Source organism: Diadema antillarum, unplaced genomic scaffold (assembly GCF_040938485.1).
Source record: "Diadema antillarum isolate AM-2024a unplaced genomic scaffold, OU_Dant_1.0 seq00001906_RagTag, whole genome shotgun sequence".
Taxonomy (NCBI): domain Eukaryota; kingdom Metazoa; phylum Echinodermata; class Echinoidea; order Diadematoida; family Diadematidae; genus Diadema; species Diadema antillarum.
The window spans coordinates 2361-74449 of NW_027272572.1; the positions used below are offsets into that span (position 1 = coordinate 2361).

Below are 72089 nucleotides of genomic sequence, written 5' to 3' on the forward strand. Positions count from 1 at the left end.
TAGGTTCTAACTACTTCCAACTCAATGTTTTGTAGCTAAGGTTAACCTGACAATACAATAACTGCTGTGCATTAGGGTGTCCAGTTTCACAACTAATCTGTCCAAAACAAAAGAAGATAAAGAAGAAATTAACTGCTCCTCATTCATAGTACTTCAAAAGAAAGTGGTTGCTGTATCTGCCAAGTGCATTAAAAATCTTCTATAAAATGTGAAAATGGAAGGTTGCAAAGACCTGATAGGAGATGTCTTTGTCTTCAAATGCAGAAGAACGTGTGTCAAGTGATGAACGGGCAGACACGCATAGGGCTTGCCACGCTTCCCAACCACTCACCACAAGACACGTAGCCCGTCAACATCGTGTGGTCTACAACCAGAGTCAGCCGAGATGCGGCAGGGTGACACCAGCCTAGCACACGTGCGACTTTCAAACATGTGATGACTTTTTCATTGCTGCAATGACATTCTTTTGTCTCTCCTTCTTTGTTGTTGTTTTTTTGTTGTGGTGTGCTTTGTTTCTCCTGAGCGACACACAAATAGCATACCCTGTAGCTGTTGGAAACATCAATTAATTTCTCTTTCAAATGTTAAGGCAATCTTGTCACCAGTTTATTGAGCATTAGGGGAGATCCTATGAGAACCCTATCAGTGTCACATGTACCGTTTCCATCTTAAAACCCAACTAAAATCACACATACTGACTTCCAAGTAGACCTGCATATATGTGTTTTGGGTCAATGACATTTATCCCCCATTTTCTTTGGTACATTTATGAAGAAACAATCCTCCCTGCTCTCAAATAGTAAGTTTTGAGAATTACAGTGTCTAGAGTGAGTCAGTACTCTTTCCTCCTTGTTTTTTTTCTTTTCTCCTTGTTTTTACTTAAAACTTCTCCTAATACTGACCACATTTTCCAGTAAAATCTCTTTAATGCATTTGATAAGCTGAACAGTTTCTCTCGTGCTTCCATTGTACCTCATGTTGAAAGATACCTGATTTTCACAAGTAACTTTCATACGAACCTGCTGAGCAAGGAGACTTGTGATTTGTATAATGCAAGGTGACAAACCTTGTGACAAATTGGCACTGAGTCTTGTGCTTATTCAGCAGAGGGAAACAAAGTAAAGCCTGTAACCCCAGAACAAAGACAGAATAACACCCATCCAAAGCCAGAGAGGGCTATTCTGGAAAAAAATGGGTGTGGTGTGAACGTCACCTTCAGCCAGTTTACCTTGTTGTGGTCGAGCAGTGCCCAGGCAAACTGCCAAGCTTGGGGGGATCGCTGAGCCATGAGGAGCCAACGCTGTGCGGAGTCTTTCACATCGGCTGAAGGATCATAGTATAACTCATGGATAGCCTGTTGGCAATACAACAAGATAATATAAACATACACATTATGTCATACTTTACTCTCTGAAAACAAGACTTGTTTGGTTTCTAACTATATTAATACACAATAGGCAAAATTATGACCCCTTATCCTGTCTACTACAGCTAATTCACCACTTCCAGTCTATACATTAAAGCACAGTGCATCCATATGTTCAGGATGATTTCAAATGAAGAGAGAAAAATCGAAGAGAACACTTCAAGTTTCATCAATGCTGGATGTAAAGAATGAAAGATAGATATTTGAGTTTCATGTTATGAAATATTAATGCTAGTTCACATCACATTATACTCGATATATACCGTAAATACTCGATATTCAAGGGTTTAGCAGGTCCAGCTTCTGGTAGTGCTGCTTACTTCTGGTGTTCTACACCACCTGCAGTAACATCATATACCGACATATCATCATGAATCCATGGATACTTTGTTGGATTTGGATTATTTTCCTCTAACCAACATATCACTGCTTTGCAATGGAACCCCATACTCATATACATCACTTTTGTCTTACCTGTGATTTAAATCAGTGTTTGAAGCACTTTTGATACCATTTTAGATGCATTCTTGAATAAGATCACTGTTACACATACAAAAGAAATGATGCGAGGCTAGCCTCGGCCCGACCTTGCGTCAGCTTTTGTAAACTTATGGGCCGCCTCCACTTCAGGCCACCTCTTGAGGTGGTCTGAGGCCGGCCTGAGGCCGGCCCCAGCTATGTGTAAACGGTACCTGGCCCGAGGCCGGCCTCAGCTGACTTTCGGGGCTGCGGGATTGACTGGTCACATGACCTCTGCAGGGATTATGCACATGGTAATATTATGACGAAACCAAATACGTTTGAAGTGTTGTCTGCTGAAAGGGTGCTCCTATGGCAGAGTACGAAAAGGCGACACAAGGCCAGTCTATGAGGAACGCTGTTGCTCTAGCATGTGTAAAAAGTTTGCAAAGCAGCCCCAAGTGGCCTTTCATGTGTAACAGAGGTCTAAGACGTATCACAATATCAATATTTAGGAAAACTATTAAAATCATCTCACAAGTCCCAATTTGCCTAATACTAGTATTATACTCACAAAATACATGGTGTATGGCAGTATATTCCAGGACAATCATTGAAAGTTAGTATTGGCAGGCATATAATTGTATAGGTGCTCTTTAAAAGTTGAGTTAGATTTGAAGCAGTCGACACAAATGAAACAAATGCATGGGAACGAATGAAGGCAATTTTGATATTTTCCTAAGGTAATGCATATAAGGTCAAAATTTGGATCACAATTACATCATCTTATTTAACAAAAGACAAAATTTACAATGATCACCCCTCCCCTTCAAACTGACAAATTTGAAGTCAGCTTTAGTGCACTGTACAATTAATTACTCTGACATACTTTGCAGAATAGAGGATTGCTAAGCTGCAATTCTCATACGTCCCCTATGTTATATAATGTAAGCACATAATTTTTAATTTCATTTCTGTTATCTTTGCTAATGCCAGAAAATTGGAATAATATTCACTTCTTGATGCCAGAACACCCAATTTCTGGCACACTTTGAGCAAACATTTTTACTGACAACTTTCATCAACGTAACGGGAATTCTACACGAACTGCTCTCTCAGATAAGCATGCTTTCTTTGCAAATCCAAATCCATTATCTAAAGGCAGTATTAGGACATTGAATTACCCACGTACTGCTTACACGATGACTTCATGTGTGTCAAACATTTAGACATGCAGTTCCTGTAGATAAAAATGCAATTTTGCTTCTCTGCAAGTATCAGGCACAACATCTCCAGCTGGATAACATTTATGTGTACGTAAAATGGATATGTTTCTGTTAAAGACAACAAACACACTTGTCAGAATTCCTAAATCACTACAGTGCTGTATAAAAAAAAAAATAATAATAATAAGTGGACATGAATAGAGGTAACCATCATATGGCTAATTACTTTTTCCCCCCATTTTTTCAAAGATTTGCAAATAGATAGATATACCGTCTGTTAAAATGTAACATTTCATTTAGAGCCATATTCATATCAACGAATTCAGGTCTTTATTAACCCGTTGAAGACTAGTCCCGAGAATACTCGGGTAGGTGTCTATGGGAAATGCATGCTATAGCAAATCCAGTCCGTCCTCAATGGGTTAAATCATTTAAAAGTAAAATGTCAATAACAAAATGTAATATGAAACTTATAAAATATAAACAGTGAATTATGATAAGACTACGAGGGGCATTTCCAATAAATTAATTTTTTGATGGTTTTGGGGTTTGATTTGTTGTTTTGTTGTTTTGTTGGTGTTTTGTTTTCTGTTGGTGTTGTTGTTGTTGTTTACAGAACAGGCCACTTTCTGCAGATTTTCCTCTCAAACTCTCCAGAATGTAAGTATAACAAATGAATTCAATTTGGGGAAAAAATAGAAATTAATCACAATCAATTAGATTTTGATCATTAAACACTTCATCTAAGCTGAGCAGTTGATACACTGACCTACATACATTTCATGCCTCTCCATAGAAAGGATCACACGTACACTATCTTGCCACTTTACTTTCAAAACGGTGCTGATAAAATCCTTAAAATGGAAAAAATCAACACAACTGCGAAAAGTACAGCACAGCATCTTTCCTTTCTTCTGTCTTTTAAAGCAATTTCCCTTCATTCAATCAGACTGAAAGACAAAGAATTTCCCCCATAACTTTGTATCAACATGCATAGGGACTTATACTTACAAATTGCATATGTGTAACACACAAATGTGAATGTACCAGGGCAGGCTACAAAATACACAACTGGAGGCATTTCAAATATATTTCTCATTTTCCAAAACATGCAGCCTGCTTTGCGAGATAGATAACCTAACTTTGGAGCTTACCGGAAGCCGAGCGTCTCCCTTCACACACGTGCAGTAAACACCTCCTTACCTTCTCAATGTTATCCAGAGTAACTTCTGGCGAGCCGTCGGCAGATGCTCGCAGCGAGGAGGCCATTCTGAAGTCAGCTGCCGAAGACACAGAGCTCAGCGAAAACTCACCGCCTCACGCCAGCCAATCAGGCTACCTGAAGGCACACACTTCCTGCTTAGTAAGAGGGAGACAGAGGCGGGGGGGGGGGGGGGGGGGGGGGGGAGGACGAGGAGGAGAGGGAGGGACAGAAAGACACGAGACAAAGGCAGAACATGAGATAGAGAAGGTGAGGGAGAAAGAGAACGAGTTTCAAAACGTGAGAAAGATAAAAAAAAGACAGAATGTGACACAGAGGGATTAGGAGACAAAGAGCAAGAGAGGGACAATGTTGTTGTTTTTTTAAGGAAAGATGATGACAAAACATAAAAGAACAGAAAGAAATCAAGTGAGAGAGAAAGAGAGGGAGAGAGAGTGTGAAAGAGTGAGGAGGGGCAAGAGGGGTGAAAAAAAGATTTAATGTTACCATAATGGGTCGATGAACAATTAACATGGCTTGCTTGGTTAATTGGCTGTACTTGGGGCGGGGTTTAACTAGAAGAGGAAGCAAACTTTTTCTTTTTTTGAGTGGAGTTCGCCCATTGTGTGAGAATGTGTTGCACAACTTGCGCAGGTTGTCTCACGAAATCGTTAACAGCTACGTGGCCTATTGTCAGATGCTGAGTGATGAGCAGTCGGCATGGCGACCACAGTGCTTGATGTAAACATCTGTTACTGCTGAATGATGTGACAGCGATTGACTTTTAAAAAGAGGAATTTCCTCCCTATGAACAAGGACACTCTGTGCATATAGCACTGAAATGAACCCATCAAATTTTGATGGACATGAAATCACACTATCTTCGAGACTAAAGACTATTAAAAGACATGTGACCATCTTCCCACTACCGCTTGAAATGGGATGCTTCCTATGGAATATCACTTAAAGGCATAATTTACCATTTGTACTTAAAAATAGTTCTAAAATGTGAGTTAGGGATAGAAACAACCAACGTAAAAAAAGTTGAATTAGTATTTTTATAATCAATGTTAAGTAAATATTGTTGAATAAACAAAATGTGAACAATGGTTATAATAAAAATGTTTCCAGACTAAACCATCTACAGTTACGGGTTATTGAGAAAAATAGTGATATCCCTTATATTTTAGGTTTTATTGTAAAATTCTAATGGTAGGATGTTTTGTGATGCAGCTGACCTACATGTACAACTGTATCCTTTAAATGTGATATCTTGAACATTTTTTCAAATCACTGCTACCAATGGTAAACAGGACCTTTAAAATCTTTCATCTGTGGCTGCACAGAAAAATAAGGGTTGCTAACATACAGTTAAGAACATTCTGCACCTAACATGAATGCTGTAATCTTGGCAACAAAAAAAATACTAGTACATATATTTGGCTCTTTGAAAAAAAAAGAGCCAGCAAACAGTTATAGGGCATTCATCCATACCCGCCCCCCCCCCCCAAAAAAAAAAGGGGGGGAGGGGGAAACAACCTATAACATTACACAATTTTAGTATTCCAGAACAATAAATTGATTATACAAGCCTTCTTAAACTACTTAAAGGTAAAAAAAAAAGAAAAAAATCTTCCAAAACACACACACATGCACAAAATGCAAATACCTTAAATTTAATAGTCAACATTTGTTGAAGATGAGGATTGACCGCATTGACAGAAAATGTGCCAGGAAATGATTCCTCTGCAATTAAATAAGTTGCAAAATATTTCTCCTTCACCACTTTAGTCTTCTTTTCTTCCTGAGCAAGAATTACTCAATAATGGCGTGTCTTGTACAGTCATATTGCTACAGTTACATTGTAACTGGTAGTAGGGACAAATTATCCAAGAGATTCTCATCAAAATTCACATCCCCCTTAAAAAAAAAAATGAAAAAGAAAATACTTCAACCAACTGTCTCACAGATACCACTTCTTTCCATACATTTGGTAGATGGCATACTCGTGTTATAGATGCATATAACATCCCTGAGGTAACAAAAATATGAAAAAAAAACCCTCTTCAACTCAATTTGAAATTTAAAAATACTGATTTGAGGTTTAACACGATACAATTATTAATGTAACTATAACAATATTTCTACATTTTTTTTTGACATCAGCAGTGATTTCACTTTGCAAAAATGTTGCAAAAATGAAGATAAATCTGTGCTTTGTAAATTCATGATACATTGCTTATACAGGATGTAAATACAGGGTCTGGTCACCCGAGGGACACTGAGATATTAATCAGCACAGGAAATTCAAATAAAACTAGTATTTTCAAGCTGGCAGGGTTACATATTTCATATGTGAACATATTTCAATATCACACAAAGATGCTGTACAGACACCTTGACTGCATCTTACTTCATCATAAAATGTGATCTTATAGATATGAGCAAAACGAGATTCACAATGAACTAAGTGCTTGACTATGAAAAGATCCTCTAAAAAAGCAAAATCAAAGCAGATCTCAAGTGACAATACCTAAATATAATTATATTGGATTGATCGCTCACTTCTTGCACTGCGTGGGACAAAATCATCACAGAGTTTGCAGCATCTATTTGGAGAAGCGTAAAAATATGTGAGCGCTCAATTTTTCCTAGAATCTGCAGATTGCGCACGGAATTACAGCAATTTTTCCAACTACTGGCAGATTGGAGATGGAATTATGACTTGAGCCCTCTTGGAGTGCTACTGGAAATGTCTAATTCTAAATGGCACCTTCCGACAACAGTCCTACTTGTAGACTTGGGAACAGACGAGGGCGCTGGAAAGGGGGATGGGATTCCACTATTTATCCTCGGCATGGATCAGGGAAGGCACGGATCTGTTTCGTGAACATTCGTGAATCATTTTCCACAGCAAAGAGGAAGGAAGGGATTTGCCAGCCAGACAACTGGCGCTCCCCGCAATCACGGCCCACTAACGCCACCACCCGGCAACGCATGCTTTTGCCTTTTGAAGCGTGTGTGTGAGTACATGTGCATGAGACGGGTGGGACACGGGAGGAGCTGACAACAAGATTCAGTTGTGTTTCATCACCCCTTTTGGCGGCCACAGCGATTGGCAAGGGCTGGCCTACAGGATCAAACCAATCATTAACATTTAGGGTGGCTACTAACACCATCATTATGTAATTGCCTTTGTCATATAATATGCAGTGTCAAAAGAATAACAATCAAAAGGTGTACGATAAAAAAAGAAAAGATGAGTAATACACTCGTATACCTGTACTAATTGTTCCAGGGGGTATACACAGTACCAGAGGTAAATAAATTGTTAAATTATCATCATATATGATACACAATAGAATCATTTAGATATAATCATGGATTTATATACACACAGTAGGAGGTTGTTTGTTTTTTTCAAATCATACCTTTCCTTTCACTGTTTGCAATATGTACACTGTATTAGGTGTAATACAAATTGTATACGCATTTTGTCATTTTGATGACATGTGTTTGTTGCAGATTCCATGCATGATGACTACACAAATCACCATTAAAAATTCCCCCTCATCTCATATGATCTCACAGCGAATACATGTATATTGAATCATATATTCAATACCATATCATAAATTTTCATCAGTCATATCAGAACATATCACATATACAATTACCATGTCATATCATTAAGGGCATTTAACCATTTTTGTTGTTGTTGGCAATCGTTTTGTTGAATAGTTGCCTGAAAACAACAAAACATTGTACACAAGAGTGGGAACAATATAATCTTGGTCCTGAAACTTTAAACTTTTTTAAAACTCTTAATGGATTCCCATATGATAGACCTTGGCTAAAATGTAGTTTTTTTAAGTATATTTGTTTTTCCACTGTCTCTCACTCTCTCACCCACCCCTTCTCTCCTCCCCCCCCCCATTCAATTTAATTTTCAACTCAAATAATTGTATTTCAAATATAATATAGGGTAATATACATAATGCTACATAAACAAAGAAATTCAAATTGCACAAATTTAAATAATATATAATAAATAAATAACAGTATGGTCTTTATATGTTGATAAATGAACAAGTAAGCAAATAAATTACATATTTTTTGACTATATGAATGCAAAAGAGAAATCCACAAGAAAAACATAACATGGAAATTGTGTTAATTACTCTAAAAGATAAAGGACATTTTAGGATCTGTCAAGGACTCCAAATTTGAAAATCTTTACATTGTGACGTCAGACATAACAGACTCTCTCTCCTCCTCCTCCTCTCTCTCTCTCTCTCTCTCTCTCTCTCTATCTTTACACCTGTTGGTCTGTTTCTTCAGCTGTTTCCTACAATTGTACTGCTGTATCGTTTTTCTTTTCTTTTTATATTTTTTTCCCCCATCAGCTCTTTTTTTTATCTCTTGCTGTCACTCCATTTCTCTTACTCTCCTTGTGTGCCTTTTGCTTTCTTTCATTGCTTTTTCTCTCTCCTTCGATTCAAATGTCTCCTACATGTCCTAATGGATTGGACCAACAAATGGGGCTAAATAAGGGTGTGCAGATGACAAACCCTGCCACATCAACCTCTGCTGTAGCGTCTTATCCAGATCTGAAAATCAGCCAAAGTGAAGTTGTGATGATATTTCAGTTGGCCACAAATATTCCGTCTGCAAGAACCAATCGATAGTGTCAAGGGGGTGTGAATCACGGTTAAAGGCATTATTTACCATTTGCAAATCAAACAAAAACCCACAGCATTAGTGTTTTAAAATAGTTCTAAAATGTGAGTTAGGGATAGAAACAACCACTGTAAGAATTTGACTCCACATAATCAATGTTAAATATTGTTAAATACACAAAATGTGAACAATAGTTATAATAAACATGTTTTCAGACTAAACAGTCTATGGTTATGGTTTATTGAGAAAAATACTGATATCTCCTTACATTATATTGCAAAAATTTTATATGGTAGATGTTTTGTGATACAACAGACCTACACATGTGCATCAAATGTGATATCTTGAACATTTTTAAATCACTGCTTCCAAGGGTAAACAGGACCTTTAACTATTGGCACACGATCCTGTTCTAACTATGTTAAAACAAAATCCTTATCACAAGAATTTTTCTTTTTCTTTTTTTTTTCCTTTTTTTAAACTGATCATATTTATCAGTTTATATCTGCCTGTGAAGATTGTGTTGTGCTCTGTTTTCTTAATGAAACACGCACACATACACACACACGTACACACACACACAAAAGAAAACCTAACAACTTTTGGGCGATCACACCACGTAACTATCATAGTGTAGAGATACATGTATTTAGAGGGAGAAGTTGCAGTTTACACCACCTGTAATACTGTGTAACACTGATAAACACAAATAGTCTACAAGTGTTTATTCCCAATGTGTGAAGGAAGAAAGGGAGAGTATGTTCTTTGAACTACATAAGAACAAAGAACTGAAACTTATACGGCTGTTGAAAAGTATGCTACAGGAACCTTCCTCATATTGTAGCAGAGCAGTATACAACTTTGGTAGTCTTTTAGTTTGTAGGGGCATGTGTATCTGTCATCTTCAATCATGACATGATCGGGCAAACACAACATTTTAAAGTGTACACACAGTACATTTCCAAAAATCAAATAGGAACAATTTGGTTCGCAAATAAATTGTATAGTTGGATAAGATATGTTCTGATCCCAGCTTTATCCACAGTCTGAACAGCCTAATTTTGGATTATAGCATATCTTGCTTCAGAGGAACTGATTAACAAGATGTGCCTGAAATGTTTTCCTGTGTAAGGATATGGAAGTCCTAAACAGTGATGGCACAGGAGGAATGGTGGGAAATGTTTGAAATGCCCATGATTCAACTGTTAAATTTTATTCATGAAACTGTCAATCTTCTATGATTTTATGTATTATTTTCTAGTCTAGTCTAATATCTAGGTTACTCTTATTTGCATAAGTTCTATCTATTCTTTGATCTTACATTCAGTTCATTCATTTAAATATGTATTAGTATTCATGCATTCATTGGAATATTCACCTGCTTTAATAGCTTTCCATTTATTTAATAATTCATTCATAAATTCATTGATACATTTGTATACTTATTGATGCATTAATTTAGGTTAATTCATCCATGCATTTGTTTTTTCAGATCCTACATGTATGTATTTCATTACTTCTTCCTGTCTGTCTAATAGTGTATCTGAAAATATGTATGGCTGAATGCCAGGTAAAAGTTCCTGCTTTGATATGGACATATACATCGTACATGGAATATTTATTGTATCATCCAGGACAGACTGACAAACCTGCCTAGTGTGTGTATACAAATTGCAAATGAAAAGTATAGATAATGCAACAGTTTTCTCCACAAATCAACTCTTGTAAAACATATGACAAATGTACAGATATTTACAAGCTGCTTATGAAAAGAATCGCTAGTAGAAGAAAACAAATATTAAAGCTTGATATGATGTTGTAAAATTGAATCATTTATACCTAAAGCATTTTTTTTTTTTCCAGGCAGGACAAATTTAAATGATCTCTATTTTCTCATGATTTTGAAGACTTTTAACAACAGCTTTGAAGAATATAAGATTCATCAAACGAAAACTTTTCCACCTAATATTCAGCTTTTAAGTCTGGAAACTCATGGGAGGGAGACATCAAGTGCAACAGTGGAACAGGTCTTCTGCCCTCTATAGACAGAATCTAGACAATGCCAGTGTGTTGGACGGAGGTGCAATGAATGGGCAACTCCAGACCAAACACAAATTACTGCAACATTTAAGAATCCATGAAAGTACTGTATATGCAGTACATTTCACATTCTTCTTTTTATTTTTGCAAGTTTCATGAGTTTTGATATTCACAAAACCAACAATTCACAAAAGCATCGTCTCACATAATATAAATGCACTAAATATGCGCTTTAATATGTGATCACCCAGCTCAAATCTCACAAAAGGTTGCAGACTACATGTAGGATTCTCTTTAGGCCTAATGGACCAAAATAAGTCATTTGGGGTGACTAACTAAAATCTTTAGAGTTTGTCTTACCTAATGACTTGAAACAAAACTGAAATCAAGATGTTAGCCTTTTTTCTGGATCACTTTTTGTTTGTTTGTTTTTTATTGATACTTCTGCACAGCATGCCTGAGTGACCCTGTACCTCCTAATTCTCCCTTATTTCATTTTGGCCTACTTTTTGTGGATTTCGAGGTGGGCGGTCAAATGTTGTTTCCATGTCTCCTGAAAACGGATAGTATCTACTTGTCAATTCTGTCATTTGGATTCTCAATTGCTATTCATCCACTTGAGAAACTGCCATGTGTCCCAATATGAGTAATATATTGTGTACTCAGTACATAGTGAGTTCTGTGAACACACTGTTAGTCAAACTTATTCAATTGATCAATTTACTAAGGGACATCATAAAGGACTTTGAGTTTCTTTTCTGGAGGAGGAACTTGAAATGTCCACTTTCTCTGCAAACTGAAGAAAGTTGCAAAACATCTTAAACCATTTGAGAAGAAAAGGAAATAGACTTGGAAGCAGAGACAATTTAGTCTTCTTTGACCCATGTAAGCAATGAAAACAAGAAATTAGAGAAGCACTCTGAGAGCGCAGACCTCCGCCAAGCATGCAGCTCATTTCCACCACTGATCTTGTTCTTCCATAGAGATTTCAGTGATTTCTACCCATACGAACTTATAGCATTGTGTGCTGAAAGTCACCCGATTTCCCAATATAGAAGCCATTGTTACATCATAAACCCTCAGCTGCACAGCGCGCCTCGCCCCAGTAGAAACTAGAGCACGCACTTTAGTGCACGCTGCGCATGCAAACCTCAAATATGCGCAGCCTGAACTCCTAAGTTCATTGACCCTACCTGCAAAATATCAAAAATCCTTCATAACTTCCCCCAAAATTCTCGGATCACTACCAAAATTTAATCATCTGTTACTTGTATCATTCTAAACCTTTCCTGCAAGTTTCATCCAAATCCGTTAACTACTTTTTGAGTTATTTTGCACAAGGACAAACAAACACACAAACCAACGATAAAGAAAACATAACCTCCTCCCTTGGCGGAGGTAATTAAAGGGAAATTTGAGGTCATTTAGGAGCTAATCTGAAAAGAAAGAGGAAAAAGTCTATGAGCACAAGAACAAAAATTTGATCACATAATCAATACAAATTAGAGAAATCATGAATTGCGAATTAGTTTTGCTATTTTTGCAAAACAGTTCTTGAACAGTAGACGTGGATGTACTAACGAGTATAAAGCTAATGATGCCACAATTTACAATGTACTGAGATGATCTATCACTAGTGAACCAACTTTAACAGCACAATTGGCATGACTCTCATGAGTGTGATTGATGCCATGGATCATCACAACATATACCTTGTAGGCATACCCTATGTGTAGCACATATTCAGGGGCCGCGGAACGTTTTTCAGTGTGGGGGGGGGGGGCTGATCTTGGGGGCGGTTTCTATGCCAGGGAGCGAAGCGACCAAGCCTGAGCGAGCGGGAGGGGGAGGGTGTGTGAGGGGGGTGTCCCCCCTCCCACGGTGAAAATTTTTTGCATTTTGATGTTGTAAATGGTGCAATTTGATGCATGTTTTTGCGTGTTTCATCGACTTGAAACGGCCCCACTTGTTTAAGGTAGCAGGATATTTTGATGTGGATTAGTATTGAACAATTTGCCTATAAAGTGGTACCATTTGAATAAACTTCTTGTATGAATAATTCTTAAAATTAATTTCATGAACGCTGTCTGTTAAGCAATCAAACAGTACAAGGCATGCACACGAGGGTGTACATAAGGGATATTAGTTCTCCTCCCACTCGAAGGTGATTTTACATTTTTCAGAACTGAAATTCAGCGATCTGGTGCAAACTTTTTTCTAGCCCCCCCCCCCCGAAAAAAAATAATGGAAAATGATTAGTTTTTTTTTTTTTTTTTCACGGAAGTGTTAATAGCAAAATCACGGCATTTAGCTCTTATTCGGCGTGTGCATCATGTGTGTGTATGTACAAAGTCTAATGAGGTAGAGGGGGAGGGTGTGGGGGGTGCCCCCTCCCGCTCAACGGAGCTTTTGCGTTTTTAGAATTGAAATAAAGCGATCTGAAGCACACTTTTTGTGGGAAATTCGGAAATTGTCATTCCCCAAAGTGTACTAAGTCTATAGAGGAGGGGACCAATCAATGGGAGGGTGGCAAGTTACCCCTCCCACATTCGAGGGAGCTTTTTTCATTTTTAGAACTGAAATTCAACAATCTGGCGCACATTTCTGTCGGAATATTTGGAAATTTGTCAATCAGAGAAGTGCAAGTCTGTGGAAGGAGACATAGCATGATGATGTGGGAGGGAATAAGCCCTATTCTCCCTTCTACATGAGGGAGATTCTGTATTTTCCGATTGCAGTTAAACGTTTTGGTGCACACATTTTGTGGCATATATTTGGAAAACTCAAAGTGTGGCCTGAGTAGTCTACTTGTATGCACGGGGGGGGGGGGGGGGGGGGGGGGGGATGCGAGCAGGGAGAAAGCGTTTGAGAGTGCTATCTCCACCCTTCCCGTACGAGGAAGCTTTTGCCGTTTTAAAGTTGAAATTGAGATATCTCGTATAAATATGCATATTTGATGGAATATTTGGGAAATTATCAAAGAAAAAATTGATCGCAGGAACTGAGAGAGGAAAGGGTTGATTAAAAGGGGATATTCCCCTTGTACATGAAGGAACTATTGATTTTTCGGAATGTTTAAAGTGATAAGTCTTGTGCACTAAGAATTATTCAGAATCTTAAGGGGGGTGACCGCCCCCATCACCCCCAACTTTTTTTGCTACGCTGGTGCTTAGACGGGAACTTTATGTAAGGGCGGCATCTTTGGAAATTCCGCGAAATTCATGGGCGTTGTGATTTGCAAAGAACTACATGGTGTATATACATGTAAGTGTAAGAGTGTTACATTGATTTTTTTTAAATATATAAATCCAGTTTCCTTTCCAACTTTAGAGTTTATATTCCATACATGCCCCTTACCATTTCTTCTCACACTTAGCCTCCCAAACATCCCAATTGCTTTCCCCTTCGTATGTCTATAACTTCCAGTACCAGGCCTCGAATTAAACCGACGGCCACCGACGGCCATGGCCGTCGGTGCCCCTCTCGTTGGCCGCAATGCCTTTTGTCTTTTGATCAAAGTTACGGCCAAAAAAAAAATGTGCCCTTTTTCTTGGGGCCGTGGTGCCCTTTTAGAAATGAAAAGTTATTATTTTATGACCTATGATATGCCCTTTCTCAAAGTCTCTTTAATAAGCTTGAAACAACTTTTCCTGATCTCAAATATCATACCTTCAGTTTCACTCGCGTCCCGATATATCTGATTCAAACTCAAAGTATCTTTCCGAGATACGAGACGACGTGTACGTACATGTACGCCCGACCGGCTTTTTTACCGTCCCGACTGCCTCCGCAGCGCAGCGGCCGCGAGTATGTACTAGCTAGGCAGCGCATATTCATAGAGTAGTAAAGAGTGAAAATCCAAGTTCACCAAGAAAAAAAGAAAAAATCCCACGATGTCAAGGTGTGCCAGACTGGGGAATGGGGAGGGGTGGAGAGAGAGAGACCAATCAAACATAAGAAACCGGAGGTCATGAACTGTCTGTCACAGACTAATCATAGCAATCTACACGTGCGCAAATTCCTTTGCCTTGTGGTTTTGCCAGCCAGCTGTCGGAATGTGCTTTGAAGTTTCATGGCAGCCTGGCCTGGCTGGCCTGAAAGGGTGTCGAGTTTCAATCAATACCTACTGTTTTATTCCTGTTTTAAAAAATGTCGTTTCACCTGATAGAAACGCGGAGATCGGGAATGTGTTACAGCTGTAGGGAAGAGGTTTTTGTTGTGTGTTGCACTTTGTGTGTGTGTGTGTGTGTGTGTGTGTTTGTTTGTTTTTCTAGGTTTGTTTTTCTTCTTTCTTTTTTCATAAACACCAAACATGCCCTTTCCAATGTGGCCTTGGTGCCCCTCTGACTGACTTAAGTGCCCTGGCCTCTTGGAAAAAAGTGCCCTTTTCTAAATGGCCTTGCCCCTCCAAAATCCTATTTCGAGGCCTGCAGTACCTTCGCTATTTTCTACTCATCTCCACACTTCATGGTTCTTTTGTTCTGTTTCCATTCGTGTTCAACTTCATCTCATGATCACCTCATCTTTACAGTCCATTGATCTTTCTTTCTTACTTGTAGTACAGTACGTAGGCATTATGTACGTGACTCAATAGTAAGGATCATCTTGGCTGTGTAATCATGACCGCCTAAACAGACTGTACAGAGGTACGAAGCCTGACCCACACCGTGCTAGCCACTGACCATTTTAAACCAAACTCAACAGTCACACACACACCACAGTGCAAAGCTGTGTCAATTAGTACGTACTAGAACACTAATCATGCTATTGATAGTAGGCCACAAATGGAGTTAGATCTAGGTCTAAAACTCTACACACCAAGCGCTGCACTGTCTTGTAAAAACTCTACCGTACCATACAGTATGCAGTGGAAACTCGGTTTAGATCTATACAGTACACCTCAGCTCCAGTTAACTGCAATTAGTCTGAAAAGTGAAAGCAAAGCATTTGGGGCTGCAAAGGTTTGCATGTATACGTAGAATCTCTGAAGTGGTGGCATTTTGGCACACCAACACACCAACACTGTACATTGAAACAGACATTCCTCTTACTGCGTGTGAAAGAAGAAACATACATGCGTGAGACTACATGTATGTGCAGTGTTTCTATTCTTCACTGGGGATTTGAAAATGTTTTAGATATTATTGAAAAACCTGACAATAAACAAGATCAACAGCAAAACAATGATACCGTGCATTATAAATACACGTAGGCCTACACGTCGTAAAAGCATTAGGGTCTGTGTGCACTTCACACATATTGGTAATAGAGGGCAGGGCTGTACGTAGACAGAAAAATCCGTCTGTCCGGAGGAGTCTTTTATTTTTTGCCATTAACGCTGTCCTCCGTAGACAGACGGAAGGTATTACAACGTACATTATAGTACCTATTGCTGTGTGGATGTTCTTAACCACTGTCTCTATGGAAAATTGGGTGAGGTACCTCACCCTTCTCGATTGCGTCTAATTCACGGCCCTAGGTCGGCAAATTTAAGCTTGTATAGTGAAATCAACTTTTCAAGAATACACTACACTCACCAGATTAATGAATAATCCAACATTTTGGTAGAATTTTCAACATAAAACACACATCAACCAGCCCGTTGCGTTGTCACGTTCAAACTGCAGAAACATACAGTATGAATCTATTAGCCAATCACATGCGAGGTAGTTTCTACGTGTTTTTTTAAACTAAAACACATACCTCGCATGTGATTGGCTTACAGATTCAAAATGGCGACTTCGCTCTACAAAAACTGTAGCGAACAGCGATGTTGCGATATGGATAAAATTTCTGCGTTATAACCGAGTTACTGTGAGTATTTCGATTGCACAATGTGAGAAATTTACATGTACCCCAAATATTGCTGCATAATGTGTCATGTCATGTCAAACTTGTTTGAATGCAAAAAAGCTGTCTGAAATTTGGTTTACCGTAACGTTTGATCTGTGCGCGACTGCTCCACACAGGAGCTGGAATCATTGACTTCGGTCTGTATACGGAGGGGATCCGTGAAGCCAGACGCAGTCTCCGTGGAACATTCCCCGACGGACAGATACAGACCGATCTTTCGGTCAAGGCTGTACGGTGTTGGTTTCAAAGTAAAAGTGCAACTGATTGCATAAAAACAACACCCCATACATTCAAAGTGGTTATCTAATAATTGCAAATCACATTTTTAATGAGCGCATGTTAATTCAGAATATTTTCTTTAGGTACTTGAAAATTAAATTTCATGCAAATTGTCAGATAAATTTACTTTTCTATTTTCTATTTTATTGATGGAAAAAATAGTAGGGCATTCAGGCTGTTGACTAGACACCTAACCATACAATCAGAGCTGTGAAAAAGAGGATAAACTTAAACAAAGGAAAACCTCTTTTTAATCACGTTAATGGACGATGGCCATGCCCATGGTCCATCATGGGTAACTGATTATGATGAAAACAATGCAGTCTGGATTTATTAATGTCAATAATGAGCACGTTTACAATTCATAAATGCCATGGGCAAATATATGATCGATGAGGTATAATGCCACATGGCACAATTGACCGAAAGATCGGTCTGTATCTGTCCGTCGGGGAATGTTCCGCGGAGACTGCGTCTGGCTTCACGGATCCCCTCCGTATACATACGGAGGACAGCCGTTAATGGCAAAATATAAAAGAGTCCTCCGGACAGACGGATCTTTCTGTCTAATGGTACAATTAGTGCAAGTGTAGAACTTGTAGTCCTAAGACAAGTTTACTTGTTTATTGTCTAGACCATTTGGTAGACCGCCAGCCTAATTTTGCTGGGCTTTTTTTAGTTTTGGATATGGTGACACTTGACTGGAGACTTATTGTTTAGAGGTGCCTGCTGAAGTGTAATATGCTATTTCTCAACAATGCAAATGAAATAGCCCGCTAGGCGCTATTCATTCACTTCAGACAGTCTTCATTCAGGGCGCTTGCTCTCATCTCACAGCTAGCAGTTAGTACCGGTAAGCTACTACTGCCTACATACAGCAGCAGTACGGTACAGTGTCAGTGAGTGGTGGAGCGCTCCGCGAGCTCCGGGGCCGTAGTGGTGTAGCCGTAGGGTCAACTCCGGTTGGATTTGCATGCATGTTGAAAATCAGACATGAAAGCTAACGTTAGAGCTGGGGAGAGAACAAGAGAAAATACAGATGTAGAGGAACGCTCACATTGAATGTGAGACATTATTTACGAATACAGCATATCGATCATTTGTATACACTACCTTGGCTTGATTCCGAAGGGTCAAAGTCTTCCTGTTCCTGTTCCCTTCTAACAACTTACAAAAGATGTATGGAGGCTGCCATATTTGCTGTCCTGACAACCTCGCGTCCATATTTAACTCTGGCAGCGCAGCTAGGATTACACGCCGATCTACTCTTTTTCCTTCTCTGTTTTGATTAGAATTTGAGAACTAGAATGAAAATACACATGAAACTAGTCGACAAAACAATTCAGTTATCAACTTAATTATATACTGCGGCGCAGACTACCACTTACTAGTACTAATAACTGTCTGCAATCTCTGGGGTTAGTGTTCTAAATTTGGAAACTAGGTTGAATCAATGCTAATAATTATGGTAACCTAAATAAATCGTCTGCTACGGGCGGCAGTGTAGAGCTCTCACCACGGCATCAACTATGCGTAGTTGAGAGACTGAACTGTACAACGTAGGACCTACTAATGAATATAAGTTGATAGAAAAAAAAAACAGCAAGAAACAGGATTAATTATAGATCTTTATTCAGTTTGTATTCGTTGTTAGCGGAGCTATTTCAAAGGAACAGGAACAGATCCACCCACAGAATGCACTTGGGATCCACACAATACTAATAATGAATAAGCAACAACTAAGTCGACATGGATAACAATTGGCGTGGCAACACATTGTGCAAATCGGCTTTTCAGTCACATCAGTTCTATCTCTCTCTTTCTATCCTTATTTTTTGAGTTGGTTCAAATAATATTTATTCACTTCCATTCAAATACTAGCAAAGAAAAAAAAACACCATCAATTCACTTGGTATTACTGTACAACATAACAGAGTAATCCCCGTAACAAACATACCAATTGACGAGATACATCTAATTTCCAATATAACAATACATTGACAATGACAATAGCACAGCAAATTACCGGCAAAAAAGTGGAAGTATATATATCTCAGCCATTTCAAAACCGATTTCACCTAATATTCTTTTAATTCCTTTTAGAATTCGCTATTTAATGCGTCATACAAATGGTTTCTAATCATCTTGCATATTACATCAATGTAAGGCCTACCCTGTTGATCCCCCACCCTTATTTTTGACACAGTGCCATATCTAGAAGAAATCATGAAAAATGTTGTACACAATTATTATGGTATTACAGTATCGCATTGACGTCCTTCGGGGCATACAATCACAAATTATTACATTAATGCCCTTAGTTATCTTTTTTTTTTTTTTTTTGAAGTCCATCGATTGTACACTGTATTGGAGCTTGATAGACAGGCCCATTATTGTTATTACTGAGTATACCAGGCCCGTTCACACATACAACAGCACAAGAAATATTTAATCGCGATTCGGGTTGCATAACGACGTTTGGCTCACGATCAAACTTCACTGACTGACAGGTGTTATGTGCATGTGAAAGGATCGTGGTAGCATAGCACCAAAGAGATTTTCCCCAGTGGTGGGGAGGAGAAAAAATCTCTTTGCATCTAGCGCTATCACAGTTCATGTGACCTACTTTTTGGGTGACCCTGAATTTGCCCTAATTTTAGGACGCGCATAATTATTTCACACGCGCTCTCCAACAGCGCGCTCTTTCTGTGATGTCATAATCGGCATCCAGGGGCAACTCCGACTTTATACCCAGCCGATGTTTATTCTGAATGTTTATTGTCTGGAGCTGGTGGTACGAGGTGCTCAGAATGACATGCGAGGCAAGCACTCTACGAGCACCGTGTCACACGTCTGTACAAAGAAACACAGACGCACTTCCAATACTGATTTCTGAATAAAAGACCAAAGCGAAACACCATCGAACCACCACACTACTTAACGGCTTCATTAACCGAAAAAGGGTGAGACTGATGTTCTCGGCTTTCTTCCATCTCGGATCACAGCACAACATCCAGCGGTGTGAGTATGCATTCATATACATTCTCATTAGCGTATACAACATACTTGGTAATTACGACTATGCAAGTCACTCACCTCGGCACCACGCTGACAAGAAAGCTTTTTTCCTGAGACGTAGACATCGCTTTTGATCGCAATGTGTAACTATAAATGTGACATCGTTAGTGCTCCCATTTAGGTATAATCTTTGTGGTTTGATGTGCCCCACAAGTTCAAAATGGGAGCCTCTTCAAAGCTGGGCTCTTACATCGATCGGTATTGACAATTTATTTTCATGATTTTTTTATTGTTATTTCATTTCCATTCCAAAATTTGTAGTAGGCCTATGGCCTAATATTGTCATCATGATGACAATGATTATCATCGTTGCCTTCATCACCATTCATCGTCATCATCATCATTTTCATCATCCTTTTCATCACCATCATTATCATCATCATTATCTTCATTTACATCACCTGACCATTATCATTATTATAATCACTACAATAATCATAATCATCGATCATTAGCATCATCGTCATCATCATCAGCAGCAAAATTATCGTCATCATTGAGATCATCATCATAGTTCATCATCGTAATCATATCGTCTTCGGTGTCATTATGATCGTCATCGCCACGACCATCAACAAGGCATCATCTCGTTGATGGGAAAATTATGTGAACATCTCATGAAATGCTGCACTACTGTAGGCAAGGACAAAGAATTCTAAATCTGATAAGTGATACATGGTATTGTAATACAGTATTGGGCTTCTATCTCCCTCTTTGCTCACCCGTATACATACCCTACTGCTCTGCTTTATAGATACAGGTCTACGCGATCCCAAAAGGTGGCTACACTTGAAACCAAAGATCCCAACTAGGATCTTTGCTGAAACTTGATGCTCCTTTGCTTATAGCTTTCCTGCTGTCACTGCATACGTCGTCACTTGCATGCGGCATGAGCGTGCTCACGGAATTTTCGCTTGACATTATGATCTTTCAGCCCATTATAAGCATTATTGCTTGTAAATATTGATGGAGTGCACGTCTTCTGCGATAGTGTGTACTAAACACTTTAGGCTTATCATTATCCACCAATCACGCAAGCATGTCTTCAGAGACTCCAACCAAAAGCACCCTCTGATCTGGAGATTCTCCATCCTGAAACCCCTAGCAAACGGGGGACTCCAAGTTGATGTGTGCGAAGCGCGAAATTCCTAGGGTTCTAGATGCTCTCTGGTGCTATCTCAAGGCTTATTTTTTCAACATACAATAGCAATAAGTAGGAAATTCTTTCCAACGGGAGACACAGAGCCAGGGCGGGAGAAATTAAATCTCAAGCGGGAGAACGGGAGATTTTGCAGAAATGGGTTTTCGGTGGGAGATCTCCCGTCGAAAACGGGAGAGTTGGAGTCTCTGTGTCTTTATGATCCAAGTTAAAGGGATGGTACAGTATTGGTGGAGATGAGAACTGGGCTTTTAACTTTTTGCGAGATACCAAGAGAACACTTATGATATAGTACAGAGCATACCATTTTAAGAGGAATCCTAAGTTTATTTGATGAAAATCGGGTTTGGAATGACTGAAACATCCAAAAATAAAGTAAAACAAAGCGATCGTAATAAAGTGTGGGTCCCACACTTTATTAGAATCGCTCTTTTTTGGATATCTCAGCCATTTCAAAACCAATTTTCATCAAATAAACGTTGAATTCCTCACAGAATTACATGCTCTTTCATATTTTATAAGAGGTTTCTCATTATCTCACCAAAAAAATGTTAGAAACCTGAAATAAGGTCTCAACCAAAACTATACGATCTCTTTAAGTGTATTGTAGTGGATATCCCTCATCCTGGCAACGCGCATCACACTGCGTTGCCAGGCAGCGCACAGCGCGTCATCCATGGCCATGGATGTGCGCGGAGAAGATGCACCTTGGGCAGTTGGAGACCTGCAGTGAATAAGCTAACACGTAAGTCAATTCAACCCGCTGTTATTAATTCAGTTATTTATAACCCGTTGTAACATTGGTGTCAGGAGTGGGATGAAACTGAATTATAACCTTAGGTACAAATTGTGAGAGGTGGTTGAATTGATCGAGTGGAGTTATGGGGATAACTTGTTGATGAGATAGGTGTATTTTGCGTAAGTTGCCAGCTGACGGTAAACTGATGTGTTTCATCTATTGTTAATGTGTGTTTATGATTTATGATCAGTGGCTGATGTACCGAGCATGATGCGCCGAACACCGGTAATGACGCGCTCTAAGCGACAAACTAAAACTGCAAAAAGTCGTCAGACATCGAGCGATCAGTCTGCCGTGACTGCCTTACTTACGGCGTTGAATGGGTTGACTGTAAGCTTGCAGCAGACTACATCTACGATTAATGCGAAATTAGACTCGGTTACAGCTAGTCAAAAAGAACTTGAAGGGCGCATGGCAGCTGTTGAAACTAAGCGTGAAGAAATTAAAGTTGATCAAGTCAGGGAACCATCTCCGTCGCAAGTACAAGAACAGTCTAGTTCGAATCAGAAACGCGGCAAAGTGATTCTACCGCCATCGTACAATGGAACAGTGCCGTGGGAAGCTTACTTCTCTCAGTTTTCTTTGTTAGCACGATCAAATGGGTGGGATGAAGATCAGATGGCTGTTTATCTGGCAGCAAGTCTGACAGGTAAGGCGGCTTCGGTTCTAGCTACCATTCCAGCACAGCAGAGAGGTGAATTTCGGGTACTAGTGCAAGCCCTTGGAATGCGATTTGGCTGCGTCCACCAGTCGGAACTGAGTCGCGTACAGTTTAGAAATCGTCGACGCCGCCCTGACGAGAGCTTGCCTGAGTTAGCAGGAGACTTAGAGCGTCTCGTTATGCAGGCATATCCGGACGCAGGCACTGCAATTCACGAGTCGCTAGCTCTCGATCAGTTTATCGACGCCATCAGCGATGAGGATATGCGTTTGCGACTTCGTCAACATCGTTGCGCTACGCTTCACGAGGCTTTGCAGCTCGCTCTCGAACTGGAGTCGTTTTCCCTAGCTAGCAGAGAAAGACAGAGGGATGTCAGGACAAGGGAGGTGAAAGTTGACAATGACATCGGGGGATTGATGGACACGCTGGTTGAGAGACTCGAGAAAGCTATCAGACGTGGAAGTGGTGGTAGAGAGAAGACCACACAAAAGGGAAAAGGGCAATGCTACAACTGCGGCGAAGTGGGACACTTTATCAGGGATTGCCCTGAAATGACGTGTGCCGTCTGCAAACAACGAGGCCATCTAGCAAAGGATTGCACGTTAACTTCTGCTTCCCGGGAGAGGCAGGGAAACGACCAGTAGTCGCCCTCACGGAGCAGAGGACGACTAGGAACTTTGAGAATGCTCCAAATCACGTTATGATCAGGTCACTGGGAGGAGAGCCGGGAGGGCTTGTCGTGAGTGGTGAAGTTGAAGGAGAGGCGTGTAGGTTCCTCGTCGATACTGGGTCAGGGGTGACCCTAATCAGACCGGATGTCTGGGGAAGAGTCGAGAGGAAGACACGAATGCAACTTACTGCAGATGCACGACGAATTGTCACAGTGACTGGTGAGAAGGCGGATGTTAGAGGTACCGCGTGGGTGCGCATGCGCATGGGCCATGACGTGGTGGAGCATCGTGTTATCGTTGCTGATATTGTCGACGAGGGCATCATTGGCATTGACTTTCTTTCTACGCAAGATTGCATGATCGATATGGCATCTCGAACACTCAAGATGGGTATGAACGAAATTCCACTTCTTCGAGAGGCGTCGGGCGCTAGCAGTATGAAATGCTCGAGAATTGTAGCATCTTCGGCTGAGGTACCAGAAAGAAATGAAATAAATAATGTACCAGTTGACGTATCAACGAAGTGTGACATGAGAGTAGATGTCACCGAATCTCACCAAGGGGTAGATTATCAAGTGGGGATAATGTCAGGTGAGACGTTGGGTAATTTGGGGTCGAGATGCGTTGCTGCACCTGTAGAATCAGATGCTTGCACTCTTTCTCGTAGCATGTGTAGTGGAACATGCGAAAGTGTCGAATGTGTTGTCAATCCTTCAAATAGGGAGGGAATGAAGGGAGAGATAGAAGGTGTCGAGGTGAAGCAGATTGAGTTGGAACCGCATTTGAAGCCACCAGCTGGAAGGGGTGGGGCAGACCTTTCTATGGAAGAGAAAGATGAAATGCGGAAGTTTCTGCGTAAACGACAGGATCTATTCTCCATAACTCCCAGTGGTACAGGACCGAAGGACATATTGACGCCGAAAAGGATGTATGATGAAACTTTAGAGAAAGGAGAACAGGTGTGGCTGCACAATCCTCGTAGGCGCAAAGGATTGTCACCTAAACTCAAGTCGGAGTGGGAGGGACCATTCACAGTATTGAAGAGACTGAATGATGTGGTCTACAGAATTCAGATGACTAAACGAAGCAAGCCCAAAGTTGTGCACCGTGATAGGTTGTGGCAGTACAGAGTGCACAAGGAATTCTGGCTGGCTGACGAAGAGACGAAGTTAGCAACAGTGCTTAATAAGTGCACTCAGACAAGTAATGATGGAAATTAAGAGTCTTATAGTTGTTGTTGTTGCTGTTGATGTTGTTGAGTTTCTTTATTCATTTAGTTAGCTTTCAGTTTAGAATGTTTTGGTGTGTGGTGAATTGCGTTTCAGACACCTTCTGACACCATTGTTTTTCATTAGTCTATACGAGTATTTTATTCTTTTGGATAAAAGAATTTAAAAGAGTAATTCGGATCTCTACCGGACGAGATGCGCGGATCTCGTTTGTCACTCTCAGCATTAGAGCGCTTGAAAATTGGTACCTGTTGAGGACAGGGATACAGCGCAATGTTCGAGGCGTAACGAATGAGATCAGTGTAGTTAAAAAAAAAAAAACAAAAACAAAAAAGAGTTGTAGTTCATTATTGGTTGAATTGAAACGTGTTTGTGTCCAGACAAGGTAATATTTATTTGACGGGACGTCAAATTTGTAAGGAGGGGATAATGTAGTGGATATCCCTCATCCTGGCAACGCGCATCACACTGCGTTGCCAGGCAGCGCACAGCGCGTCATCCATGGCCATGGATGTGCGCGGAGAAGATGCACCTTGGGCAGTTGGAGACCTGCAGTGAATAAGCTAACACGTAAGTCAATTCAACCCGCTGTTATTAATTCAGTTATTTATAACCCGTTGTAACAGTATGATAGGGTGTTCTCCTTTCTTGTTCTGTCTGATACCATCCGAAGAAGGTTCCTAACCTTTCCGAGCTACATCCACGTTCATATCACCACACATAATTAAAGGGATGATATAGAATTTGTTGAGGTGAAGATTAAGCATTTAACTTTTTGCGAGGTACTTAAAGGGAACCAAAACCCAAAGAGAAATGTGAATTGAGTGAAAGCAGCAACATTAGTAGAGCACATCATTAACAGTTTGGGGAAAATCGGACAATCGATGCAAAAGTTATGAATTTTTAAAGTTTTGGTGTTGGAACAGCTGGATGAGGAGACTACTAGAGTTCATGACATCATGTTTGGACTACAATATATGAAGGAAATATCAAGAAAATTCCACAAAAATGCACTTTTCTACACTGTAAAAACATCGGTGTTAGATTTAACACCGATCAAACTTCAATAAAGGACCACACCCACAGGTGTTAAAAATGCACTGTGATGGTGTTGAAAAGTGTTAACCTGACACTTCGTGGTGTTAATTTGACACTGTACCTGGTGTTATTTTGACACTGTACTGGTGTTCATTAAAAAATGACACCACATGGTGTTGATTTGATATTTGCTGGTGTTAATATCAATGGTTTAACACCCGTCCAGCTTCAATAAGGGACCACACCAGCTGGTGTTACTTTGGTGTAAATTTATTTTCACATTTTTTCAAAAATCTAGTATTTTAATGTAAAATTCTTGATCGTCTTGTTTAAATTAAAAATCAACAAGAAGTGCAGTTTAATACTAAGAAACTCTTCAAAAAACAGTTTAAAATTTGGAAATGACACCCGTAGGTGTTAATTTAACACCATAAATGAGCACCGAAAATTTAACACCAGCTCGGTGTTCACTATTTAACACCGGACTTTTTGCAGTGTAGCATAATGAAAGAGCACTTGACTAACCGCTTTCAGAAAGCAGGGGGAATAATTGCTACCCTTAACATATGTCAGTATCAAGTTGATGGAATGTGTAATTTTCATGAAAAATGCATTTTTGTGGAATTTCCTTTATATTTTGTTTATATTTTTGACCACACATACTCATAATTTCCAGTAGTCTCCTCATCCAGCGGTTCCAACACCAAAACTTTAAAACTTCTTAACTTTTGCATCGATTGTCCGATTTTCCTAAAACTTTCACTGATGTATTCTACTAATGTTGCTGCTTTCACGCAATCCACATTTCTCTTTGTGTTTTGGTTTCCTTTAAAAAAACACTTAATGAAAATGTTAAAGGACAAGTCCACCTTCATACATATACATTAGGATTGAGAGAATGCAGCAATATTAGTAGAACACATCAGTGAAAGTTTGAGGAAATTCGGACAATCCGTTCAAAAGTTATGAATATTTTAAGCATCCTCGTCATTCTGTGCAGTCACTGCTGGATGAGAAGACTACTACAGTGTATGATGTCACATGCGTACAACTATATAAGGAAAATAAAAAGAGAATTTCACAAAACTTTACATTTTGAATAAAGTGCACATTTCTTCAACTTGCTACTGACGAATGTTAAGGGTAATATCATTCTCCCTGCCTTCTGAAAGAGAGAAGTCGAGTGTTCTTTTGTTATGCGAGAAAAAAGGAAATATGTTGAATTTTCTTTATTCTTTCTTTATATCGTTGTACTCATGTGACATCACAAGCTTACTTAATCTTTTCATCCAGCCGTGACTGAGCAGAAACTTAAAAAAATCACTTTTGAACGGATTGTCCGGTTTTCCTCATACTCTCACTGATATGTTCTACTAATATTGCTGCATTCACTCAACCCACATGTCTATGAAGGTAAACTTATCCTTTAAAGAGCATACAATTCTTAAGAAGAATTCAAGGTTTATTAAATTGATGAAAATCGGTTTTGAAATGGCTGACATATCCAAAAGTAAAGTCTAACAAAGCGATTCTAGAAGTTGGGCCCCATCTTTTATTATGATCATTTGTTTTGGATATCTCGGCCATTTCAAAATCAATAATCTTACATAAAATAAACTTCGAATTCCTCAGAACTACGTGCTCTTTCATGTTTGATAAGATGTTTCTCATTATCTGAACAATAAATATCATCAAAAAAGTTGTGAACCTGAAGCCCCATCTCAACTGAAACTGTACCATACCTTTAAATAGACCTATCACATTCTTTTTCAAGTGTTTCTCTTCTTGCATGTCACATTGTAGTGTGTTTACACAACAGTTACGCTAGACGGGAACTTAATTCCCCGACATTTATTTCACGTCTATAATTGAAACATATCGCTCTGCAGATAAAGATTTAATAATAATAATGAATAAAAGAAAAAGGGACAAAGCACACCTTCATGCATGATACGTCTTGCCAAGGGTACATTATTGAAACAACACTCATCACTTCGTAGCTTGTTGAAAAAGAAAACAGTATGGCTATATATGTTGTGTAAATCCATACAAAGCCTCTTACGGATCCAGAGCTTGAGACTGATACATGATTATGTAATGATCGATGGATAAAATTTGAAGTTACCGGTATAGTTGTCCGTTTGCACCGTACTTGAAAAACGAATTTATTCACAATGAAGTAGATGATAATGACAGTGATGAAAATAATAGTACCAATCATCATTATCATCAAAGTCAGCATTACTTGTATCATAATTATTTATTTTTTTAAAATAGTCTCTTTATCACTATATCATAATTTCGAGACACTGCGAGAAAATATCAACTCGAAGCTCGAAAAACATTCAAAAGGACAGAAGGGGAAAGCATGAATCCACGTAAGAGAAACATCGAATAAAATAGATAAACAGTGTACTTTACAACTGGTTTTGAAATAGTCAATAAAGGATACCAGAAAGCTACTTCAATTCTTTTTTTTCAAAGCAACGGCACGGAAGCTTATATTAGAAGTGCCACCGAGAAGATGAGATAATTCCTCGTCATCTCGACCTCATCTCGAGCGTTATGCAGTATCATAGTAAATAGAAATACTTTGACAGGAACATCAACTTCGACCTTGGGACATGGGACCCAACAAACAAGGGGATTGTCGGGATTATAGAGAATGGAAAATGGATACAAGAAAACGAGAAGGCGAGATGGAGTGTCTCGTCTTCTGGACTTCTCCGGTCTATATGAATGCGCGATATGACTATAGATCAAGTCTCGTCTTTTCGTCTTCCCGAACCCGAGAAGTCGAGAAGACGAGATCTCACAACTCGTTTCTCGTCTTCCCGAACCGAGAAGTCGAAAAGACGAGATATCACAACTCATTTTCTCGCTCCTTTGGACCCGAGAACTCGAGAAGACGAGATCTCATAACTCGTCTACTCGTTCCTTTGGACCCGAGAACTCGAGAAGACGAGATCTCATAACTCGTTTTCTCATCTTCTCGGACCCGAGAACTCAAGAAGACGAGGTGTCACAACTCGTTTTCTCACCTCGGACCCGAGAACTCGAGAAGACGAGATCTCACAACTCGTTTTCTCGTTCCTTTGGACCCGAGAACTCGAGAAGACGAGATCTCATAACTCGTTTTCTCATCTTCCCGGACCCGAGAACTCAAGAAGACGAGGTGTCACAACTCGTTTTTTCGTCTTTTCTGATCCGAGAACTCGACAAGACGAGATTTCACAACTCATTTTCTCATCATCTAGGACCTGAGAACTCGGGAAGACGAGATCTCACAACTCGTTTCTCTCATCATCTCAGACCCGAGAACTCGGGAGGACGAGATCTCACAACTTGTTTTCTCATCTCGGACCCGAGAACTCGTGAAGACGAGATCTCACAACTCGTTTTCTCATCTTTTCGAACCCGAGAACTCAAGAAGACGACACGACGAGGTGTCACAACTCGTTTTCTCGTCTTCTCGGACCCGAGAACTCGAGAAGACGAGCTCCCACAACTCGTTTTCTTGTCTTTTCTGATCCAAAAACTCGACAAGACGAGATCTCACAACTCATTTTCTCATCATCTAGGACCTGAGAACTCGGGAAGACGAGATCTCACAACTCGTTTCTCTCATCTCGGACCCGAGAACTCGTGAAGATGAGATCTCACAACTCGTTTTGTCGTCTTCTCGGACCCGAGAACTCGAGAAGACGAGATCCCACAACTCGTTTTCTCGTCTTTTCTGATTCGAGAACTCACAAGACGAGATCTCACATCTCATTTTCTTGTCTTTTCAGACCCGAAAACTCGACAAGACGAGATCTCTCAACTCGCCTTCTTACTTTCAGGGACGCGAGAAGTCGAGAGTATGAGACCTCCGATTTCGCATTTAGGACCCGTAAAAGTCTAAGAGGAGAGGAATTATCTTGTCTTCTAGATGTTAATTGTAAGCTTGTCGTAAAACGGTCACTGCGTGCGCAAAGACTCTATCCCTTTCCTCTTCATTTCTTCGAGTGAAGGATCAGAAAGAGATTACAGAAACATTTATATTGAAGCATCTACGTCGTGTTCATGTGAGGAAAATTCCCAGATGTTACCTCATGAGTGCGAAGATACACAGTTACAACTATGTCTAACTTTGTTAATCCTGCACAGCGTAGGCCTAGCTAACCTTAACGGGTTTACTGCTTAATATCAAGAGCCTCTTATAATATGAACTTGGAGGTTGAAAGAAACACAAGGATCTCCATTTCAAATGCAAAGTCAGTCATGTTGATTATGGCGACGATGCTAGTAATAATGATAATACCGACTATTACATTGATGATGGCAATGATAACTGAAATGCTAATTTTGGTAATCATCATCATCATCATCATCACCATTATTAATATCACCATTGTAACAATACCATTAATGATAATTAAATATGAAAGGTTGTAATACACTGGTTTTGACATTATTCGTGGTAGACTTTTGTCGGAGATCATAGTGAGGCCACGACCCTGTTGGATACTTAGTTTGTGTCTTTACTGTATTATCTTGTCTTATTTTGTAATACACTATTATGTTGCCATTTAATTGCAGGAAATCAAATGATGCCTACGCGCCGGTCTTCGGTTTATCAGTGTTCATTATGATTACGATGTATAGATTTTGTTACACTCCATCTTTTGGGAATTGTATCTTGTTGCTCACAGACACAGAATTGATACATCCACCAAAGGGTTTGGCACAAGGCCCTTCAGTCGTGTAATCAATGAGAGGAAAGTAACGTTACCAAGGGCCAAACGAATATGGCGTCTGCTCTGAGCGACGTTCTCCTGATGCCACTGGCGATCGAGGAGGACTTTGACTCCACCCACTGGCACACGTGGATGCAGCGAGAGGGGATGATCGTTTACGCCGTGTCCACCATCATCTACCTCATCGTTATCTTTGGCGTACAGAGAGCGATGAAGAACCGACCTCGATTCATACTGCGCATCCCGCTCGCTCTGTGGAACATCGGGCTGTCTATCTTCAGCATTCTGTCGGCATGGAGACTGAATGTTGCCACGCATCAAATTCTCTCCGAGCGCGGCGCCGCTTTCCATGACCTCGTCTGCAGCGCTCGATGCTTCGACGCCGGCAAACCAGCAGCGTTCTGGCTGCTGGCCTTCGCACTTAGCAAGCTTGTGGAGTACGGCGACACCCTGTTCGTCGTCCTACGCAAGGCCAAGCTCATTGTTCTTCACTGGTACCATCACGTCATCACCTACATGATTTCCAGCTATCTATTCGCCTACCGCAACCCAACGGTCTTTGTCATGGCCATGGTCAACACCTACATCCATGCCATCATGTACCCCTACTACGCGCTTCGCATCCTGGGCGTGGCCGTACCCAAGCGCGTCGCCATGACAATTACCAGTATTCAGATCATTCAGCTCCTCACAGGATTTCTAATTAACGTCTATGCGGCCTGGGCTTTATTGAGTGGACAGCCGTGTGAGGTGGACCAGTTGGGTGTTGGACTTGGTCTCTTCGGGTTTGGAACTGTCCTCATACTCTTTATAAATTTCTTCGTTCACGCGTATATCTTAAGATCACCCAAAAAGAAACCAGAGTAAGCATTTGTAGGCCTACAATGTCATTTTGCGAGTAACTAATATATCTTTTTTAAATGAACATTCCTGACTTTCCGCTGTACTAACGCGTATTGCCTTAATCATTGAAGCTCTGAGGTGCTTCGTCTCGTGTCATTACGCACGTAGAATCGATATGCAAAAAGTAAACAAAACAACCCAGCTGCAACCATTGAGAACTAGTTCCAGCCGATGAAGCGAAGACAAATAAAGAACTTTTTTTTTTCACAAAAATAAAGAAACAATCATGTCGGAGCTATTGTTGTATTGTTTTGTCTTTTATATGAAGTGTCATAGTTTCAGGTTTTATTTCACCGAAGCAAGGAACATGAAAACACATGCACACATATGAACATTAGCATTGATTAATAACAGTTATAGGCACCTACATAATTACAAACATGTCAGGTAAACAGTAAAAACTAACAAACAAACAGCAAAAAAGAATGACAAAAATAAGTTTACAGGTATAATGTTATTGTAGGCAGCAACCAGAAAGGAAATGACCCTTATTTATGGCTGACCTTCATACCATGAACAAAAACAACAACAACAACAACAACAACAACAACAACAACAACAACAACATCTAGATATGATTACATTTTATTTTTCTCCAGGAACCATGCAATCTTGTTTTTTTTTGTCAAGAATGAGAATAATTCACCTTTCATGATTAGTGAAAAATTGCATCCACTGTTGGATTTGTGTATTTTGTCACCTTTTGTTTTCCATTTCGTGCACAGAATTTAATGAATTTTAATACTTCCGTCTTGATCTTTTTAAAATACATTATACAAAATTTGCGATTAAATTCAGAGGTGACAGTGTGATTGTCCCCCTCCCATTGATACCCTCTCCTGTCGCCCGTTTCCCTGAATATAGGTTTTCCCATCCATTTTCGCACTTTTGTCATTCAATTTTAAAGATTTATTATTCAATTTCGTCCCGAGGAGCACGTGGAACGTAAATCCTAAATTCAATTTCGTCAATTGTCATTGTAATTCGTTTTTCGTCAAACATTTTCGAAGACATAGCATTCAGAATCGTCAATTTTCATTCAAATTCATCCCTCCCGCTGACGGATCGCAGAATGTGAAGATCAAATTCGTTTTTGTTCACACAATTTCATGAATTTTTCATTCAAATTAGTTAGATGTTGTCGATTCTTTATTTTGATGGTGAACCAACTTTAAGCCGACATATTCTTACTTTCTCTCATAAATATTGTATCGTTACACATTATTCCCTAACCATTTGCTTAGACAATACACACGAAAAACATGGCTGCCAATCAAAATTGAAGGATAAACGACAGACAAAAGTCATAACCCAGGACAGTATGTCAGAGTCACCTTCTGAACTTTAACTCGTAATGTTCAGGTTTTCGCATCATAATGCATGAGCAAACTTTAAATGTTGTACCCTGGAAAGCAGCAAACATAATTATGTTATCCATTCTTGACATTAAACAGGTTACAATTCTACGCTTAAATTTTGTCTTTAATCATGTTTGCCTAGAAATAGTTTTGTCAGTGTTTTCGTTTGCGAGACGGTACGTCTGTTTGTATCAGTGTGTACTCGGATTGCTTGTGTGTGTGTGTGGGGGGGGGGGGGGACACTTGTGTGTGTGTTAACTCCTGAATGTAAAATGTGAACGGTTACAGAAAAAAAGTACATGAATGACTGGAAAATCACACCGGATGAATGAAAATTTAACGAAAACGATTGACAAACGACGAAATCGATCCTGCCGTTTTGAGTGCTGCGAGTGAGACTGACGAATTTGAACTGTAAATGACTAAATTGAATGGACTTTATTTGAAAATGAACGACGAAAGACGAATTTGAAAGCAAGATTGGCCTATTCCCGACATCATGCGATGAAATTGAAGTAAAAAATTGTGAAACTATATTAAAGGTTTTCCCATTCATTTTCAAACTTTTTTCATTCAATTTCACATTTTTTTTCTCGGTCGCGCAGTTCTCGGGATCGCGCCCTCACTCGGATTAACGCGGATAGTCGGCGAAAAAAGAATCGATAAAAAGGGTCCAGAACTAGAATATCGCTTGACCGGAACGGTCCTTCGCACATAGATTTGCCCTCCCCCCTACCCCAACCCCCCCCCCCCTCCTCAGCCCCCTCCCCCTCAGCCCCCTCCCCCTCAGCCCCCTCCCCCATTGCATATTGAAAATTGTTCGCGATGCCCCTGGGAATGATTGCTTCAAATGACTTAATTCAAGAAAATTAATAAATCCCACGGAAATAATAAACTGTCTATAAGTTCCATACAGAAAGATTATCCATATTACCATTTTACTTAATCCACTTAATTTCAGTATTGTACGTACACATCGTGCGCATGTCCGTATCGTGGGCTTGTACTTGTAATATATAGTTGTATACGTGACGACTATCGCCGATCACCCCCCCCCCCCCCCCCCCCCCCCCCAACTCCTCGGTACGGTACGCCGCGGCGCGCCGGTTGTAGGGGCTATGAGCTTGTTAGGAGTGTTTACCAGGTACTTGTAATGCAAGGGAAATGTTAAAGTCGTATAGACCCTATTACCTCCCTTAGTCTGGTATCGGTTTGGGGAAATGTGATTTCACATCTTCCTGGCCATGACTTCAATTTTGATATATTTGAATTGAAAAAAAAAGAAGAAGAAGAAATGATTATACACAAGTGTAAATTGTAATTATCATCGAGTGATATGATTTTATGAATGAATTTTCAGTGTATATTTTACATCAATGCAAATGACACTGAACTGAAGTAATATGCACGTCGAGTGGTAATAATCATAATACACTTTCACTAATAAACATTTTTAGTATGATTGTGATATGTTGGTATATTATATCCACATACGTACATGGGTATCACAACATCGTATAAAAATAAAAGAAAACAACCACCAAACAAACGATGGCTTCAAATGTCCTGAGAATGATCCGATGTTTGTACGATCAGAGCCGAACTTGAATTAAATTTCCTATATCGTGTGTCCATCTTTGCTCAATTTCGGGACAGTGTAACACCTGCGTAAAGGGTGGCATCATTATATACTGTCCCGAAATTGACGCAATATGTATGGCCATACGATATGAAATTTCAATTTGGTGTGAAGTCGACCCCGAAGTTTGTCAATAGCCAATCAACAGCAGAAGAAAGTACCCGGGAGCAAGCACAATCGTCCTGACGGTGTGCGACAGTCGAAAACTACAGTACCGACTTGTTCCGACAAGAGTCTTAAGAAATGAATGCTGAGTGTCTGTGAAAAAGTGGAGTTTTGAAATGTCTCTTGGAATTGTTGACAAGAAATATGTGTGTGTGTATATCTATCTATCTATCTATCTATCTATCTATCTATCTATCTATCTATCTATCTATCTTTCTATCTACCCATATATATAATTATATATAAAAGTGACAGCCAAATGCACGATAAACTTCGACACAACATAACTTTCGTATAGACTTTATACGAGAGTGGCGTATATATAGAGCACTCACCAAAGTATAAGGCATTATTTTTCCGATTTAAAAAAAAAATGTATAGAAAGAAAGTAACCATCAGCCATTCAAATATTATGAACACTTTCTGAAAGTGTTCATATTGGTACAATATTTATTATTCTATTACACTGTATTGTAATGGAAGGCTCTGATCATGCTAGGGGCGGTGCGCCCTCAGTGGCGGGGCACGGCTGCCGATATTGCGCGACATAATAATACACACTGTAGAAACAGGTTAAGATGCACGATTATACAGCTGCACAGTATATTCAATGGTACTCAGTATTGTTACAATGTCAAAATTTCCAAATTTACTGCAAATGTCATAACGCGTCACAGGGGCGGATCCAGGAATTCCGTAAAGGGGATGTGCCTTTTACAAAATCAAAGGCTGGCGCAACCCCCTCTTATTTCAAATTTATTTTATTTCTTTTGTTTTAACAAAAACAGAGACGGGGAAGGGGCGCCGCGCCCCCTTATATAGATCCGCGACTGGATCAACCACAAGATAATGTCAGAAACCCATTGCTTGTATTAAAGGGCGGATCCAGGAATTCCGTAAAAGGGAGGCGCCTTTACAAAATTAAAGGCTACCACACCCCCCGTTTTTTCTTTTTATTTCTTTTGTTTAACAAAAAGAAACAATAGAAAGATGGGGGGGGGGGCACCAGAAAGGGATGCGCCCCCTCTTCTCGATCAATGATTGCGTCAACCACAAATGTAAAATCTCATTGCTTGCATTACAGGGGCGGATCCAGGAATTCCGTAAAGGGGAGGCCCTTTACAAAATTAAAGCTGCGGCAATTTACTTATGTATTTATCTAAATTGAATTTATTTATTTTCAATTTTTTATTATTTATTTAAATTGATTAAGATATTTATTCAAATTAGATTATTTATGTATTTAAATCAACTCTTTATGTGCCACGTTCGCACGCCCGACTCAGTCGACGGAGTGCCAACTTCGCATATTCCGCTCAAACGCACAAACCCGCCCAAACCGATCGATAAATCGCCAAATACCACAGTACAACGAAAGCTTTTCTTGTGATTTCGTTCCTCTCACATAATAGCTTCCATTTTATTGTATGTGGAGATTGACTAGCAAGCGGTGATCCTTACTGAATTTGTGTGTAAATTCTAAGTTTCTGTCACTATTTTCTCTGCAAAAGTCATGCCTTTTAACATTAATGTAGTACGTGGTCATTTGAAAGAAAAACAATAACAGATTTGTCATACAATCTACATCAAAACAAAGCTTGGCATTTCCTCTAGAATTTTGCTCACTACGTGTCCAGCTAAACAGATATCTATAAAAGTTACATGGATTTGAAAAACAAAATGTTTTCCCAAAGCATGACAATGTTGGTGTCTCAGTAGATGTTGTGGCACACAGGGGGTTTCCACCATGGCACTAAAGAGTTAAAGCTGCCGCAATTTATTTATTTATTCATTCTTTGAAAGTTTCACTAAAACGGTATTTGATACAATCATATTCTCCCCACTCATTAAGATAACAAATATTTTTGGTGAATGATTGTTTTGTTTTTGTTTTTCAATCTCTATTTCCTTCCTTCAACTGCATCTTGCACTCACACCTGCAACGGCATTGCACCCATGCACCTGATCACTTTCCTCCAAGAGAGTTGTGTCGTTGGATAGTCCTTTTATGAGGCCCCCATCCATTTCAAGCTTAATCGCTTACGATAGTGGTATCCTGCATTCAATTATCTCTGTTATTTACTGAAAAATGCTGTATATCTTATTTCGTATTTTGTGAATGCATAATGCTCAATATTTGTGTACTGTTATCGATTTATTTCACTGCACTTGCTATTCTTTGTCTTTGTGCTTTTGAAATTTGTATTCAAATTGTATCTGATTGAATGCGGAAATAAAACAAATCAAATAAAATCAAATAAAATCAAACCCTACCCCATTTTTTTCTTTTTATTTCTGGTGTTTGAACAAAAAAAAAAAATAGAGAGGGGGGGGGGGGGCACAAGAGGGGGCGGGGTGCGCCCCCCCCCCCCCCCCCCCCCCTCGATACGCGATTGTGTCAACCACGAGTGTCAAAACTCTTTGCTTGCATTACAGAGGGGATCCAGGAATTCCGTATAGGGGAGGCGCTAGTTTTACAAAATTAAAGCTACCTCACCCCCATTTTTTTCATTTTATTTCTGCTGTAAAGAGAGAGAGAGAGAGAGAGGGGGGGGGGGGCACCAGAGGGGGATGCGTCCCTCTCGATCAGCGATTACGTCAACCACTAATGTAAAAAACTCATTGCTTGCCTTACAGGGGCGGATCCAGGAATTCCGTAAAGGGGAGGCCCTTTACAAAATTAAATCTACCGCATCCACCCCCATTTTTTTTTTCATTTGATTTCTGTTGTTTTAAAAAAAAAAGGGGGGGGGGGCTGCGCCCCCCTCTCGATCCACGATTGCGTCAACCACAAATGTCAAAATCGGATTAACCACAAATGTCATAACATGTCGACCACAATGTTTACATTTTCCAAATTTGCTGCAAATGTCACAAAAATAATGTCCAAAAAAAAGCTGGGAAAATATCACAACACCCATGAATTTCGAGATTTCCAATGTTCCGTCCTTAGATTCTTCCATTCTAAGAAGGGAAGGGGTACCATGATCTTGACCCTCACCCTGGAAAAAAAAGAAAGTTCCGGGACCCCTGCCCTCCAAAGAAAAAGTGTAATACAGTTTCAGTTCAGTTTCAGTTTAGTTTATTTCCACAAGTTCAGTTAAAAAAACATATAAATATTAATATACAAACAATCAATACATATACAAACCAAAAATTATTTCGGGTATAGTACATAATCACAGTTAAACGTTAAAAAGTGTGTGTTCAAGATTGACATAACAATCAAAATAAATGGTGGCGGAAATCAGCAGAAGGCCATTGGCCTTTCGAGGCTGATCCCATGAGCAAATATACAATATTACAACTGTATGTCGTTATACACTATAAATCACGAGTCACATAAAAAAGAACCGGATTTGCAATAAATAAGGACTAGAAAAGAACATCCAAAAGGAAGGAAGCAAGACATACCAAAAACAACCATAATGGGGTGGGACAAAGGGATGGGCAAGAATTATGATTAAATGCAATTTAAAAAAAACACAATTTGTACATACAATATTCTATAAAAATTTGCATTAGGGCAAACAAAATTACATGTTGTTTTTGTGGTCGACGTGTTATGACATTTGTGGTTAATCCGATTTTGACATTTTTTTTTTCGTCGACGTGTTATGACATTTGCAGTAAAAATGGAAATTTGGCATTTGTCGTCGACGTGTTATGACATTAGTGGTCATTATGACATTAATTTTGTCGTCGATATGTTATGACATTATGTCATAACACGTCGACGACAAAATATCATAATGACCACTGAATTGACATTAGTGGTCATTATGACAATTGTCGTTGACGTGTTATGACATTAGTGGTTGTTATGACATTTGTCGTCGACGTGTTATGACATTAGTGGTTGTTATGACATCAAGTTAGTGGTCGATTTTGACATTAGTGGGCTCTTAGTCTACAGGGGCACTCCGCTGCTTCCGCCATGAACCAATTTGAAACAGTCATCAATGTACTAACTCTTCTAGCTGGTATATCACTTCTGGTTCTATAGAGAGAAGATGATTTTTAAATATTCTTGGGGGGGGGGGGGGTGGTGTCCCCCGGGCGCCCCCCCCCCCCCCGGAGGAGCACAGTGCCCATATGAACAAATTGATAGGCCTATCCTATCCCCCTAGCCATGCTATATCATACCTGCCAAATTAAGAAGAAGATGAAAATGTAAAGTTTATGCACAATCGACGTACGACGCCGACGACGCACGACGGACGACGCACGACGCACGACGCACGACGGCCGCCGCACGAAGAATGATTGCAATACTTATAGCTCATCATTGAGCCTTTGGCTCAGGTGAACTAAAAAGACAAACATTTGTTTACAAAGCTCTGGTTGGCTGATGCTGACAGGGGTGCAGCACCGAGGCTAATTAAGCGAGATATCCTCATGAGATAGGGCCTATCCTGACTGGGTGCCCTATAACCCTAAACCATGTCCTTGCCATCCATACCACGATGAATGATCAAACAATTATTATGTTATATCATAAATATCAATTTCTTTTATTGGCTCGGCAAAGAGAGAAAAAAAAGAGATTAAAAATCGGGAAATATCATGACCTTGACCCCCCGGTCCGCAGCACCCCCCCCCCCCCCCATCCTGAAAACGTTCCGCGGCCCCGTGGTCAGGATATTCCCTACATATAGCTAGGAATTGTTAGGATGATATAGGTGTAGAACACATCATTTTACAGAGCTGCTTCAGTATAACAGGCACATTACACATAAGACTGTGCGTGTATCAATGAGAATTGTGCACGCCGGTATAAACATTCATTCAATGATACAAACAAGCACTCACACACACACACACACACACACACACACACACACACATACACATAATGGTCTTATAGCCACTCGTTCTTGTATTCGACATTAAAAAAGAAATCCACTCGAAAAATAAATAAACTTCTAAAGAAAGAGAAAATATCCCGTATCAACAGAATAATACAAAATATGACAAAAATCGGATAGATATGACATTTGGAATTTAACTTTTTTTTTCTTTTTTTTCGGGAAATATTTCTTGACCAGTCGTATAGATAGATATTCAAATGAGAGAGTTGATGATGCCATACCCTCATTTTTCTTCATCAATCTATGTATGTCATTACATGAAATTCGGAAAAATTTGTTATTTTCAGCTAATATTTTTAGCTAACAGCCGGACGTCGCGCCTTCAGTACTGTAGTCCAGATTCTGGACGTTTTCTATCATTACGCATCCACGCGCCGCTCCACAGCTTATCGCGCTATCCCCTGTAACCGCTCGATGCCAACTATCAGTACTGCAGCACCACAATCCTGGAACAGTCCCCCCACCCCCCCCCCCCCCCCCCCAAAAAAAAAAAATATGCAGTCAGCAGTTAACAGAGATCATTAAGAAACTGTTGGAAAAAAAACTCTTTATATTTAATTCCACTGCTAATTATGTGACAAGGTTAAAGTCAGTGTTTATTTGTTTTGTTTTGTTCATTCTCCCTTTTGTTCTGATTAGTTAATATTGTTGATTTCTTGTATTTTGTTTGAGTTGATGAAGCGCTTTGAGCCTGTATAGGAAAGACGCTATTGATATTGGTTATTATTATCGGTATTATTATCATTATTATTATTATTATTATTATTATTATTATTTTTGTTATTATCATAATTATAATTATTATTGTTAATATCATTATTGATATCATTATTATTATTATTATCATTATTGCTATTAATAATGATAATACGAGTAAATGAATCTTCCCATTCCAAGATATATCAGAGGAAATATTTTTGTTCATTTTATTTTGGTGGGTAGAAATATGGGGGGGTTTTTTTCGTGGTAAAATCTGTATATAAGAAATTAACAAGAAATTGTGAGAGCGTAAACATCGTCAACTTGGTGATTTGAATATTCATCAAGGACGGGTCAAGAAATGTTTTCCGAAAAATTTTTGAAATTTCAAAATGTCATATCATCCTTTATATTTCTAATCCGTTGTTGTTGTTTTTTCATTTTGTATCGTTCCTAATAAGGGAATATTTTTCTGCTTCTTTAGAAGTTTATTCATTTTTAGGGCGGATTTCCTCTTCGTAAGTCATGTACAGGCTAAATTTTTACTGAACCGACGTATCTCTTTCAGACATTGCATATCGTAGTTGAACACACGTCATCATAGTAAATAGAGATAGACCCGATACTGGAACGCATACTAATAAGTTGGGGATGATGCAGCCCGGGCCAGGGGGTGCTATTATACACAACATCATGCCCCCTATAGTCCGGGAGCCAGCGGGGGTCAGCCTAGCTGAAAAGGTTACCAATTTTTACGTATACAGCAATTTAATACATATGCCCCTGAGTATGGAAATGCACGTCTGGCTGGTCATCGGTGGTGGGTGTGGCCAGGAGGGCCAAAAAAAGGACCCCTCAAAATTAGGCTAGCCTAGCTGGAAAAGTAACCCCATGAAAACAACTGGAACTTGTTCGTTACACTTACAGGATAAATGAATGACCATTGCCAGACGTTTTAAGTGGTGGGGGGTAGCCGCCAGACGCTCTTAAAGGCCCCACTCCAGCTAGGCTAGCCTAGCTGAAAAAGTAACCTCATGAAAACCACTGGAACTTGTTCGTTACACTTACAGGATAAATGAATGACCATTGCCAGACGTTTTAAGTGGTGGGGGGTAGCCGCCAGACGCCCTTAAAGACCCAAATTTTTCCAGCTAGGCTAGCCTAGCTGAAAAAGTAACCTCATGAAACCCACTGGAACTTGTTCGTTACACTTACAGGATAAATGAATGACCATTGCCAGACGTTTTAAGTGGTGGGGGGGGGGGGGTAGCCGCCAGACGCCCTTAAAGACCCAACTTTTTCCAGCTAGGCTAGCCTAGCTGAAAAAGTAACCTAATGAAACCCACTGGAACTTGTTCGTTACACTTACAGGATAAATGAATGACCATTGCCAGACGTTTTAAGTGGTGGGGGGTAGCCGCCAGACGCCCTTACTCAAAGACCCAATTTTACCAGCTAGACTATAGCCCTGGCTGGAAAAGTAACCTCCTGAAAACCACTGGAACTTGTTCGTTACACTTACAGGATAAATGAATGACCATTGCCAGACGTTTTAAGTGGTGGGGGTAGCCGCCAGACGCTCTTAAAGGCCCCACTCCAGCTAGGCTAGCCTAGCTGAAAAAGTAACCTCATGAAAACCACTGGAACTTGTTCGTTACACTTACAGGATAAATGAATGACCATTGCCAGACGTTTTAAGTGGTGGGGGGTAGCCGCCAGACGCCCTTAAAGACCCAAATTTTTCCAGCTAGGCTAGCCTAGCTGAAAAAGTAACCTCATGAAACCCACTGGAACTTGTTCGTTACACTTACAGGATAAATGAATGACCATTGCCAGACGTTTTAAGTGGTGGGGGGGTAGCCGCCAGACGCCCTTAAAGACCCAACTTTTTCCAGCTAGGCTAGCCTAGCTGAAAAAGTAACCTAATGAAACCCACTGGAACTTGTTCGTTACACTTACAGGATAAATGAATGACCATTGCCAGACGTTTTAAGTGGTGGGGGGTAGCCGCCAGACGCCCTTAAAGACCCAACTTTTTCCAGCCAGGCTAGCCTAGCTGAAAATATGACCTAATGAAACCCACTGGAACTTGTTATTTACACTTACAGGATATATGCATGGCCGCGTTGCCAGACGTTTTAAGAAGTGGGGGGGGGGGGGGGTAGCCGCCAGATGCCCTCAAAGACCCAATTTTACCAGCTAGACTATAGCCCTGGCTGGAAAAGTAACCTCCTGAAAACCACTGGAACTTGTTCTATGTTTGTATCTCACCTGATAAACACTGTCGACATAGTATTCTGGTGTTCTTTCAATAACTTTCCACACTTTTGAGCTATTATGACCACCAAATTCACTCCTCAGATCATCTAATGATTGCTGCCAAGTGTTAATATTGGTGAAGTCCGACTACGTCAAAGGTCAAAAAGTCAATGAACTAGGCCTATGCCATTTGAAAATCTCTGTAATCACAAAGTCGATACGTGGACGAGACATCACTTTGCTTTTGCCTTGTTAGATGGTGAATATTAATTGTAAGCTTCCGTTTCTAATTCATACAGCACCAGCATACATGTCTGAGAATAGCGGTAAAGAAGATTAGAGTCTTTGGCAACAAGTGCAAAATTAAATTCTGTGCCTTATTTGCTAAACAAACGTGGTATAGTGATAGGAGGACAACGACCTGTTAGGCAATATGGCGGACCAATAGCTCTATATTATTAGTGTTATAGAATAAATGACAATGATGCAGTTCTGAAGCATACTTTTCATTAGATGCTTTTGCAATGACTCAATGTATACTTTTAATCGAACTAAGTATATATCCATGACTTGCTCATGAATTACGGCAGAACGATTCGGTGAGGAAAGTTTTCTGTCATGTCATTACGGAAGAAGTGAACGTGTCAATATTTTGGTATTTGTTCCATAATCATTTCTGAAGTGGTTAAATGTATTTTCCTAAAACATTCTTTCTTTTATACAATACCTACGTTGCATCCAAATGCCTATTCGTTGAAAAAATGCGGGCCATGTATTCAAAGGTCAAAGATCATAGGTTAATGGAAGTAGGGCATACATTGTACAACATTTCACTAAGTTGTTGTTGTTGCTGTTGTTGTTGTTTTTTTTTTTTTTTGGGGGGGGGGGGCATGATTCAAAGTGTCCTAAAACCTTGTATAATACATGTATTTAGTTTTGTAGTCACGACTCTTGCTATGTATGATGCCAAACTCTTCCCGCTCATACAAATGCAGCCGTTTCAGGGAAATTATGATAATGATTGGTAATGCTGAAGTGGTTCATAACATTCCATTGATACTATGTATAGAACAGAAAGTGAATTTGACAATGGTATATGATATCCGCAGTCTACTCTTTGACAGGTTCTATCATCCGATTAATAATGTATAAATTGAATATACAGTAGTCCCCTATTCAGTAACTACAGGTTAAGTTAGATAAGCTGCATTCATTTTGCACGCGACCATGGCGTTATAGCCAAAGATGATTGAATTCTGTAAATCTCTGTGTGCCTGCACAGGATTGGAAAACGAAACAACTTTCTGTGTATAGAACAACGAAACAGAAACTGGTGCATGCATTATTCTCAGTCACTTTGTTATGCATAATGATGGTTTGCTCATTGCAGTTCCGGAATCTCAGCTCGAGGGACTCGAATTGATCCCAAATCAGTCGGCATGCGTGTATCACCCAAAACAATATCTGAACACAATTATAACTGCAGTCCTCCATAGTCTCTATTGGTTGCCGATAAGGGCTGGTATCAAGTTTGATTTTCATATTATTTACAGTACCTTGTATTTAAATGTTTTCATCGAAATGCCCGTATACGGTATGCGTATCTCAGTTAACTCTTTAAACCATAGTTGTAATCTACGTGCCAAGAATCTCATGTTTTCAATAAGCGTGAACTCCAAGACATGTCGTGATAAGGACTTTAAGACAATTGGCATCGTCATTATAAAACGAATTCCCCTTTTACAAGACACGTTTTAGATTTTAGATAGAAATATGGATTCGTTTGAATGCATACAAACAGCTTCTTAAATCCTCTTACATTTTGTTTTTAAGAAATGGTGTATACTTTAGAAGTGTACAGAAGCATGCTCTTGTTTTAGAGGCTTTGAGTACTGGTAAGAAGCATATGTTATTCTTATAGATTATGTGAATAAGTACGCATTCAAGAACGTTTTGAATAAAACGTATCCAGACAACTGCATATATCATATTTTCACCTCTTCCTTCATGCAGATGTATACTCTTGCCGAGAAGGTTAACTATTTGATAGATATAGTGCTCACCTTATTGAAAAGGTAATTGGGTAAATTTTTGGTTTCAGTATATTATTCAAACACAACTAAGTTAACTTTTACATTAACATTTTCACAACTCACAAATTCCACACGCACACACATTTCATGATTCACAAGATCCAAGTTACACTAATCCTATTTACTTTGCAGAGTGCAACAACAACATAAGTTATATACTGAGCAAATAGGCTTACATCAGTTCGCACTATTCAAGGTTTAGAGTAGTTAAGGAAATAAATCGTACCCGATTATGTGATGCTAAGTTGCACCATGAGATGATGGGCAATATTGCCCCTATAAAGGAGCAGGCAGTGACACTGACTTGCTCCTTGAGGAGCAATTTTGCAGTAGTCATGGAGCAAATAAGCACCACATAGGTGCAACATCATACCAATAAGGCATAAGATTGCATCCTCAAGAGAGGGTACATTCTTGCATCCTTCGGGTATAAAGTTGCACCTAAAGGTACGAGGTGGCGCCTTTTTCAAGGGGGCAAAGTTGCTCCCGAGGGTGTAACTTTCACCCTTTCTTGCGGGTACAAAGTAGCACCCAAAGTTCCAAGATTGCACCCTCAAAACAAGGCACAATCTTGGAACTTTGGGTGTTTCTTTGCACCCTCACGAAAGGATGTAAAGTTGCACCAAGATGTAAAGGCTATAAACACGGGGTGCAAAGGTGCGCCGAAAGGTAAAGGGTGCAAGATCGCACCCTCAAGAAAGGTGCAACTTAGCACCACTTAGTGTGGGTGGAAAGATGCACCCTCAAGAAGAGGTGCAATCTAGCACCACTTAGTGTGGGTGGAAAGATGTACCCAAGGGAACATTTTCGCACCCTCAATAAAGGGTTCAACTTTACACCCTCTCTGCAGTATTATTTTATACACACGTGAATTCCTTGTTCCTGTGAGCTACGTTTAATATGAGCGTGACCCAGTATTAGACACGTGTCAAGCCTTTGCAGACACAGATTTTTTTTCTTCATATTGTTTAAAGGTCATTTAAAACAAATTTAAATATATATTTATTTCTTTTAAGTTAAGAGGAGCAAATGTGGAGATCATGACCTGTGATACATGTTACGGGAAGTCTATATTTTTATGTGTACTCGGTTTTTTTTCAACTACACGGAATTACCTATGAGCTAATTGGATAAAGAAGCTGAGCATTCCTTTTTTTTTCATCAGTTAATGTCAGTGCTGGTGTATTGTTCTTGAAAAGTTGGCGTCTAAATGTCCTCCAAACCAAGTACTTACTGTATAAAATTATGATCCTGTGAGTTACGTTTCTTATGAGCATGACAGATCTGTAGACACGTGTCATAGTGGTTACAAACACTAAGTTTCCTTTGCTTTCATCGTTATCAAGAAGCGATTTTGAACAATTTCAGATGTTCTGGTTTTTTCAATTTCGTTACGAGAAGGCAATAATGATGTCATGTAAAACATGTAAAGGAAAGTTGATAGTTTGGTTATTTTATCATTACTCATCTTCGTCTTCTCAACAAGAAGATGATACACATGAGCTCATTTGCTAAAGAAGTTGAAGGATGTTTAATTGCTGGTAGCCACGTAGGGGCTTTTGTCATAACATTTTGCATCTTAATCCCTCGAAACTAAGTACATGCAGTATTAGTTTATAGATAACATAATATTTTTGTTGTTGCTGTGAGCTTATTCATATGAATTTTAGACATGTTTCTCATATGTTTCTGTCATATGCTTTACTGAAGAACAGCAAATGTTGAGTTTATTGGCAAGAGAGGTTGATCATTACTTTACATTTAAGTTCATTGAAGTGCCGGAGCATAAACTTGTTTTGAAATGTTAGCATCCAAAACCCTCCAAACCAAAAACGTGCAATACTAGACACGACAGGAATTCCTTGTTGTTGTGAGTTATGTTTCTTAAAAACACTGATTTTTTTCTGCTTTTGCAATGTACTATGTTCAAAAACACTCTTGAACAATTTTCAGATTTCGTTTCTTTCTTAAGAGAAGAAAACGGTGAGGTCATGAGATTGTGAAGCATGTTCCTATAAGTTTTATTTCGTTAATAATTTTTCTTTACCCATCTCCTCAACCGTAAGGTGATACGGTACCTAAAAAGTCATAGGCCAAAGGTGTTGAGCTTTACTTCCCCTTTTTAAAGCAAATTTAAGAGCTGGGGCATTATTTTTAAAAAGTTGGCATTTTAAGCTTTGTATACCGAGGACGAGTCTTACTGAATGGATTTCTTGTTGCAGTAGAATTGTATTTTTTATGAGCTTAATGGAGTATTAGACAATTGTATAAAGTGTTTGCAAAAACTGTTAATTTATTCCCTTTTGCTAATGTCCGAAGAGTTCATTTGCCAAGTTTTGATTGTCTTTTGTTTTAATCATCAGGGGTTTGTTTTATCATGGTCATAGAGGAAAGAAACTTAATTAGAAAAAAAGCCTTCATACACTGTAAAAACATCGGTGTTAGATTTAACACCACGGGTGTTAAATCTAACACCGATCAAACTTCAATAAAGGACCACACCCACAGGTGTTGAAAATGCACTGTGATGGTGTTGAAAAGTGTTCACCTGACACTTCGTGGTGTTAATTTGACACTGTACCTGGTGTTATTTTGACACTGTACTGGTGTTAATTAAAAAATGACACCACATGGTGTTGATTTGATATTTGTTGGTGTTAATATCAATGGTTTAACACCCATCCAGCTTCAAGGTGAGACCACACCAGCTGGTGTTACTTTGGTGTAAATTTATTTTCACATTTTTTCAAAAATCTAGTATCTTAATGTAAAATTCTTGATCGTCTTGTTTAAATTAAAAATCAACAAGAATTGCAGTTACTAAGAAACTCTTCAAAAAGCAGTTTAAAATTTGGAAATGACACCCGGAGGTGTTAATTTAACACCATAAATGAGCACCGAAAATTTAACACCAGCTCGGTGTTCACTATTTAACACCGGACTTTTTGCAGTGTATAAGAAGAGATACTGTAGGACGCAATTTCATCAAAAGTTGTGATTTTCAACATTTCCAAAATGCAATTGATGAATATTTCTCCCCAGGGCACAGAAAGAAAGTAGTTTCTGGTCTTGTTTTTTTTTTTTTTTCACGTCAGTATGTTATAATACCCGCGGGTTTACGCCCATCCCACCAATTTCCATCCGGATACTGTACCCAGCCCTGTTTTTTGTTTTTCGTTTTTTATTTTTGTTTTACACTGCAAAGAAAATGAGAACACTGATGTTTGAGAAAAATCCCGACATGTTTGATTGGGCAATTCTTTTTGGATGTCTATTATTCTTTCCAAATAAGTTTTTTTGGTTATCACTGAGGACAAATACAGATACCCTATTTCTTCTACCAAAACCACAGCACTGTATATTCTCATATTTCTACAGTATTTCGTCTCAGCACTTGCCCTATTGATATTTCAAAGCATGTTTCCCTGTGCGCTCAAGAAACTCCCCCATTAAAGGAGACCTCCGGGTGATTCTCAGATTTTTACATTTGTACAACTATGAATTAGTTATACTGAGGACAGAGTTTCAGAATTTGTGATAATTGGGATGAAGAATAAGAATATTTTCAAAAAATAGAACAAATTGCAATGAACAAGGATGATGACATGGGAGAGTCACCATAAGAATGCATGAGTTGGGGCTCAAGGAAGCAGAACAAAAGAATAATGCATGCATAGATTATAGACAGGTGAACTCGCAAGCAAGCGGTATTGTTATGGAATTACACTGCTATCATTTCTGAAATATGTGAACCTTATAGCTGGTAAAATTGGGTCTTTGAGAGCGTCTGGGGGCTACGCCCCACCACTTAAAGCGTCTGGCAACGGTCATGCATTTATTCTGTAAGTGTAAGAACAAGTTCCAGTGGGTTTCATGGGGTTACTTTCCTAATTTTCAGCTAGGCTAGCCTAGCTGGTAAGAGTTTGGTCTTTGGGGCGTCTGCCGGCTATTGTCTGGCAACAATCATTCAGTTATCCTTTGAGTGTATCACAAGAACAAGTTCCAGTGGGTTTCAGGAGGTTATTTTTCCAGCTATATATAGGCTAGTCTAGCTGGTAAAATTGGGTCTTTGAGGGCGTCTGGCGGCTACCCCCCCCCCCCACCACCACCACCATTTAAAACGTCTGGCAACGGTCATGCATATATCCTGTAAGTGTAAAGAACAAGTTCCAGTGGGTTTCACAAGGTTACTTGTTCAGCTAGGCAAGCCTAGCTGGAAAAAGTTTGGTCTTTAAGGGCGTCTGGCGGCTACCCCCCACCACTTAAAACGTCTGGCAATGGTCATTCATTTATCCTGTAAGTGTAACGAACAAGTTCCAGTGGGTTTCATGAGGTTACTTTTTCAGCTAGGCTAGCCTAGCTGGAAAAATTTGGGTCTTTAAGGGCGTCTGGCGGCTACCCCCCACCACTTAAAACGTCTGGCAATGGTCATTCATTTATCCTGTAAGTGTAACGAACAAGTTCCAGTGGCTTTCATGAGGTTACTTTTTCAGCTAGGCTAGCCTAGCTGGAGTTGGGCCTTTAAGAGCGTCTGGCGGCTACCCCCCACCACTTAAAACGTCTGGCAATGGTCATTCATTTATCCTGTAAGTGTAACGAACAAGTTCCAGTTGTTTTCATGGGGTTACTTTTCCAGCTAGGCTAGCCTAATTTTGGGGGGTCCTTTCTGTGGCTCTCCTGGCCACACCCACCACCGATGACCAGCCAGACGTGCATTTCCATACTCAGGGGCATACGTACTAAATTGCTATACACATGAAAATTGGTAACCTTTTCAGCTAGGCTGACCCCCGCTGGCTCCCGACTCTGTAATGTCAGGGGTGCTGTAGCATCCCCAGCAGGGGCGGCTCCAGGAATTAAAGAGGGGGCCTTAACAAAATTAAAGGGGGCGCACGCGCCCCCTCCCCATTTTCTCTTTTTATTTCTTTTGTTTTAGCAAAAAATAAAGGGGAGGCGCGCCCGATGCACTCCCCCTGGATCCGCCATGGCGCCACTGCCCAGCACCCCCCCCCCCATTCCCAGGGGTACTTGACGGATGATCGTAGGTCTCAAACATTACGAGTATTTGCTTTTTACAAACGCCATGATCAGTGATGTTCACATATAATAATTGTTGCTACCTTCAATTACAAAGATGTATTCTAAGCTATGTAAAGTGGCTGTTGAAATGAACGATCATTTAAAAAAGTGGCACGTGATTTAAGACACGTGACCCGAAGTGTAGCGGAATCCTCGTACTTTTTTCTATTTAATTCCACGGTGAACTGTGATTTCGAGTTGAAGCGGTGAGTTCGAGTCGCATCTTCCCGTGACCCCACCGTGATTCAGGCTCCTCGCTCGTAGCTCGCGTGGTACACAGAATTGTGCAGGTCAGCTACCAATATTTACCCAAGCCAAATGTTCCGTGCCCTTCATAAATTCATCATCGCAGTCGATCCAATCCACTTTGTAGGTGGTGTTGGTACTGTGTTGGGAGCGTGTGGTGTTGCTTCTCTAGGACAAACTCGGTTTGCAAGTATGGTAAGTTCTGTACCCTCTCTATTTTATTCTCTTTTAGTGGCAAGTGACAATTGTATTACGAAGTGAATTTATCTCTTATCATCGTCGTGGCTATTGGTAAAGCAGAACAGGAATTATTGTATGAAAACTAGACTAGCCAAGACTAGTAGAGGCATAGACTAGAGCTAATTTAACTGTCTGTTTCGACTTTGTCTGTTAGGCCTAAATTAAGTTTAAATTAGGGCCTAGGCCTACACTGTAGGCTACAGGTAGAATTTCTACTTTGCTTTGCCTTCGGCTTTAGCACTATGACTAGATCTATGTACAGTAGAGTACTATGGACTAAAGTTAGACCTAGTTGAGTGAAGTATGGTCTGTGTAGTGACTACAACAAGTAGGACCTAGAATTCTAGAAATGTTGAGTGCTTGAGGCCTTGAGATTCAGGTTTTGGGATGGGCAGAGTTTCGAGAGGAACTTCAACAAGACATAAACTTTAGAAAATAGACACTAGTTTTCTATATGCCTAGATGTAAAATTAAGAAATCTAAATTTAACGTAAACTTGTTTTGTTTATAGGGCCTATAAAATCACTAGCATTAGTAGACACTACACTGAGACGGGTGCAAGAAATAGCACCCACCCACCCACCATCATGCCCACTTTAATCGTTAATACCACCCTGGACTGTTGGAGGCACTGGTCATAGTGAATCCAATATAATAGGTCTAGATGTTTATAGGCCCTAGATCTAGACTCTAAAAACGGTTGTTAGGCCTATCAATCTAGTAATGTTGTACTAGTAGGCCATACAGTATTCAAATTTAACTAGAAACTGTGATACATGGAGGCACATTGTCTAAGCCAATTTATAATTTCTAGGCCAAATTGTGATATTGGTCCCCTCTCGACTAACCCTGGCGCGGTGCGCTGTAAAGTGGTGGGGTCGCTGCTGCGGTTACCTCTCGACCAGTCTCGTTCTGCGTGTGCGTCTCCACTATGTGCAAAGTCTATGGAGGTTGAAAGAAGTCTCCGGCTATGACGAAATGAATGGCGGTGAATGGAGTGGGGACCTACAAGTGCATTTCGCTACAATGCCAATTTCTTTTATTTTTTGAATTAGAAATTAATACAAAAAAGGGGGAAATGAGACAAGCGGTTGTGTAGTGTTAGTGGATGCTGCGTGGAGGGATCAGCAGCCGTAGGAAGCAGGGTGCAGTGTCGCTGTGTTATATTTCACAAAGACAAAGCAAAGTGACTGATGATGGAGCAGCGTGTCATGTACCGATGTAAACAGAAAAATCCATCTAAAAAAACTCCAGAGGAGTTTTTCAATCATTTTTCCCCTTTTTTACTTTTACAGACCTCTTTAGAGAAGAGGATTCTGTGAAGCCAGGCGTAGTCTCTGCGGAACATCCTCGAGGACAAGATACGGATCAATCTTTTTTAGTCAGCGCCTGACGTCACAATTCCTCTGTTATATTTTCATTTTTTGAAGTTCCATGAAATGCGCTCTGAAAGGTGGACCTGTGCGCTATACAAGTAGCCACTATTATCATTATCATTATTATTAGTAGTAGTCGTAGTATATTTCACAAAGTGACCGTATGAAGCAGTGTGTTTAATATCACAATTAAACACTGCATAAATCAGTTCGGGAAACCCACTCACAAGGGGGGCCCCTCCTTATAAGTAACCCGTCCCCCTTATAAGTAACCCCGTCCCCCTTATAAGTAACCCCCGGGGCACCCCTTATAAGGAGTCTCCACGCTTTTTTGCAATGCAACGCGAAAATGAAAGGACTGCGGCAATTCGCTTGATTATGTCCATAAAGCTTCACAAGTTTCCTAGTTACTCACGAAATTTGAGCAAAATCGGTTTGAGGCATCATATCTAAAATCATGGATTTAAATGCGATGTCCAACGACCCATGCGAATGCTGAAATGCGAGCGATTACTGGCGTGAGTGTCGCCAGGCGCGGCGGCGCGGCAATGCTTGAGTGCAGACGTGGCGACTGAGTACGAGAGAGTCTCCGTACTCAGTCGCCACGTCCGCACTCAAGCATTGCCGCGCCGCCGCGCCTGGCGACACTCACGCCAGTAATCGCTCGCATTTCAGCATTCGCATGGGTCGTTTGACATCGCATTTAAATCCATGATTTTAGATATGATGCCTCAAACCGATTTTGCTCAAATTTCGTGAGTAACTAGGAAACTTGTGAAGCTTTATGGACATAATCAAGCGAATTGCCGCAGTCCTTTCATTTTCGCGTTGCATTGCAAAAAAGCGTGGAGACTCCTTATAAGGGGTGCCCCGGGGGTTACTTATAAGGGGGACGGGGTTACTTATAAGGGGGACGGGTTACTTATAAGGAGGGGCCCCCCTTGTGAGTGGGTTTCCCGAACTGAAATGTATTAAATTGTGATATTTCTCAAAGTGATATGAAGAATCGTGCGATGTCACAATTCCTTTGTGATTTCATAATTGCTTTGTGATATTATTTCAAAACTATTTGGAAAATGTTGTTACAAGAAGTGACATTTTCCAATGGATAATCTAGTAGGCCATACTATAGAAGGTCTCAGTTGTCTATCATAGAATGTCAAACATACCAACATTCAGAAAAAGTTGAAAATGATACACTTAAAGCTCTTTTGACCTGTCATGAGAGGATACATAAATTGATCCAGAATATCTAATTTGATCAGATCTCATTATCAGTCATCTTCTCATGCTGATACTACTGCCAGGTTCAAGGTTGCACAGGACCAGGGCAGGGGGTGTTTCATGAAGAATTTAGGCCTACAATAAGTCGAACTTAATAGTTAAGGTTGACTTAAAATTATGGTATCATGCCGAGCTGGTTTCTCTTTTCAGTTTTACCTAATGGTTTTCGTGATCCACTTCAACTTGTTATCAAAACTGACGGAAAAACCCTGTTGTCCCTTACTTTATATACTTGTAGTTGATTAATGCCTGTATGAAAAAATCTCCAAAATTTTCATTCTTTCATGAAAGTTAGAATATTAATTGAAGTCACACACAGCCAACCATAATTTTAAGTTGAACTTAAAATCTGAGTTTGATTAAGTTCTTCGTGAACCCCCCCCCCCCAATGTTAACAGAAACCAACTGAATGGGGCCCGTGTTTCTATACAAAGAATCTAGGTCTATCTTAAAAAAGTATGGTATGATGTGTGTGTCTTCAATAGTGCTCTATTAAACTTCCAAATGAAAATAAAAATGTTACTACGATTTCTTCGTAAGACAAAAGATTATTCCTATTGTCATAGGAATAATCTTTGTCTTACGAAGAAATCGTAGTAAGGTGGTCAACATCTTCAGAAAATCGGTAGAGATCTTAACTTCTGATATCGACTTTAATTCTTTTTTAAACACCTGTCCAAGGTCCAGCAGAATTTGTCCTGAACAAGTAAATTTTACAGATAAACGTATGAATATTTATGTAAACAAGATCTACAATACATCTAGTGTATTGTCAGTAATTACCTCTGCCATTAGTGCCAAGGAAGGAATCATGTTTTCATGCGCGTTGGTTTGCTCGTTTGTCTGCTTGCAAACTAACTCAAAAAGCTGTGAACAGATGTAAGTTAATGAAACTTGCAGGTAAAGATGATAATGTCAGAAGGAACAGGTGATTGAATTTTAGTAGTGAGCTGGGTAATTTTTCAGATTTTTAAAAGACTTTTTATAGATCTTTTTGCAGATACATGTAGGGTCACTGAACTTAGGAGTTCAAGCTGTAACCGTTACATATTACAGGTTTGCATATGGGATGCACTCTAAAGCTTGTGTTCTGCTTGGATGAGGCGCTGCGCAGCTTGAAGCTGATGACATAAACATAAGGCATCTATAGTGGGAAGTCGGATGATTTTAATATCAGCCTGTGGGTATGAGTTGAAATGAGCTGCTTGGTGGAGGTCAGCACTCTCAGAGTGCTTTTACAATTGTAATTGTGCTTTTATACCATGATCACAGCTTTATAAATGGTGATCTCCAGATATGGGATGGGATTCACTAGACATCTTACCTGTGGACTAGACCTAATGGAGAGACCCCAACTCTCCAACTTTCAAGCCGTCTTCTAAAAATCTCCCATTTTTCAAATTTATATTTATTCATTCATTTTTGTCTGTTTGCTTTTTTACGTAATAGATGCTTGTAGGTTCAGAGTCTCCCATTTGCCAGGAGGTCCACACAAGAGAATTTCCTGTTTAAGAGAAGCTTGGAAGTTTGGAGTCTCTGCCTGTGGTGTTACTTGGTGTTACGGTCATGATATATGTATAATCAGTATGGGTCTAGAGTAAAATATCCCGTTTGCGGCAGTTTAAGCATTGTTAAGGGTTTTTCCAACTTGTAAACAAATCAGGCAAATTATTTTCAACCATTTCATATATCATGAACAAGATTATTCATTAATGCAATTGTTTTCATAAAAGAAATTTACCATTGACCAACGCAGTTTTCATGATTTATTAGGGCAAAACCTGGCACAATTTTTGCCGATAAGGGCGGTATGCGACGTAGTATTTCTGCTTGCGGCACGATGTACAACCCCTATGCAATACGCGTGTGCTCCGCAATCTTTAGGCCCATTCTCAGTAAAAGCGTTCAAATACGGAATTTTGGTGTCGCCGACATTCCATGACAGTTTGCGGTTCCCTGAAACCTATTAGATACTATTTAAATGTTTATAATATATCACGAGGACTTTATTTGTTAGAAATAAACACGATCAAATGCGGTTGTCTGCCTTTTTGTATAAAATTTTGCTGTTAAACTTCGTTAAGACCCCCAAAACGCAATGTCGCCGGCTATTTCAGAATTATGTTTTATTGCTTCTCTCCATCCACAAACACACTTTCCAAATATCATTTTCATGGACGATGAGCATATCATATGTGCTAATCACAATACTCAAAAAGTTCCAAAATTTTTATTGACTTCTTTTTTATAGCCTTTTGAAACCTGTCGCCAAGTTCACCGCCAGATACGTTACCAGTTTCTTTAGTGTTACAGCATTGCGAAAATAACAAGACTATGCAATGACCCTGTGTATATAAAACCCTGAGGATATACTTCATACATTGCAAGTACTTAGATTTTTTGTGCAACAGCTCTTTATTGAGAATACGGTACAATGTTTGAAATATCGGTTTTCTACACTTTTATTTGGACAGATACGTTACATACTTTTCACGCCACCCACTGCGACAGATATTGCAATGTCAGACAAATTGTATATTATACATTACTCCTCGGAATGACGCATCGATTCAACATTAAAGTTTAGTACAAGTGAGAAATATTTGGTAGATATCGCTCTCATAATAATATGATCGACCATATACGTTACCACTACCCCAGATACGTGACCGAATTTTGCGCATTGGTCTTGTGCTTTCTTTGGATCAAATCTGGTCAAAATTCATCCCTACAAATTACATGCTTCGTTTTGTTGAACCTCAGGATTATATTCTTACACCAAAAGGACAGAGAGGTGAAAAAGAGCAACACTTCCACATGGTTTTTCTTTCTGCGTCAGTGTCTCACAACTTAATACCAAGTTTTCCGACAGATACGTTACCACATAATCAAAATACTGAAAAGAAATTGTAAATGTTTTTACAAACAAATCGTTGTGTGCTCATAAACTCCAAAGTTCTATTCTATAAAACCCAGCCACTTTCATATTCTATGCAACAACTTTGAACGATTATTTTACAAGACGAAGCTAAGATTCAGCATATCAGTTTTTTGCTTTTCATATTTAGCAGATACGTTACGTATAATTCAGGGCACCCACGGTGACAAAGAATGTTATGTAAAACAAAGTGCTCATAAAACAATTCTGCATAGAATGACGCTTCCATAAATGATTTAAGTTATGTTCAAATGAAGAATGTTCAGTAGAAATTGCTCTGTAACTTCACCGACAGATTCATTTACGGTACGCCAGATACGTTACCAAACTTTGAAAGAGTAAAAAGTAGTTTATGAAACGCTTCCGAGAAAAGTTTCAATGTTCTGTTGCATATTTATTCTAGTGTTTTTCAACATATGAAGAACTACTCAAGATTCATTGATAAGTTGAACAATTATTTATTCATTTTCATTAAAAGGGATGAGCCAAATACGTTACCATAGGTCAAACAACTGGTTAGCATATCGAGTTCATAGAAACTGTACCTACTTCCTTCTAAGTGCCTGCAAAAATATATTTTTTAAACTTTGTTTGCATTATCCATCAAAACTTAATGAATATTTATAGTCAGATGGATAAATACATTCAGACGTAAGATGAGAATATTCTGTGAATGAAGAACTTAGCTTTCACATTTAGGGCTCTTTTCCACTACATTTCATAGTTTAAATATTACGTACAATGTTTAAAATGGTTAATTTGGGCCTACATCGTTCATTTTTACATCAATTCATGAGGTAAATAATTAAACAGGTGATATTTATTAATTCATACACAACTAAAATTATTACTTATATTTTACCAGATACGTTACCAAAGGTGATTCGATGTTTTTCAATAGTTATTTCCCCAGGAAAGCAATTCATATTTGTTTCCTGTGGAAATTCCAGATCGAATCGTTCCCTTTGCATGATTTGTGGGATTCGAAACTTTATTTGTAAGCGAAATTTGCTAAAAATACAAAGTGAATCTTAAGGTTATATTTCATTTCAGCAAAAAGCATATTTCAACCTACCACACAGAAATAATTTCTACCAATTAGCAAGGGATGACAACATCTTTACCTCTTGAAAAACCCCAATATCTTTAGGGGGACAGATGTCTTTTCCTGAACAGAAATTGGATCAAAACAATAAATTTAATTAAGAGTTCGGAGTCCATTACAACATGTAAAATTTGCGGTAACGTATCTGATTGGTGATCAAAAATCATATATGATGCTCTATTTCAATTCATTTTTACTCAATGAATGGCCATCATTTAGAATGTTCCACTTTTTGTTTCGTATTTGACCGGTTTTGAAGTTTCCGAAAACACATCTTTGAATGTATTACTTTGTGGTTGATTTTTCGGTTTTACTCACATGGAACTGAACACTTAATCTGAGAATGGCCCTTATAGCTGAACGCCTTCACATGTCTCGCGAACATTGCGTAAGCCCCAATTCCCATTGCGAAAGCACGTGAAAATAGCGGGCGCACATGCATTGGCCGCAAACAAGATCGCAATTCTGGCAGTGTTGTTGATGTCTTTCTCATGTTTTTCTGAATTTTTTCGATGGTAACATCCACTTTCCGAACAAAAATGGCGGCCCACATCAGCTCGCAAAAGTTCTATTTTATGTGAGGATATGTTTTCAAAATCCATGAGCGTCGGGAAAAGGACAAAAAAATCAAGTTTCTTGGACCATTTAATATTTCTTAATTGTTATGTTAAGAAGTACCGAAAATTTTATTTTGGATGCGATATGTTGTCATTTAGGTGAGAAAATTTCACTTTTGTCAGAGATTGTGCCCTTTTTATCGGTTGGTTTTTGTTGATTGCTAGTGTGTTAGTGTGTAGTGTGCATGTAACAGTGCAATGCTGTGTTTAGCGGTATATTACCGTGTATGTTGTACACTGCCGCGAACGGCTGCACGGCCGCTTACTGACGCAGTTACTCTATACAAATTAGAAATATTACATAATTTGGTGATGCTAGCTCTGTGGCAGATGGTAACTGTTACTGCATGTCATCAAAACCAACCTCTACACTGTATCATGAAGCCTGCGGAATTGTGGGAACACAGCATGGACACAAATACAATGTAAGAGCCAACCTGATCATTTTTGGTTTGGCCCAAATGTCTCAAATTACACAGAACTCACAGGATATTGAGCACTTTTTTTTCATATTGTTTGTGTTTGTGTGTGTGCTGGGTGTTTGTGGTGTAGGGTCTGCTCAACATCTGTCCTTGCAGGCATACATATATGTAGTATGATAATTGCAGTTATAATGAAGGAATGTAGTAGGTAGACTTGACCTTTTTTATGTTACCTGTACTATTAAAGTTAAATACTTGTTCAAGTCCAAAATTTCCCACCAGTCTTAACAAAGAATTCTATTAGCCAAGGGTTACGGTATTTGGTTTGAAAGAGCTCTAGGAGCCAAAGATGGTCAATAATAGATGAGAGAATACAATAGCCCAGGCCCATTTGTACACCTTAGAGTGCGCTCCTTACATGCTGTTTTGAATGGATGGAACTTACAGTCATGTAGTCTTATAATGCAGACCTTCAAAGCCTGTTTCATAATAATTTTTGCAGATCATAGGCAGGGCTGTCGTTGATAATCAAATATTGATAGCTATGAGTGTCATAGTGTCATGATTTTCTGTTCAAAGGGGACTGTCTTGAAACCTTGTTTAATGTATCGGTTCGTATGCCATCTTGTCCATCCAAATTTCTCTTTGTAGGTGTGAAAGGCATTGGACTGCAGCAACAACAACAACAGAGGACATAAAAAATCAGAAGATATATTAGAAGACTGCTTATTACTGTACATGAGTGAATAGATTTAACGCAAGTGCAAAATTATGTGGTGCATCAGCAAAAAATATTGTTTCCTTTTCGCTTCTTGCTTTGCTTTGAAAACAAGATGTCTGTCATTCCAGACTACAGTTTTGCAAGCTCCTTAAAATAATATATCACTGACAATAGAATACAAGCTCAGTGTGTTACGAACCTGGTAATCTTCTGTTGTGTGTGTTGAGCCATAGAATTTGACTGGAGTATAGTTTCTCACGCCTATATAAGGATTGTGTAACTGTTGGGAAGGATGAAAGATGATCCAGTCTTCAGATATTATAGTTTTTTAAATGTTTTACATCTAAGCTGTATGACCACGGACATCTCGCAGGAGTATTGATTTCCATAGTGTTAGTGTGTGGAGTCATGTCTTAAAGTCCTTTCTGCTGGCAGAGCAACCCTACAAGGTGGATTAAATACTGTCTGAAGTGAAATATCTGCCTCTACTCTGATGATAGTGGCAAAAAGGAAAAAAAAATCAAGGATATAGCACAAATACAATCATTTGATTGGTGTGTGTGGAGACCAATGTACATGTAGAGGCCATCTTGTAGAGTGGACGTTGACCATTGCTGTGCAGGTCAAGATTTCTTCCCTGGAGTACTGTGTTTTGCGAAGCCACTAGATTTCCTCGTGCCTGTTGTGTGTTTTCAGTCATACCACACAATGAATACTAGAGCTGATTGGCATAGCCTGTGCTAATATTTAGCTAGTAGAGAGAAATACTGATAAAGGACGAGAGACCTAATTGATAAGGGTCGATATGTGTTCAACAGCGCAGTGCGTACAGACGGCCGATGCCCATGAAGTGAGTACAGATGAGCAAACCATTCTCCGTTTTGAAATAAGGGATGCAAATAGGGATGCAAATATTGTTTGCATTTTGTGCTTCAATTCATGAAATTGTGAAAGCATCCTGCCTGCCAACCTTTGGCTGCCTCAAGCTGTTTTTATCTACCCCCCCCCCCCCCCCCCCCCACCTCAACTTCGCTGAAACATGTGCTCTTTAACAGTGGATTTTATAGCTGAATCATTTGGTAAATATTTAAAAAACAGTTTGATTTTAATATGGGGTACATTGCATTCAGTGCACTCCTCTATTCTATGATATCCCTAATTATCAAATAGGTGTTATGTCATCCCATTCAGTAGCAAACAGTTTACATTAAAGTTTGTAATGTACAGTTAGAGAAAACAATTAAACATTTAATGTACTTAGTGTGAAATTTAAAAGTTCTCTGATAATGGTTTCATTGCATTCCTGGTATTACTTCAGTGTGCTTCATATCGTGCAAGTTATTGATATATGAACTCCCACCTACATTTTTTTTTTTTTTTTTTCTTTTTTCCTGTGGCCTCTCTATTCTTTGCTAGGTATGTAAATACTTCAATGGTATTCTTTCATCAGAGGGCTTGTCATTCACATCTTTCAAGGACAAAGATATTAAAGCATTACAGGTGTAGTTTAGGAGACCAAAGACCGTTTCAACTGCAAAAAGAACTCATTTGTGAAATTTGTGAATGCACTTTGAAATATATTTGATGACAGAACTTGGGGATATTTGCTGTCTTTTTTTTTTGGGGGGGGGGGGGGAGGGGGAATGAAAGGTAAGGTTTATTTGAGCAAACTAGAATCATATTTCCTTAATTCACACAATTGAAATCAAATTTGACCTAGATCATCTATGCCACTTCACTATACTGTAAAATGAGGAATGTTCGCGTGCATTTCAATTTCGCGAATTTCGCGAGCAGCAACATTCGTGAAATTAAAATGCATGCGAAAGTTCTTGCCTACACAATATGCATGATCTGATGCTAGTGGCCATTTGCAAAAATTTCATGCCTCGAGAAAGGTTGTCGGTTCCAATTCATGAAATTTTCAAGTCGCGAATATATCATTTATTCTTGTCTTACAGTATCTATACATGGTTTGCTTTAGCATGGCTTGTCAGTACAATTAGTGTATTTTATATAGACTTTGCTAGTCAACACATAGTAGTACAGAGGTGAAGCAAAGCTTTGCTATTTTTGTTACCCTGTGCCCCAACAGTGTCACTCTGTACAGATATTCTGAAGGATGTGGGGAAATGTAAGGTATGAAAAGCCACCGAAATTAAGGAATCCTCACAAATCATCTTCTCTAGAACCAGAAGTGATAAGCTTAGATGTGCCTTTGAGTGGTGGAGTGGTGGCTGCAGTTTCAAATTTGTTCATGGCAGAGCTGGGGGATGGGCCCTGCATGTGTGTGTGTGTGTGTGGGGGGGGGGGGGGGGGGGGGTGGATCCAAATCAGAGCCTCATTATCTTATTTTATCTTTTCATTCCAACACATGGTGAACATTTTTTATTACATTAGGCAGGAGGTATTTATACCAGTGTGATAAGATGTATAAGTTTAGCCAGGGAGGTGAAAGAGAAGAGAGAACATCTCTCTTCCACCTCCCTGGTTTAGGGTTCATACAAATGGACATCCAGCCCTCACTCTCAAGGGACACCAGGGCCCCATTTCATGAAAGGTTGATATGATAACAACTCTTGCTGGAATGACAATTGGCATGGTAACGACAAGAATCCAGCTTCCTGATTGGCTGTTGCTATTGGAAGTTGCCATTCCAGCAAGAGTTGTCATCCAGCATCTTTTATGAAATGGGGCCCAGGACTCAACATTAGCGTTGGCCCAGTGGCCAGTTGTCACACACAAAAAAAAAAAAAATTATCTGGGCCACCAAATTTCCAAAAAGGCTTTCCCATGATGGCCTGATGAAGCAGTTTAATTTTGTATTTTGAATTTAAGATTTTAGTCACTTACATGGCTGACCTGAGGAAAATGTTGGTGTCAAGCCCTCGACACCCCCTTAATTGGGACCTAAGAACCGCTGAATCTAAGAAGAAATACAACCCCCACCACCACCACAACAACAGCAGCAGCAGCAACAACAGCAGCAGCAGTAGCAGCAGCAGCAACGACAACATCACAGTGAATGTGACGTCAAGATTATGGTAGACCCAGGGGCGGGGACCAAAGTTTGAGCCAGTTTGTACCTTTCGGTCATCTTTTTGAATATATGCTGATGCATAGTCAAATCTTTGACATACTTTGCTGGTAATTTTGCCAGTGTGATAGAATAAATTATACAGACTCCGTGCTCAATGTCTCCTCCCCCCCCCCCCCCCCCAAAAAAAAAAAGCCCTCTTAAAAACCACCCCAAAGATGTGAAACTCAAAACTGTTGAAAAACTGTTGAGGTGCAAGCAGCAGCAGTGTGTGGCACATTGATAGAGTCATGGGACGGTGCTGTGCTGAGTCTGTTGGAGACATCTAGAGTGATTGCATCTAGTTGTTCCCTTTTTGTTATTTCATGGCTGCAATTTTGTTACTTCAAAATTGAGATGTTTTTCCAGAGCTTACAGTTCATATTTCTCTTCCCGACATGCATCAGTTGCTGAGAAACCACATAACTATGGTAGTTTGGAAATTGAGATAGTGCTTGATGCTTTATGTGTACAATCAACAGGCATGATATTCTGTAGATTTAAATCTGATTTCAGATTTATTTTCTCAAGTCTATACACATTTTGCTTTTTCCATGTATCAATTATTTCCATTTTTTTCAACAAACCTCAATATCATCCCTGAACCAAATAGAGTGTGTGCTGTGCATCAGCATAGCATATTAAATAAAAACTTTTGTTATGAAAATTTAATTAGATAATGCTGCAGCCATTGGAATTTTTACATAAACTTTATATTTAGGAGCTACTGTAAACTGGTCTATGTTCGTAATCGTCCATGTTTTCACTTTGACTGGAATATTTAAAGTTCTGCAAAGTTAAGAGATGTTGAGCCCAGAAACATTTGTGCTTTAACACTATATTATGGTTTAATAACTTGTAAGACAAGAGAAAGGTGAAAGAAAGGTAAAGAAAACAGAAAAAAGGGGAAATTGATGGACACCCACACATAAAATATAACTGTGCACAGTGTCTCTTTCTCTCGTTGCTATGAAGAGCAAATGAGAAATTTGTCCTCCACATCTTTCTTTGATATTGACCTACAGTGTATCACTGTGTATATGTTCATCTTGGCATCTGTATACCTGTACCTCACTACACTAAGTTTGCACTATTGTCCTCTTCCTCCTTCCCCCCCCCCCCCACCCTTTGTCATTTTCTCCATGGAAATACCTCCTATTCATCTCTCTTTAAGAATGCTCTGTAGGTCTGTCGCTTGTTCATCTGGATATAACTCCTTCTCTTTCCACTCGCTGAGACTATATGTACATGAAGATTTCCTTGTCGGAACTCGATTTTCTGCATACATTGAGCTTCAGTTGGTGCTGCCTGTAGAAAAATACCGATTTCTGCATGGCTGGAAAATACAGCTTTCTGTTGGAGCAACTGGTCTATTCGAATACTCTGCAGTACAAATGTATACATTGTGCTAACATATTGTGCCGAAAATTTGTTGAGAAGCAACACATTTAATGTGTGTGTGTGTGTGTGTGTGTGTGTGTGTGTGTGTGTGTGTGTGTGTGTGTGTGTGTGTGTGATGAAATCAGAGGTAGTAATGAGCAATGACAAGGGCACCTGTATGCAGTAGACAATCAGTCGACAGTAATATCAATTGAAGTAGAGAATACGTATGTAAATGTACAGCTGTAGCCTGAGCCAGGCCAATGAAGTATTAAAACTCAGTGCCTATAAATTCATAATTGAATTACCGGTATGAAAGCTTGGTAGTTTGTGTGAAATCAGGCTGAGAATAAGAATGGATCAGAAACAACCAGCTGAGTGAGACACTGATTATTTATTGTGTTCATTTTTTATCCCCCCCCCCCCCCCTTTTCATGTAGGCTGCTGGCACCCAGTCTGACCCAAACTGGTGGAAATCTGCCCAGAATATTTATGAGTTTTCAGCAAAAGACATTGATGGCCAAGATGTTTCATTAGAGAAGTACAAGTAAGTATACATTGCAAAAATATATAATGAAATGTTTCAGGAATATAGCATTTTTTAGATATGAGTGTATTTTTTGTTTTCTATATTGGAAGCGTATAGAACTTCCTGAAAAAGAGCACCTCTTCAACATATTGGCCAAAGTCACTTGCAGGCAGTTCAAATGTTATCGGATCATCATTGTTTACTGTGCTTCTTTCCTCTGTTTTGAATGTAGTCATACATGTGTTAATTACAATGTCAGAGACTCCAACCTTAAGCACCTTCTGATCTGGAGATTCTCCCACCTGAAACCCCTAGCAAACGGGAGACTCCAACTTGATGTGTGTGAAGCGCATATCACGAGCGCAAAGATCCTTGCGGCCGGAGTCCAGGGCCCGCTTGGGCCCTGGAAGCTCTAATGATTAGGGTTCTTGATGCTCTCTCGTGCTATCTAAGGCTTATTTTTCAAGATACGAAGACAAAAAGTAAGAAATCATTTCAAATGGGAGACACAGAGCCAGGGCGGGAGAAATTAAATCTCAAGTGGGAAGACGGGAGATTTTTGCAAAAGTGGGCTTTCGGCGGGAGATCTCCCTTGGAAAGCGGGAGAGTTGGAGTTTCTGCAATGTCATCTTGGTTTTCAAGATAGATTGGGCCATAAATGGAGTCATTGAATAGAGCAATGTGAAGTGACTCGCCAGGGTGCTACAAACCAATGTGCCCACTTTCCTAGGGCAAGTAAAACTGACTGTAGGGCAAGAGGCATTATAAAAAAGTATGTAGGGCCCTCCCCATTATTGCAGACATGTGGAAGAAAAATCTTATGTTATGCCCCCTAAATGAAGGCAAGATCAGAATACTTTTCCTTCTTTCTTTTTTTTTTTTTGGGGGGGGGGGAAGGAGTTGTTGTTCATGATGCAGTATACCTCAGTCATAGATCATAGTTGGCAAATCTTTCTCAAACTCATGGCATATATTATGTACATGTATATGTTTGTCAATATCTTCTTGTCAACTCGGCAGGGGTTTTGTGTGTATGATCGTCAATGTGGCGTCTCAATGAGGTCTAACCGACAAAAACTACAAGCAGCTCACCGAGCTGTACGGGGAGTATGAAGGAAAGGGCCTCAGGATTCTTGCGTTCCCATGCAACCAGTTTGGGAGCCAGGTGCGTATGTTATCTCTCTCAGATTAACAATGCAAAATATGCCCGGGCCCTGTTTCATAAAGCTGTTCGTAAAGTTATGAACAACTTACGAGCGACTGGTGATCAGTTCTGATGTGCTATACGTATCAGAATTTCCACAATTCAGCACAAGAACTGATCACCAGTTGCTCGTAAGTTGTTCGTAACTTTACGAACAGCTTTATGAAACACCACCCTGGGCTGATTGATGTCATGATAAGATAAACAAAGGACATAATCTCTCATAATTTCTTTTGATTTGATTAATAACTAACTCTTGTGTAATTGTATATTGTAAAGTTCAAGTGTTGAACCAGTATCAGGACAAAGGAATTTTCAAAGATGTATTTTAATCATTTTCGTAATTGACTGCATTTATAAAGAAAAACAAGAAAATCTTTCTGAGTGACGCTTTCGATGAGTAATATCTTGTTTTGCTCAGAATCAATATACCATACAAATTAGAATTAAAATAACAATTACTACATACAGTATATAACAATCCACTCAAAAAATTTGGCACAAGTGTTGCTGAATGAGATGACTACTACAGTTTTTGACATCGCATATGACGAAAGATGCAAAGAAAATAAAAGAAAATTCAACACAGTTTTCCTTTTCTCCCGTAAGAAAAGAACCTTTGACTTACCTCTTTCAGAAAGCAAAGGAAATAATATTACCCTTTACATGATATGTCAGTAGAAAGTCAAGGGAAAAGTCTACTTTTCAAGAGAAATGAAATTTTGTTGAAATTTCTTTGCATTTTTTTTTTTATGTGGTTGTTCATAATGTAATGTCACAAAAGGAAGCAGGGAGAATGCAGACAAGTACATTGTACATGGAATATGATTATATTCAGCATAAGTTTTCTGATTTTGACACGACGCATTATTTTGCTCACTGGGACCAACCAAAGCTTTTCTTTGTTATATATGCTCTCATACTGTATTCTTCAAATTTTTTTTCTGTTTCTGGGGCCGGAAATTCATCTGGAAGTAGAAGAAACTTTTTAGATTCCATAGGTTAAATCTGTAACCTGTGAAGACTCATGGCTACCTAACGGCAATGATGTGCTCTGTAGCTGAGATATCTCATTTAACCCATTATAGATTTAGTTTAGGCCCAACAATTGTAACCTCATTGTATCCGGGCTCCGTAGATAGATTTCCCATGTATAAAAGTTCTTCTATGGATGTTTGTCTCACGAAATTTGCTGTCTTTGGTATATTGCCAAAAAACAAAAAAAAAATCTTCGCAGTTGGTGTTACTATGTATTGTACCTGTTATGAGGGAAACAAGATAGTGTGTGTTGAACATTTATTCTGCTTTTTTATGCCTCCGCTACGAAGTGTCGCTGGAGGCATTATGTTTTCGGGTTGTCCGTCCTTCCGTCTGTCCATATGAATTTTGTGGACAATTATGTGAAACTCATCACACATTGTCAAGACATTGTACTGTAGACCTATTAGGAGAACCATGCATTAAGGTGGAGGCATACCAGTCGCCATAGCAACATTTCTAGTTTAGTATACTTCAAAAGTGGATATTTTTGCGTGGCTAATTTTTCGCTCTCGGCCGGGTAAGACAAGTTTCACAGGTTTTTAATTCGGTAGAATCAAGTCCTCAACTACTGGAACATAATATGGCAAGCAAAAATATTTGCGTGCTTTTATTTTTGCACTAGTTTCTGGTTGCGCCAAATGCGCGAAAATTTCTCAACACCCCGAAAATTTCCACTTTTTACAGTAATTTATATAATTTTCAGAAATCATACACACACACTATCTCCCTCTCTTTTTCACTTTCTCCTCAGGAACCTAAATCCAATCCAGAGATAAAAGAGTTTGCTGTCGGAAAGTACAATGTTAAGTTTGACCTCTTCTCAAAGATCGATGTCAACGGAGACAATGCACACCCTCTCTACAAGTACCTGAAGATTAAGCAAAAGGGCACTTTGGGCAAGTGAGTATTCCCCAATACCTTTAATAAGCTAAAGAACACATTTCTTTAATCCTTGCATAGGCACTGGCATGGAGAAATTTATTTTCCTTTTGGAGAATTGACTCTAAAAACAATACATCTGACTCTTTCTGTAGCCACTGCCTAGTAGAAATTATTTTCCATCAAAATTGATTCTTCATACAAGAAGACAGCAAGATTTTTTAAAATCAAACTTGGAAATGATAAAAAAAAACCCATAACTTGATTTACATGATTTCATAAAAGAGATATTTGTTGCAACCACCTATGTGAGTTAGATGATACAGAAGTAATTTTGTTTGCTTGCATGGTTCTTTTTGTTCTTCTTTATTGTTTCTTAGTCTCACAAGTATTCCACCAGCCAGCACACAAGCTTTGAATAAAATTCTTTGGTATAAGAAATGTAATTGTAGGGATAAACTTGAATCTGTGGCATTGCTAATTATTGTTTTGTAATATTGAACATTGATCTGAGCAATTATGATTTTTGCTGGCAAAGGTTAAGGGTTTGTAGATGCTAAATCAAATTGCGAGAAAACAAAATTCTCACATCTTTCTCACATCTTTATAGTTTAGTTGCTGTGCTCCAGAAATTATTGATACTGTATATTTTTTTTTAATCAGAGTACTCTGTGACGTTTGATATTTACTGTGTTATTTTCTAGGGCTTAAAACTTGACAGTAGATTTTGTGATTGTTGCCACATGCATCTTCCAAGCAAGTACATGTTCAAGGAAAATGTCATGTAGGATAAATAAACTGCCAGTGACATTGATATATATGTATACCGGTAGTAATTTTTGCTGGTGATAAAAGGGTGTGTCCATCCCCACCTTTATGCTATGTAAATAATATAGGCAGATAGATACGTACTGACTAAAATGACTCTACTGTAGCATGTCCCAAGATGTGAATGTGACATTACGTTGAATTAAAACCTTTTTTCTGTCTTGGTTATTTATTTTCCAATTTAGCCGCATCAAGTGGAATTTCACCAAGGTGAGTATAAGAAGATCGAGGTGCCTGTGTAATTTGAATAATCTTGCATTAGATTTGTTTTAACTTCAATAAAGATCTTTCACAAATTCAGAAAAGGTTTGAGATCAAAAGTCAAGATGTAATGCCATGCTAGCTGTAGACAAGGCTCTTGTCCTTTTTCTGGTGTCGGTATCAGCCTTTTATGTCGCCCTCTTGTGTTCACTATCCATATAAGCCAACAAAAAGATAGGACAAGACAACTTTGGCAGTGAGTTTCCCTGCGCTGGTTTTTTTAATGAGGTTCATTGTCCCCACCCACTGGTCTGTCAGTAACATACGTAGGATCCAAAATATAACTTATGTCTAGATCTTCATGCTTTTACGTGCAGAAGGTCACGCTTGGTACTGTTGACAGGCGCTTCAGAGAGCCAATGGGGAAATGTTCCCTTTGAACTTATCAGTAACCACACATGCATATTATCTGCGTTGGGATCTTGATGCAAATCATCCAAAATATACTGGGCGGTATTTATAAAGCTTCCCTTTCTGTTATTGAGCTACAGAGGGCGTTATTGCTATGAAAAATACTGCCCAGGCAGCAGGCTACACTAGCTATAGCATTAGTAGCTGATCCTGTGAGAGCAAGAATTATATGAGATGTAGTTTCTTTTGAATGAGACTTGACTCTAATATCATAACGTTTTTGATTTAATTTAATAACAAGGTTCTGAAAAAATTCAGAGAGTAAAGCATCATGTTGAAGTACGAAGTTTCTCCATAATTTGAAATTGAGAAGTAGGCCTACTGTCTTGGATATCCATTCACTAAACTTGATTCATGGTTCATCATGGGTTAAATCAACATATTTCATTTCAGGGCAAAATTTCATTAGTGTAAGATGAGGCATATTCTATGCTTTCAGAAACTGAGTGTTGTTTTTTTTCAATCAAGAATCTGTGTAAGTTATGAATGTCTAGCCTCTGTATATTTAACCTCGGGTGTCTTTTTTTTCCTCCAGTTTTTGGTGAACAAGGATGGCATTCCAGTGAAGAGATACAGTCCGACCACAGAACCCTTGGTGAGTAAATTGTGTATCATAGCTACGTATTTGACAAGAGAGGACAATAGGCCTGTCTTCATCTGGTCAAAGTTTCAAAATGGGATGCTATTTTATGGTTGGGAAATTAGGCTGATGTCAAATTAATCTGCTGTTTGTGCAATGAAGATGCAAGTAGCATCTTACTTGATTGGGAAAATTTCCCCCAAAATCTATATATAGTTTGCAAAATAGAGCTCTAATTTGTGAATTAGCGCACTATCTAGGTTACATCTCTATATAAAGCCCAAACTTTCTTTGATGCCATCATTCACACAGCGTGCTGAGCAAGCGAGTCGAGTAATGATGCAAAGTACGCATGCATTAACTATGGGCAAATTTCCCAAGTGAGCTGTTTTCGTGCTGATGAAGATGCACATCGTGCTATTTTCCTAAAACTGCAAAATGGCCCACTAGTTAAACCTTCAGTCTGAAGACCCACCTAATGTGTCAGTTCCAAAGAGTAAACATGTGTCTTGATCATTGAATGTTGTGCCATGAGAAAAAGCAACCCCTTAACCCGTTGACATTCTGATTTTGCTACAACACGCAACTTGCCCAAGTATATTCAGGAATCGTCCTCAACGGGTTAATGTGAATGAGCAATAGCACAAACACAGCAAACCATACATAGACTTCATTTAAAGACATGATTTCCCATTTGCAGATGAAATGAAAAACCAGTGTTACTGTTAGTGCTTCAAAATAGTTCTAAAATGTGTGTTCGGGATAGAAACAACCAATGTAAAAATTTGAACGAGTAGAATCAATGTTAAAGGTCCTGTTTCCTTTGAGAACAGTGATTTGAAAAATGTTCAAGATATCACATTTGATGCATATGTGTAGGTCTGCTGTATCACAAAACATCCTAGCATATAAGAATTTTGCAATAAAACTTGAAATATAAGGAGATATTGCTATTTTTCTCAATAACTGTAGATGGTGTAAATTAAATTATGTCTTTAAATGAAGTCTATGTATAGTTTGCTGTGTTTGTGCTATGGCACATCCACATTAACCCATTGAAGACGAGTCCTGAATAAACTTGGGCAAGTGTCTATGGGAAATGCGTGTTGTTGAATTGTTGTTATCAACATTTCAAAAATCTATATCACTTTTTAAGTTTTGAACATGATCTCTGATTCTCTCTTATGTGTTCTACTGATATTTCTGCATTTATTGAATCCATATTATTATGTGTTAAGGGTAAATTTCCCTGTGGCAGGGGTAGATGCCTGGGCAGGGGGGCCACTGTTGTATATGTGTGTGTCCAAGAAACTGGTCATACGTGTTCATATTTTTTTATCCTGTCCCTGAATCATTCAAATTTTATTTTAAGTTTGAATTTATAATCACAAGCTGTTCCAACAGAATAATACAGAAGATCACGACAGTCGATCTTCTCAAAGACAACATTCTGTTGCACTTTGTCTGGAGAATGTTTCTGCAAGTTAGATTATGGTCTGGTGTATGTGAAGGAATTTATTTTCTTGATGGTAGTTTTAATAGTAGGTGCCAGTATGCCTTTGCTGATGTAATTTCACCCTGCTAAGAAGTAAGAATTGATAAGTAAAAATCAGTACTTTCTGTTGTAGCACCTTTGATCTTCTCGCAACCATATGTTTTGCTTTGCCTTTTTAAAATTCCTTTTCTTGTTCTTTTCTTTTTTTCAGAGCACGCGGAAGGACATCGACAAGCTCTTGTAAACATAGAGAATGGATTTAACGTCAAATAGATGGCATCCACACGGCAGCTTGAAATATTCAAGAAGTATGACATTTTTAAAAAAGTGTGGCGCACATTACACATGGTGCTTTACTCAAATGCTGTTTTACTTTTGGTTAGGAATGGCAATGTGATCCTCTGTCTGATGTTTGTCTGATATCCCCCCATTTTTTGTGAAAGTATAACAAAATTTGATGCTTTGCTTTGGAAGAGTAGTTATGATGTCCCTTGTGTAAAAGAGCATATGTATGGTGATGTAAAAGAAGGGAAACAGTCTGTTCCAAAGACCCTTACCCTGAAGGATTTCACTGTTATTTCACTTTTGGGACAGCCATTCTCCTATTGTAGATTAGCACCATGAATATAAAGTTTTGAGATTGTCCAGTAGGGGAAATTGTAGTGGAAAAGCTGCATAATGGAACCTTCGTTAACCCTACAAAGACTGGGGGGGGGGGGGGGGGGGGGGAAGAAGGCTTTTTGGGCCCCCCCCCCCACAACATTTTTCACGATAAATCTGGAATGTAAAAATCTCGCGCTGCGACATTTCATGACATTTTCCTTTAAGTCTTGTGCAACTTTTGAGATGAAATTTGCTGCACCCGGGTACGCGGTTCTGAAGTTACATAAGATTTTGTCAGAGCATGTCAGACCAGAAATTGCTCAAAAATGTGATTTCATGTACAAATCCAATGCAAATTCTGTTTCTGATCAAAATTCATAAATGTATCATTATTTTTACTTTAACTGATCTAAATCAATTAATTTCATGTTCTATATGATTGAAATTGTGTCACCGATGATTTCCATCGAAAAAACAATAAAAAACAAAAAGTCAAAAACAACGAAATACATAAGAAATTTCAAAAACAATAAAATACATGAGAAAAATTTTTGATACTGCCGTTTTTTTTTTTAATGTACATTACATAAAAATCCTACACAGAGTACCTATACCAAAAATTAGCTGTTTTGGACCTTTAGTTACAGATTTACAGCCATTTTTAAAAATTTATGCATAAATTAGTATAATTAATTGATAAAAAATAATTTTGAATATTTGAGAAATAATTACCTATTCAGTTTTGTTGATTACCTTGTGGGTGACGCGCGTGCCAATTTTCCTTGTTTAACGGCCAAGATTTGGGGGGGGGGGGCCCCCCCCCCCCCCAGTCCTATGAGGCATAAAAATAGCCCAGTCTTTTTAGGGTTAAGAATTAAGTGTTTATGGAATTTCATGGGAGTGAATAATTGCAAAAAGAATATTGATATCCGATCAAACTGACACATCAATTCAATTTCTCTTTCCCAAAATTTGACCCTTTGCTTTGGCGGATCCTGGCAGGGGTGCACCGGGCATGCCCCCCTTTATTTTTTGTTAAAACAATAGAAATGAAAAAAAAAATGAGGGTGTGTCAGCCTCCCTTTAATTTTGTAAAGCCCCCCCCCCCCCCCCTTTTCGGAATTCCTGGATCTAACCCTGCCTTGAGCTTGCTCAGGCTGCCGTGTGGACTGCAAGCCAGCTGATAAATCTCACTAGTGCCAGGCCATGGGCCCCAGCTGTGTCTGTGAATGGTCGACGCCCATGACGG

At 39.2% G+C, this 72089-nt stretch overlaps 1 protein-coding gene, 1 long non-coding RNA gene and 1 pseudogene across 2 annotated transcripts; 2 read left to right on the top strand and 1 right to left on the bottom strand.

Moving 5' to 3' along the window:
- Positions 1 to 1239: 1239 nt before the first annotated feature.
- Positions 1240 to 18335, bottom strand: LOC139713115 (uncharacterized). Its single transcript, XR_011709622.1, has 3 exons — positions 18278 to 18335; positions 4315 to 4467; positions 1240 to 1354 (listed from the first exon to the last, which is right to left on the bottom strand). It is a non-coding gene; the product is annotated as an uncharacterized lncRNA (long non-coding RNA).
- A 12129-nt stretch (positions 18336 to 30464) lies between these two features.
- Positions 30465 to 32029, top strand: LOC139713116 (very long chain fatty acid elongase 6-like). The gene has a single exon (XM_071624871.1). The coding sequence runs from the start codon at positions 30590 to 30592 to the stop codon at positions 31403 to 31405; it is 816 nt and encodes a 271-aa protein (XP_071480972.1). The 5' UTR covers positions 30465 to 30589; the 3' UTR covers positions 31406 to 32029.
- A 17831-nt stretch (positions 32030 to 49860) lies between these two features.
- LOC139713118 (glutathione peroxidase-like) lies at positions 49861 to 70942 on the top strand (annotated as a pseudogene).
- The last annotated feature ends 1147 nt before the right edge of the window (positions 70943 to 72089 follow it).

Excerpts from the sequence above, each read along its gene's own strand:
- LOC139713116 (XM_071624871.1), top strand. The coding sequence starts at position 30,590 with ATGGCGTCTGCTCTGAGCGACGTTCTCCTGATGCCACTGGCGATCGAG.